General features: G+C 48.0%; 2 protein-coding genes across 3 annotated transcripts in view; both read right to left on the bottom strand.

Annotated features, from left to right (window-relative positions):
• Window positions 1-759, bottom strand: part of Hoxb13 (homeobox B13) — a 1,742-nt gene extending 983 nt beyond the window's left edge. The window contains exon 1 of the mRNA XM_005075875.4: window positions 159-759. Coding sequence (XP_005075932.2) covers window positions 159-759 — 601 coding nt within the window. The remainder of the gene's footprint in view (window positions 1-158) is intronic.
• Window positions 760-30,647: 29,888 nt separating this feature from the next.
• On the bottom strand, window positions 30,648-67,081 carry Ttll6 (tubulin tyrosine ligase like 6). 2 transcript variants are annotated; one of them, XM_040749567.1, is made up of 16 exons: window positions 66,792-67,081; window positions 59,596-59,814; window positions 58,639-58,676; window positions 57,560-57,678; window positions 57,309-57,439; window positions 55,202-55,358; window positions 54,326-54,469; window positions 53,327-53,412; window positions 48,874-49,099; window positions 46,736-46,911; window positions 44,540-44,728; window positions 43,011-43,185; window positions 41,417-41,692; window positions 36,763-37,093; window positions 34,806-35,143; window positions 30,648-31,343 (listed from the first exon to the last, which is right to left on the bottom strand). In XM_040749567.1, exons 1-15 carry the CDS (start codon window positions 66,890-66,892, stop codon window positions 34,836-34,838), a joined length of 2,676 nt encoding a protein of 891 aa, XP_040605501.1. In that variant the 5' UTR covers window positions 66,893-67,081; the 3' UTR covers window positions 30,648-31,343; window positions 34,806-34,835. The 2 variants fall into 2 exon arrangements, with proteins under 2 accessions (XP_040605501.1, XP_040605502.1); XM_040749568.1 differs by lacking the exon at window positions 66,792-67,081 and having other exon boundaries at window positions 58,639-58,679; window positions 59,596-59,698.
• Window positions 67,082-70,435: the final 3,354 nt, after the last annotated feature.

The raw sequence follows: 70,435 nt of genomic DNA, 5'->3' as shown, positions 1-70,435 counted from the left end.
TCTAGCTGCCTGAACCCTCCTTCTAGGTCCTAAAAAGCAACCAAGGAGCCCCAGGCTCCTCCTTACTAGCCCCAAGTCCCTCTCCTCCTCTTCCTCCTCCCCAGCAAGTGCCAGCGTAGCCCATGCTCAGAGCCAAGGGGAGCCAGAGTAGAAGTTACCTGCAAAGGCGGCTTTCCAGAAAGGACCCGGTGGGTTCTGTTCACCTTGGCAACACATCTGACTGTTCCAGCCACCGGCCAGGGCCCAAGGCTGGTAACTGTCCACAGGAAGCAGAGAGTCATGGCGAGGCTCCCCAGGGGCTCCCAGAGTCTGCACCACAGACACATCCAGGTAACTGGCCATAGGCTGGTAAGGTCCCGGGTAGCCCGGATAGAAGGCAAACTCGGTGGGACGGCTGGGGTACTCCTCCCCAGGCGCAGGAGTTTCTGAAGGGTAGGTGGCCAGGGTGGCCGTCTGGGCGCAGGGTTTCAGTGAGCTCCTGGATACTCGGCAAGAGTAGTACCCGCCTCCAAAGTAGCCATAAGGCACAGGAGCTGGAGATGCCCCCTGGGGCACCCCAGGACAAGGGTGGCACTGCTTTGGTGGCTCTGCAGAGCCTGGCAGATCCAGTGGGGCATAGTTGACAGTCGGCATCAGCGTTGGCGCCGCGGGATGGCTAGCCAGTGGGGAGTGGGCGACTAGATTCCGACCCCCACCGGCTCCCAGCAAGCCTTCGATATCTTTGGCTCCATCCAAGGTGGCATAATTGCCGGGCTCCATGGGGCCGATGATCTGTTCATGGGGAGCCGAGGATGGGACTTCTAGGGGGCACCCAGCTCGCTTTCCCCACCCAGGCCCCGGGAACCCTAAGCGTTTTAAATCCCTCCCAGCTTGCACGGTGCCTGCATTCGCCTGGCTGGGCCGTCTTGACGCAAGAGACGCTGGGACCAGGGCATGAGCGCTGATTGGCTGCAGTCTGGGTGAGAGAAGCTCATAAAATCCTCCCCGCAGAAATTGCTGGGGGAGAGGAGACAGGGAGTCCCGCTCCGCCTCCTCTCTTCTCTCGCTCTCTGTCTCTGTTCTCTCTCTCTCTCTCTCTCTCTCTCTCTCTCTCTCTCTCTCTCTCTCTCTCTCTCTCTCTCTCTCTCTCTCTCTCTCTCTCTCTCTCTCTCTCTCTCTCTCTCTCTCTCTGCTCTCGCTCTCGCTCTCGCTCTCGCTCTCGCTCTCGCTCTCGCTCTCGCTCTCGCTCTCTCGCTCTCTCTCTCGCTCTCTCTCTGTCTCTGCGCTCTCTCGCTCTCTCTCTCTCTGTCTCTGCGCGCTCTCGCTCTCTGTCTCTGCGCTCTCTCTCTCTCGCTCTCTCTCTCTCCCTCCCTCCTTCCCTCCCTCCCCTTTCCCGCCCCGTCTTCTGTGCTTTGGCAGGTTTAACGAGAGAATAAAAAGCTCTCCCAATAAAGTGTCCATCTCCTGGTGATGGGGGTGAGTCGGGGGAAGGACCTCCTCAAAGGATAACCCAGGGATGTTTCCGAGAAAGGGAGAAGAGAATACAAACTATAGGAATCAGGGAGCTCTTTGCTTTGGGTCCTGGGTACTAGCAGCCCGAGTTCATCGTAGTTACCCCTCCGGTTCCGAAAGCGCTGTGCCCAGGGAAGTGCCTGCAAGCTCGCTTCCCTAGGGATCCTGCCTAGCCACACTCCTGTAGGCTGTGGAGGCCCCAATCGGGGTGAGGTGGAGCCAAAGAGCGGGAAGGGGGGGAGGGGACACACAGAAGGAGCACTGAAAACGTGCAATCCACAACCCAGTCCGTAACTGAAGGGGAAATGGAGCCTCTAGATGTCTGGGAAGGGGGTCTGGATTTCCGTTTAAGGGTGGAGAAAGAGACCAAGAGACACAGGCACACCGGGCTTTACTTGAAGGAACAGACCAAGAATGGGAGAAAGGAAGGGAAGAAGGGGGGGCACATCACAAACGGGAAAGCACGGGGTGGGGGGCAAGATTTTATCCCCTCTTTCTGGGATCTGCAGTCTGGGGACGCCAAAGCTGGCTAAGTGGCTGTGTATCAGCTGCCGGGATTCTATGGGGGCTTTTCTCCTCTTTGGCCCCCTCTCTATAGGCCAGGAAGCCTAGGAAACCGACCCTGGCCCCAGGAAATGTCCACACAATTGAGGGGCTAGAAAGCTCCGGACCCTAGCTCCCTCTTGCAGGCTTTGAGGATGAGAGAGCAGGGGTGCCCCAACCGCTAGAATTGCCCAAGGCCCCTCTATTAGATTCAAATAGCTTGTTACACAAATTTGCCTTTAAAGATTTTCGTTTTTCTACAACACTCCCACGTGGAACCCTACATTTTCCAGTTTTCTAAAACTCTCGGGGTTTTTTCCCTGCAGAAAACTCGAGCTTTCTATTATGCCAAGGGTTTGGCTATAATAAGGAACAGATCACCTTGAGCTCTGGGTGGGCTCAGCCTAGGCTATCACCAGACTGAACTTGAACTTGAGTCTCCTTATGTGAAAAGGTCTATGAAAGGCAAAATTGCTCCAAACTGTAGGCCTGTAGTATATATACTGTAGATCACTAGTAAGTGTCTGCAAGCGAATAAACCTAAGCTGATTTTTACCACATTTGAGAACAGGAAAGAAAAGGAAGGGATCTCTTCAGGGTTATCCAGAGTTTTATCAAGCTTGCTGCATACCTAATCACAAAGGGAAGAAATACCAGGATTTTATCCTAAAGGTTGACAGCTTTTCAGTTTGTTTGTTTGTTTGTTTTTTACAAGGCAGAGTTCCAGTTTTTAGCTTTTGCTAAGCAGAGACACCTATAGCCACCCTGAAGCAGGTGGTGGCAGGTGCATTTGATCCCAGCTCTAGGGAGGCAGAGGCAGGCAGGTCTCTGAGGCCAGCCTGGTCTATGAAATGTGTTCCAGGACAGCTAGGATTACACAGAGATACCCTGTCTTGGGGTAAGGAGAGGAGATATGTGTTGCTGATAGAGCATGGGCATACCCTTAAATTTAAAAAAGAAAAAACATCATAGCCACAAAAAAATGTCAATATTTCTGGGCACAAAGGGAATGTATATCCACCAGGGGGTATGTTCTAGTACTTTCCTCAGCAGATTGCTGAAACTGCAATGATAGTCAGAAGATTTGCATGGCTCCTGGAAGCAATGACATGCAAATTCTCACAGAGCTTCATAGTGGAGGCTGACCTCAAACTCCCTATGTAGCTGAAGATATCACTGAGATCTCAGTACTGCTGGGATTATAAGAAGGAAATATTTTACTTTACTTTTGTTTGTGTGTGTGTGTGTGTGTTCAGAATTGAACCCAGAGCCTCACACATGCTAGATAAGCATTCCACCAACGAGTGAAAACTGGGCTCCATGTTTTCAAAAAGGACAAAGGAATAGTGGCGTCTTGCACTGAGTCTGTCACAGCAAATTCCATCAACAGCAGGACAGTCAAAGAAATTCCGGCGTTTAAGTACCAGGACTAAAAACCAGAAAACCACTGCTAAACTCAACGTGGACAAGTCCCACTTTTCTGCGGGAGGAGGAAGCCCGGCATGAAAGACGAAGTGTGTGGGATTCCCTGTCTACATGGTTCAAGAACTTTGGATCATGACTGAGGTCAGAACAGAAATGAGCCAAGGGAAGGGGCTGGGAGGGTAACAAAGAGACTTCTAGAGGAGTATTATCTCCATGTGGATGCTGGCTGAGTGGGTATGAACCCATCAAGCTGTATACTTGGAATTTCTGCACTCCTCCCACCCTCACCAATTATATCTCAATTTATAAAGAAAAATAATAAAACAAAATGAATCTATAGCAGTGGTCGCCTAGTGTGTGGGAGGCCCTGGGCTCTACCTACAACATACTTCGAGAAAAATCACAGCAGCATTGCCTACAACCGAGAGCTGTTTTGGAGATAAAGTGTTTGTACGAATGCAGGAAGAAATAAAGCAGCTGAATACGTGTACCGCCTTATAGAAAGAAGGGCTGACTAGCTTACATTTGACCCCCAGAACAAGCTTTGCCAGCAACTCCCTCCAAACCAGACTTTTTTTTCAACACAAATAGTACTATGAGTTTGACTCTGTTCCCTCTGTAATTTATTTAGCATCTATCCTGTCCCAGGTCTACATATCGAAAGTATTAGCATGTGAAGTAGGCTCCTATTTCCTATGCATGTCCATATATGTGGGTGCCTCTGTCTGTGACAGGCAACAGATCTCAACTGGACCTGATTAAAACAGGAGTTAGTCTCCTCTCTAAAATGGTGCAGGTAATTCTTACCTTACACGAACCCTATGACAATTTTACGAGATTTTACATATGAAAGCGTTTTGCAAAGTGAATAAATACTTCTATTTGTGTTCTGTTTGTGTCTAACGAAGCCTCCTGCTTTTCTTTAAAACCAGCAGTTGCCCTAGAACACGTGGGTCACTTCTTACTACAGCAGAAACTGAGGCTGCCTGGGCATTCAGCTCCCAAACCCCTTCCCAGCCCGGGTGCTCTAGTCTCCCCACCAGGGTCCCCAGTCCTTTCTCCAGCTTCACAGAGGCCTTTGTATCCCGCTGGGCACCTCCTGTTAGACCCACCGGGAGGAGTCTGGAGCCTCCGGAGCCCCCTTTACTGACCCAGCCAAAGGCACTGAAAGTCTCAGCACGCTCCTTTACATACCCGCCAGACACTTCCAGGAAGGTCAAGGCCAAGTTGAAAGTTAAGAGTCTGTTTACCTCCTGGATCCCTTTCAGTGCAGCCCTGCAGACCGCCAGTGACCTTTACAGCCCAGCCTTTGAGCGTGGCCGACCCGCCCCCAGGGGTTCCGGCCCCGGGGACTTGGCACCTCTGTGTCAGATACCGCCCCTACTCGGCTCGGGAGGGAGGGGGCGAGACGAGCCCCGCGCCCAGCCCCCCTCACCTCCCATCCCCCACCCCCCCACCCCGCTCCACTTAGGGGCATGTGTTACATTATGTTTTATTTTATTGTAAAGTGAGAGCTGGCTTCCCTGTTTATCCCAACTGTAAGAGTATATCGTGGCAATGATGGCGGCCCTCAGGTCGGTGGTGACTGAATAATGTTTTATTTGCAGTGGGGCTAGGGACACTTCCTTCTCGGGAAAGAAAGTAGCTCGCCAGACCCACCGGACTGCATGTGCCTGGCTGAACGTCTTGTGGTCGCTCTGTTCTCCCGGTTTCAGGAGAATGGCTTGGTCCTTCCTGTTGCGCTCTTCTTCTCTTCTCCCATTCTTCAGACTACGTTTTCCCTGTCTTTAGTCTTTTGTGGGTTTTCTTTCCCTTTTATGTTTGAGTTTCTCTTTCTGTCTTTCCCTCGATTTTAGTTACTTCGATTTTACATTTTCTCCGTTTCTTTCTTTTTCTCTTTATTGCTTGCAGTCTAGTACCCCGTCTTTTAAATTATTCTTTTTGTTTCCCTTCTTGTTTAACATTTGCATTATTAGTTCTTTTATTCGCTTTTTCATTTTAATCTCTGTCTCTGTGTCTCTCTGTGTGTATCTCTCGTGTTTTCATTTTACCCTCTTCTCCCTAACACATGCATTTCCCCCCTTTCTTCCCTCGCACAATTTCTCATTATTCTTTTCTTAAGTCTGGACCCTGTAACTAGAAAGGGCTGTGTAGGGCTGGAACATCTCTCCCATGCCTACTTCAACGTGAAGTCAGTGTAGGTCTACTCTGCACGTCTTAGAGGAAAAGCTTTCAGACAAACGATACTGGAGATCAAGAGCTACAGTTGCCCATCCAACAGATAGAGGCAGGACCGGCTTAGTCAGGAGGCCATTGTTACAGCCACCTTAGCTCCCCACCCTGAGAAGTCTTGCAGCATTCTGAGGCTTAAGAACCTCTTGCGGCAAACCTCGGATGGAAGGGAGACTCAAGGAAGCTGCTGTTGAGAGAGTCTAGTTGCTGCATGCTCTCTCTGAGAGCTTCTAGAACTGGAGCCAAGCCAGTGAAACTTTGAGTGGGGTCAAAGGCAGATGGAGAGAAGAGAATGGCTTTGAAAACTGAGGACCACTGAGCGGGGCAAATGCCGCTTGTCCTCTGGTCTTGGAGCATTGGGCAATCGCACCAGCTATTGCAAGCTGGCTAGGAAGACAGTCTGCCTCCCCCCCACAAACACTTGTCCTTCAGAAGCTCCCTGTCTAACCCCTAGCTTTGCAAGGGTCGGAACTCTGAAACCCTGGCATTCAGCTTGGGTCTCACTCAAAAACCGTTGGGAATTCTGAACTTAGTCTTGCCAAGTAGTGCAAGACTCAAGCAGGTTCTGCTCTGGTGACCAGCATGTTGGGCAAGCCTCACACCCAACCCCAGACTCCTGTTTGACTTCCCAGCAGGGATAACCCAGGGCAGAAGAATAGGGGTAAAGGGATACTAGGGAAGGCAGCTAGAAGAAAGGGTTGTCTTAATGGAGGAGAACAAGAAAGAGGTCACTAGGCTGCCACTTTTTCTCTTTTTGTTTTTCTAATTAGGATTTTTAGTTGGCTGCAGTTATTAGAATCTTTAAGGAGCCCAGTTCTGGCACTAAACCTTGATGGAGCAACTCAGAATGGGGTATCAGGATGTAAATGCCATCATAGTCCATGAAATGGTACCAATTTGATGTGGAAATTCACCTGTCAGCCTTCACTCTACTTTGCCGAGAAGCTCTCCAGACTCTCAACCCAGAGACACAGGAAACTGGAGAAACTGGCAGGATCTCTAGATGGGGTCTCCAATCAGTGTCTTTGGGGTTTGTTGCAACTTCCAGGAGATTAGGAGACTGGATTTCCCTTTCAGTTCCTGGGGTCTCTGGTGAAGCTCTGGAATGAGGCCTGTTTTAAAAAAGAAAGTGCCTACAAATTCATACAAGTAATCTGGATCACTTAACCCCCCCCACACACACACACTACCTCTGGCTTGTTTTTTCCCTCAGTGAATGTGGACTTTGGTAGTTGGTGGTAGTAACATTGTGATGATGATACTGGAAGTGCTCTCAAGGTTGCTAGGATAGACCCTGCTAGAGACAAAGACTTGGTTTTTACTCTTAAAAGCGAGTCCCCAGTTCACCCATGCAGCCCAAAGGAGAGCTGCAGATTTGAGGCTTGGGGGCTGCATGGCCGGGGTGGGGGATGCATGCATTGAAAGACTTTTATTTCTTGTTCCAACTCCTGCATTCCCTTGATGAGAATGACCCATCTCTCCCCTTTCTGTCCCCATTCCAAATTCCAAAGTCTTGTTCCCTCTCCTCCCACTAAATCATTTGTTCCAAGAAACAAAGCTGGAAGAGGAAAAGACAAAAACAAAAAGCAAGCATGTAACACACACACAGGACATAAAACACACACACACACACACACAGAACATAATGCATCCCTATTGAGTTCTATCCTTTTTGGCACTCATGGGTTTCTCTGCCCTTGAAAATCAAAAAAGGACTAGGTCCTTGATACTCTAAAGACTTAAAAATGACCTCTTGCTTCCAAGAATGAAATATAGTCACTCCACCCCATCAGCGCTCTGAACCTCAGTCCCACCTTGATAGAAATATTGGGCAGTTCCTGGTCCTGCCCTGTGTACCCTGACCGGGGGAAAGTCCATCCTACTTAGGTCTCCAGGCTTCTGGCCCAGCCATTTGCTTCAGATGCTGCCACCCAAGACTAGAAGAGCCTGGCTGACTGGCTGTAGCCTGAGGAACTGGAGTAGTCTAAAGCTGGTATCTAGGCCATACCCATAGACTCTCTCATCCACGAAAAAACTGGGATTGGGACAGAGTTCTTAGCCCACCTTGGCTCTGGACCATCTGAGCTTAGCCTGGTACATCTCCCCCTTCTAAATCCTTCAGTTTTTCCTGAGAGTTCTGTGAAAATGGGTGCAACATTTGTCACTTTGAATTTGTAAATCACACATATTTCCATGCTTCTACGGTCTATGATTGGAAGTGATTTCAGCCACTGTTGGAAAGCATTCCTGGGACCCTGAATGCCTTTTCTCTTAAATGACTCCAGTGGAACTTGACTAGAGAGTCTGATCCTGGAGGAAATGGCTTCAGGGACTAAGGAATTAGTTGTTTAGAAAAATAGAAAGTTTTGTCTGGGAAATTACTAATCAAGGCTCTCTCTTACTAAGGAATAGTTAGAACTCCCATCTCCTCCTTCCCTTGACCAAGAGGAAATGCCAGAGTCCTCAGCTACAGGAGGAATTAGATAGTTGGGAGAACACTCATGTGGCTGGGTAGCAAATGCCTTGGATGGGAGGGGGAGTTGCCTTTTGCTGAAGTAGAAAGGAGTAGATTGCAGAAAACCAGTGGCTGCTTCTGTGGTTGGGGGGTGGGCAGCTCTGGGCTGTCAGGGTTGAGTCAGAAGAAGCAATGAAGAACACAGAGGCTTCTGGAGATTCAGGTGTCACTCTGGCTGTGGTTTCAAAACACAAATACTTGGGTGACACGGGACAGGAATATAGAAGCCTACACAATCAGGGTATTTTTTTCTGCCCCAGCTCCAAGTCCATCAGGTCTGGGAGGCAAAGGTTGGTCACAACACCACATCATCTCATCGTCTCAGACTGACTCTGCTCTGGAAGGCAGGGATAAGACTAGATAACCCAGCTCAGCCCCTGAAGCTCAAGTAGGAGGCCTGGGAAGGCAGTTCCAGTCTCTCTATCTCCTTAAGTAATCCTTTGTTTAGGTAGAGGAGGAGGATGCAGATAGGGAAGGAGCAAGGGTGTTCTTAGTGTCACATTAGACACCTGCAGACTCTCCCTCCTTTGTCGTCTCCTCTCTCTCTCTCTCTCTCTCTCTCTCTCTCTCTCTCTCTCTCTCTCTCTCTCTCTCTCTCTCTCGTTCCCCACCCCCTCCACACCATTCTTACTAGACTGGGAAATTACCTTCTTCAGGGATGCAGACCAAGACTTGAAAGGAGAACACGCCCTGGGACTGCCAACTTGCCCTCATCCTGCATGATAGCTGGAGAAGCAGTGGCCCACCTCCTGCATAGATAAAAAAATTATAGATTTATAGGGACAAAGCAGAAACCACCACTTTTTCATAATACTAGAAGTATGCCTAAGTATGTTTCCCCTTTTCATAAGGGTCACTTCCCATGTCCACCTGGTTCTGGGGATGGAACCCAGGGCTTTGGAAGTGCAAGGCAGGTTCTCTACCACTGACCTACATTCCTCCCCAAGAAGACACTCTGCTGCATGTGCTGGGCTGATTTCTCAGTAATCAGATTGAAGGGTCTTCTCATAGGGGTTGGATGGCAGAGTGACCCTCAGCAGCCAGTGTGATCTCTAAGAGTTGGTGGTGCACGCCTTTAATCCCAGTACTTGGGAGGCAGAGACAGGCGGCCACTGTGAGTTCAAGACCAGCCTGGTCTACCGAGCGAGTTCCAGGACAGCTTCCAAAGCCACAGGGAAACCCTGTCTCGAAAAACCAAAAAAAAAAAAAAAAAAAAAGAGTTGAGGAGGAGCCTCTTTTCAACTCCTTCCTACCAAGCACCCCCCCCGTTTTTGTTTTGTTTGTTTGTTTTTTGGTAAAAGTTGCCTGGGAATCCCCACTGGGAAATTCTGACTCAAGTCCCTACTGGACTACTTTACCTGCTTGCTGTGGCTGGCTGCTTAGGAAGGGGTCAAGCCCTGTCTGTCCCCAGGAGCCACTTAGAACTTCACACACACACACACACACACACACACACACACACACACACACACACACACCACCACCACCACCACCACCACCAAACCCGTTTTGAAACCCAATCTTGTTCTGTAACTGAACTTTAAATAACAAACAACAAAACATGTGTTTAGAGGTGCTGGGCGACAGCTCCAGGTTAAGAGTTCTTGCTGCCCTTGCAGATCTGGGTTTCTGCACCCACATTAAGAGGATTCAGAGACATACCAAGTTTCTGGCAATAGCTCCCCCTTCTCTCCTCTTTTCCTCCTCTTCCTGCCTCCCACACTTTCCCCCTCCCTTCCTCCTTTCTCCCTCTGTCTGTCTTACTCACACATTAACTCACAGAGACTGGAAGAGCCAAAGACCTTGACCAGTTCCAACCAGACAAAAATCACTACAGAGAGAAGAGTGAGCAGCAAGTCCTACCTGTAACCAAGAAGCTATTTATAATTAATACTAGCTGGGGGAAGGGAAAATCAGATTTCTTCAATGGATTGACACTGGGTATATCAGTCATACCTCAAGACAGAAGTAGGGGGCCAACACAGAATGGACTCTGTGGGGGATTTTGTTGTTGTTGTTTTGAGGGTTTGTTTGGTTTTCATTTTGTTTAGTGTGTGTGTGTTTAGTTGTTTGGTTTTCAGGTTTTTTTTTTAAGAAATGAAATGTTTAGGGAGAGAAAATCTGGGAGGAGGTGATAGACTGAAAAGAATATGACCAAAATATATAGTGTTATTATTTTTAAAAATTGATATTTTATTAAAAATACATAGTATAGTTATTTTTAATTAATATTTTTAAAGATATGATGGATTACAGCCCTGTTGTAGTGCTTTCTTTAAATACCAATCTCAAAAAAAAGAAAGGAAAGAAAGAAAAAGGAAAAACACACATACACAAATGAGGGCTTGAGGTTAACTTATCCAATTAATAGGGACAAATGAATGAGTAGGTCTTATTTTTATTTCCTTCATTTCATTTTCCCCCCCTTTTTGGGACAGGTCTGATTTTGTTGTCCAGTTGACCTTAAACTACTGGGTTCAAGTGCCCCCCCTTCCTCAGCATTCCCAGTAGCTGGGGTGAGTGACAACATAGGCCACCATGCCTGGCTTCTCCCCTGTTCAAACACGAAGTTTTTATGCAGACCCAGGTTTCTGAGGAGATCACTAGAGGGAAAGGTGGTGGGGGGAGATTTTACAATAAAGTAAAATTTAAAAAGAAAAAAGTACATAAACACGTATAAACCCCAAGATAAAGAGAACCCCTTTAACATGCAATAACTGTCCTTCAGCGTTCCCACAACTTCTAAAGCTACAGAGCCAAAGAGGAAACCTTGCACCTAACCGCCCCCCACTACCTTCCACCCCCCCAGTTCACTTCGGAAGCCTTTTACACAAGGGAACTGTGCCTGGAACATGTGTCTGTACAGTTGATTGGTGGAGACCCACACTGCTCGGACAGCCAGTGCTTACACCGGCAGCACTGCGGGGAGGAACAGCCAGACCCAACAGGCCTACCACCCCGATTCCATTCCGTCCTTTCACCGAGAAAACGGATGTTGGTGAGCAACTATTCCAGACATAGCTGTCCAAGCCCCACCCCTTGGGATCCAGGAAGAAAGCTGGCATGCCTGTGTCATTTTCTGGGATAAGGACCACTACCTCCTTATGCAAAGTTTTACACAGACAGAAAATATGATGAAATAAATCTATCTCCATCACCCAGCTTCGGCAATAATCAACTCAACTGGAATACTGCAGCTTTTTCTATAAAAGACTTAAAAGTATTATTCATTATTTCACCCCCAAAATACTTCAGCTTGAGTCTTTGGCCCATAAGAACTTCTTTTTTGTTGTTTTGCTATATTTGTTATTTTAAATATAGCCCCCAAGTGGGCACAAGACAAAAATAAAAGAATAGTTAATGGTGTCTATGTTAGCATATATAAGCAATTGTCTGAAAGTCCGAGTATTATATTTAGTTGATATGTTCTCAGCTTTCTCATAACCTATAACAATGTGTTTTATCCATCTCTGCTACTGCGATTCAAACTCCAATAAGTGCTCCACCCCTGAACTATGCTCTGAACCCTCTTTCATGTCAGTATGTATTTAAAAACCTGGGTCTCCAAACTTGGTAGTGCACACACCTTTACTCCCAGGAGAAACAGGGCAATCTCTGGAGCTCTGGGAGTCTGCTCTGCATTGTGAGTTCCAGGCCAGCCAGAACTACAAAGTGAGATTCTGTTTCAAAATAAACAAACAAATAAATAAAAGGAAAGAAAGAAAAGGATTACTGCTTAATGTTGGACTGGATGATCTTTCAAAATTATTGTTATTATATTTTTCCCAAGACAGAGTTTCTTAGTGTAGCCTTGGCTGTCCTGGACCTCACTCTGTAGACCAGGCTGGCCTCGAACTCACAGAGATCAGCCTGCCTCTGCCTCTGCCTCTGCCTCTGCCTCTGCCTCTGCCTCTGCCTCTGCCTCTGCCTCTGCCTCTGCCTCTGCCTCTGCCTCTGCCTCTGCCTCTGCCTCTGCCTCTGCCTCTGCCTCTGCCTCTGCCTCTGCCTCTGCCTCTGCCTCTGCCTCTGCCTCTGCCTCTGCCTCTGCCTCTGCCTCTGCCTCTGCCTCTGCCTCTGCCTCTGCCTCTGCCTCTGCCTCTGCCTCTGCCTCTGCCTCTGCCTCTGCCTCTGCCTCTGCCTCTGCCTCTGCCTCTGCCTCTGCCTCTGCCTCTGCCTCTGCCTCTGCCTCTGCCTCTGCCTCTGCCTCTGCCTCTGCCTCTGCCTCTGCCTCTGCCTCTGCCTCTGCCTCTGCCTCTGCCTCTGCCTCTGCCTCTGCCTCTGCCTCTGCCTCTGCCGGGATTAAAGGTGTGCACCACCACTGCCTGGCTAAAATTATTTTTTAAAGATTTATTTATTCGATGTGTATGAGTGTTTTGTTTACACACATGTATGTGCAACACCACATGTGCGCCTGCTGTCCGCAAAGGTCAGACAAAGGTCAGACTAAAGTGTCAGAGTCACTGGAACAGGAGTTACAGATGGCAGTGAGCCACCATGGTGCTAAGAACTGAAGCTCCGTTCTCCCAGAGAGCAGCCAGTGCTCTTAACCTCTGAGCCAACTCTTCTGCCCCCAAAATTTTCTATTTACCTGTGTATATACTCCCTCATTTACTTCTGCAGTCCTGGGGGTTTAATCTGGGGATTCCTACACACTGGGCAAGTAGGTGTTTTAACACTGAGCTCCCACCTGTACCTTCTTACCCTGCCTTTCTGTGCAGAGCTGATACAGATAGGAGAATGTGCACTTCCCAGGGAAAGGGGAGCTGGGCCAGGCAATGTCCTGCCCCTGCTATGTGCAGCTTTCTGACTACTTTGGTGCATGCTTTGCGCTCTTGAATTTCAGGATCTGGGGCTCCCTTCTCCCAGCACTCCTAGGCAGCCAAACATGGCTACTTAATGTAAGTCTCTGAGCATGTTGGAGACTGAATAACTTATGTCCCTGTTCTGATTTGGCTGTGTCTTTGGACTGAGGATCTTCTCTCTGACCAGCTGCCTTGTCATCTGTAAAATGAAATTGATCATCCCCGTCTAGCCTTCCTAGCAGGGCTGTTTTGAGACACACAGTAAAGGAACTGGGCCTGGGACTGGTAACTCAGCTGGTGAAGTGCTTGCCTAGGATCTAGGGAGCCCTGGGTTCAGTCTTCAATACCATAGAAACTAGGGACTCTTGCCGGGACTCAGGGAGGGGATGCAGGGGATCTGGAGGCTTTCCCAGCTACATGGAACCCTGTCTGAAATACAAAACAAAATAAATGATAAGAGAAGTAAAGACTCTGAAGTGCATGTTGCATGTATATTGTTTTCTCACAGTTGGTGGTATCCAAGAAGTTGAGGATCTCTTCAAGAAGAGGAGCCAGCTTTGCTCTGATCCCATGTCTGTGGAGTGACACACAACCTCGCTCTGATCCCATGTGTCTGTGGAGTAACACACAACCTCACTCTGAACCCATGTGTCTGTGGAGTGATACACAACCTCGCTCTGATCCCATGTCTGTGGAAAAGCCATGGCACTACCCTCTCCTTTGAAGCTAGAAAGAGATCTGGGCTTGATGGTGGCCAGCCTCAGAAGCTGTGACCTCCTGGCATGAAGAAATGTGCCAAGATGCCTACCGTTCTTTTCCAGAAACACCAGAGAGCTACAGACCCATCCTTCTTGGTTGGCTTTTCCTCTCCCATCCTCATCTGTTACTGTTTTTTAACTTTAATTTTTCATCTCTTCCTTCTTTTCTAACTTTAATTTTTTCATCTCTTCCTTCTTTAAATGATGCCCAATTTTGATGCATCAACTAATCCCCAAATCCTAATTTCTTCTCAAGAGGAAATCAAGAAACACTGACTGACCTGGTTATAGAAGTTGACGCATGTCCAAACCAGATGCAAGCAATCAAAGGAATCTGTTCTACCTGTCTAAGCCAGTGCCTCACTCCACAAGGCTTTGTTTTCCAGAAAGTGCGAATGTGTTTCCCAAGAGTGAGTGGAGAAGGCAGCAGAAGCATTACAGTATCAGAAAGCCCTCACATTTTTTCATTTCTAAATTACACCTAGCTCATAAAAAGCCAGCAAGTGTAATAAATTCACCCCTGCAGGACATGGTTTTAATTAATTATTGGGTTATTCAAGGTGACTCATGTGTGAAAAAAAATTGTACTTGTAAATGAGAAGCTCATATAATCCATTCTGATGGGCTGCCTGCTTACTCTCTTCCTGGAAGAACAAAAAAAAAAAAAAAAAAAAAGGTTTATTCCTTGGAGGCTTTTGGGTGAGATATTTTGTAGCCCTGGTCTGTAACAAGTAGAGATCCATCCACTGGCTTCTACCTCCCAAGTGCTAGGATTAAGGTTTTCCCACCGTGTCTAGCAGGAATGTGATTTTAGCCTAAACAAAGCTCACTCAGTTAGCCCAAGACTGTAAGAGATTGGATGTTGTTTTCTCTGGTAAGTTTCCTTTTTTAGAAAAATCTAAGGTGTGTGCTGTGTTGTGTGTGTGTGTGTGTGTGTGTGTGTGTGTGTGTGTGTGTGTGCGCGCGCGCGCGCGCGCGTGTCCTTCCACCTAGTGTGTCTTACTTGGTTTGCAAAGTCTGAAAAGACAGAGGAAGCCATCTCAGTGCAGAATAGAACTTCATGCCTGCCGAATATGCTTCTGCTCCTCTGACAGCTGGACTCTTCCTCCTGCTGGGACCTCTGAAACTTGGTTTTAGCACCCAAGTTCAGTGCTTGCCTCACAACTCCAGGACTGTACTGTGTAGTGTGTGCAAGTGCTTCTCTGGGATTTATACTCCTGTCTGTTTGACTTTAAAAGCCCTTTTCCCTGGGCCCCACAGGCAGAATGAACATGAGATTCTTTGCAGAACCACTAGCACTGTGATTTTTTAAAACTTTTTTATTATTACTGGTATGGTGGTCATTATGTTACGGTGTGTGCATATACGCTATTTGCCAGAGTTGGTTCTTCCCTTCCATCATGTGTTTGATCCCAGAGGATCAAACTCAGGTCTTTGGGGGTTGTTGGCAAGTATTACCTGATGAGCTGTGGCAATAGTCCCGACTTTTGCTTTATAAACCATTTGGGGGGTCATAGGATGGGGGAGCTGAAGCTGTTCTTTGGAGAGGGATCTGAAAATCAGAGGGAGTTGTCTGCCTCTGGGCAGTGCTAGCTTTTTGCCAGTTCCTCTGGGTTAAATCAAAGCAAAGCCCATGGAAGTGGGAAAGGAGGGTGTGAGGGAGAAAGACTTTGAGCCCCTTGTTCAGCTAAAGAAAAGGGGGCAATTTCAGCATTGCATCTGGGTTCCTGCACAGCAAAGTAGCTTTCTCCTTTCTGGTTTTCTTTTCTCTTTTGCCTCTTCTAATTTCTTTGTTTGACCTGGAAGCGGGTTTTTTTTTTTTTAAGTAAAAAAAGAGACTGGGTTCCAGTCATCCCTCAGTTCCCTTGGAACCCCAAAATTTTGTCCTGTTTGAAGTTCTTTGGAAGCCTTCTAAATAAATGGGTGGGTGAAGTCTATGCTTAGCTCAAGTTTTGTCCTAGAATCCTGTCCCCACCCATCCTTACTCATAGCTAGAATCCTCCCACCCTGACTCCCCCATCCTTTTTTTTTTTAAGAAGAAAACCCAAAATGAAACAAAATAAAATCTTCTTCCAGTACCTAGCCTACTTGAATTTTCAGCTTTAGTGGGAAATAAATTAGAAAATTCTAAAGCTGCAAGCATTTAATAAACTCAAGGAGTGGAGAGTCTCCTTCCAAATTTGTCTGCTCCAAAAGATGTTCCAGAGAGTGTCTACACACCGGACTCAAAAAGGACAGTGGACCCACAGATGGGAAAGTGTACAGGATGGGACAAGAGATAGCAGCCATGACATCATGGGCAGATGATCTGAACCAGTCTTTGACAGAGCTGGTTAACAGGAGAGTAGTTAAAACCATCACTTGAATCCGAGGCTCCAAGTCCGAATCCAAAGAATGCCCTCTACAAAAATGGATTTAGCCTGTGGCAGACAGGATGGAACAGACAAGTATAGGGAGAAGAGTGAGCAGAGAGATTAGGGAATTTCAGAGAACCCCAAGTTAGGGAAATCCACCTCAAGAGTTGGGATGGGGTGGTGGCGGTGGGTGGCATACTTTAGAAGCCTTGTTGAGGCAGATATAAATCGCTGGGCTCAGCATCCAATAGCATGGCCGCCTTAGGTGCCAAAATAACCAGCCAGCTCTGCCAAGTTCAGGAGAAATCAGCCAGAGCCTTCCAGGAAACAATACTTGATGGGCTGGAATTTTCACTCTCTAAGCAGTTAGTTCTGGGAGCGGATCAGGAACCCAGGTCCTTAGCTAAGAGAGATACCCATTCTCTCCACCCAGGAGTCAGCTCACATGTCCCTCTGAGGGAGAAACTTTGGATAATGACAAAAAGTATTTTCCCTTGTTGGCTATGAACAATGCAGCTGGGAGTGAGCTAGAGTTTTATCAACGCAGATGCTATCTCTTTCACCAGGTTAAGCCCAGAAGCAGGGCCAGACATTTGTCCACAGTTTTTGTTTGTTTGGTTTGGTTTGGTTTGGTTTTTTGCCTCTGCAGTGCTCAGAATGAACTCAGGACATCGCCCATGCCACTGAGTTAAACCATTAGCCAGGACCCACTGTTTTAAAGTTCTAAAATTCGATTTTCATGTTTTGTTTTCATGTGTCAGTCTTATTCTTGGTCTCCTCTAACATGGTGGTACAACATCACAACCACAACAAAGAAAACTGGGCAAATAATTGAGATTTCCCCTCCCCATTTAACCAAATCAGTACAGTGGGGCTGAGGTCGGGTAGGAGGAATTAGATTCCGAGGGGTATGCTTGGCTGATTGGGATCGCCCACCTTTCTTAGTTCTTAGTTTTTTTTCCTTTTTCTTTTTCTTTTTCTTTCTTTTTTTTTTTTTTTGAGAATCAAAAGGATGGAGCGGAACATCCAGGGAGGGAGTGGGGGCGATGGAGGGCTGCCCTTCGTGCAAAGGAGAAAGAAGAGAAGGGCAGTTGCTGATTTGAGGATAAATTCACCCTATCCGTAATTCCCAAAAGTTTGGCTTCTGAGCGTCTGCTCCTTGAGGGAACGAATATCTTGGATCCTGGGCGTTTGGCTAGCTGATTCCTAAATCGGAGGAACAGTATACCACTTCCAGGGCTCCTTCTGGCGGCGGGGAGGGGGGTGTCTCCTCTTCGGAAAGCTCTTCCCTGGCGCAATGATTCCCTGCACTGCGCACTGGGATTCATCCCTTAGAGTTTCTCAGGCCCTCGTGACCACAAAACCGTCTCCAGGATTCCCGTTTTTCCACCATGTCTCTTCTGTCTTCCTAGCCTCAGCTTCCTGCTCCCCCATTCTCCAAAAAGGGGACTTATAGACCGCTGAGGCAACAGTCCAGCTGGGAGTCGGGAGATTCCAGTAAACTTAAAGGAGAGGGTTGGACCTCATACCCCTGTTTAATCGGCCAGCAATGGAGTCAGAAAGCGGACACGGAGGGCAAGCAGTCAGGATTCCCAGACTGAACCCACAGCCTCCAAGCTCAGCAAAGGGCCCCGAGAAACTCAGTCCTCCAGGCTGATGTCTCACTAGGTCCTCCGGTGCCCAAGACACAAGGCCGCCTGGCTTTTGAATAATGCTCTGGTGTTGCAGCAGCCCGGGGGGGGGGGGTGTGAGGGGCAAGGGGCTCCAGGCCTCCAACCTCCCCATACTAACTCTGCTTTTGCACTGGCGGTGGGGAGGGAACTCAGAAGGAAGCAAAGCGGGCTCGGAGCGTTTCGGAGTGGGGATGAGGAGCGATCGCCTCCACTCCAGGTCACTCCTGGCGCCAATCTCAAGGCAGCCCCATCTACCCCTTGATCAAGACCTCCCACACCCAAGTGTCTTCTCCAGTGGGCTCTGGAGGCCAGGGCAAAGAGCTCAGAAGAGGTGACAAGACATCCTAGAACTGGAGAAACCCCGCAGAAAGAAACGTGTTTCAACTTAAAACTATCAGAACCTGAAGGAATTTTTGGTCTAAAGGGTACAAATAATTTGTCCCTTCCAGTCTTTTGTCTGTGATTTCAGCTGTACAGACCTGGTCTGGGGATAAACAAGAATTGGCATTTATTCCCCATCCCCCAATAAATCTTTTTACTCAGTCTCTCAATTTAGGCATTGTTCTCATTAAATTAATCTTCACAAACTCGCTTCTGAAAAAAATGTGTTTTTATTTTAAAGAAACGAATAATCAAGCCAATGGCAGGATTTTCTGCTTATTATCATCTGAGGAAAGTCTATATTTAACTGTAAAGATTGTATAGATGAGTTCTTAACAAACAGGTAAACATCTTTTATTTCGAACTTGTTCACTTTTACCACCTATGTATTAGAAATAAAAACACTAAAACAACAACTCGCCTACTTTACTCTTAAAATAGATAGTGTATGCTAAATAATTCCAAAATTATGCCAGGCGGTGATAGTGCACGTCTTTAATCCCAGCACTTGGAGGCAGAGGCAGGCAGATCTCTGTGAGTTTGAGGCTAGCCTGGTCTACAAAGTGAGTTCCAGGACAACCAGGGCTGTTACACAGGGAAACCCTGTCTCAGAAAACAACTCAAAAAAAGCAAAAACAAACAAAGAATCCCAGAGTTAAACTGGTCCATAGACTGATAAGGAAAGTGGCACCTCAAGGGATGGTTGAGCCTGTTGTGACAGCAAGAGGGAAACTGAGGCAGGATTGCCACAAATTAGAGACCAGCCTGAGCTACACAGGTAGGTGAGTGTAAGAAGCCACTGTTCTCAGAGTCACTCACTCACACAGAGGGCAGCTTGCTTTTGTTTAAAAAACCCAATGAATTTGAAACCTAAGGCTTTTTTCCTTTAAAAGGTCAAGTTTACTGTCTGGCTATGCTTTAATTTACTTGACTATCCGGAGGTAATTGGATTGTTTCTGATTCTCTTTTCCCTTTTCAGCAATGCTATACAGTCTATATTCTTAGGAATGAATAAAATTGAAGGACTTACACAAATAAATGTCTTCATTGAGCCTGAGTATGCAGTATTTTCATAAGCTTAAAAGCAACTTGTAGCTTGCCTTTGTGGCACATTCCTCCTCAGGAGGCTGAGGAGGAATTACCACAAATTTGAGGTCAGCCTGGAGTGCGGGTACATGACAAGATCCTGTCTTAAGAAACAACAAAACAAACAAAATCAAAATAATCTGTTTTTTTTTTAAACTACATGTATTTGCTTGTGTGCGGGCACACCAAGCGGTGAAGGTCAGAGGACGGCTCTCTGAAGTGGGCTCTTCCCTCCCACCGTAGGGACTGGCACTGAACTCAACTCAAGTCTTCAAGACAAACCATCTTTACCCGCTAACCGTTTCGCTAGTACTGCACATTCTTCTTAGGGGGACGATCCCAGTTTTCTATTTTTAAATCCAATTTAAAATTTTGTCTTTATGGTATTTTGCTGAAATGTGAGCTTTTGGCTAAGTCTCCAAATGTATTCATGATAGATTGAAAAGTGTCTCTATGGGTTTTGGAAAGTTTTTGATCATTGTTCCTGGGAGGCAGAGGACAAAGTGGAGGGAGGACAAAAGGCTAACTAGTGCTTATTTGGATTGGTGTCCCCTCCCCCGCTCCCACTCCCTTCCCCACCCCTCCCCCCACCCCTCCCCGCTATCACCCCCCATCCTCCTACCCCCACCCCCTCCCCTGCCCCCAACCCCGCGCCCTGAAATTATAGCTTTTTGGAAAATGAGGAGAAAGGTCTGATTAAAAAAATAATAATTTTCCTGTCTCTGACTCTATTATAAGACACGGGAAAGTCCCTTGGTAGAATGTGATGGCAAAAGCTTGTTGGGTCGGAAACCATTCCTCATTTCTCCCGAATTCACCTTCAAATCTTGGGCAAATTACTAGTCACTAGCTCTTCCCTAGGAACTCCCTGAAAAAAAAATCACTGGAAGGAGATGCAGCTAGGGTCATCGGGATTGTCCTTCTGCGTACCAGACAGACAGACAGACAGAGGGTCAGTTAAGATTCTTCCATCAGAGAGCTGCGTGTGTCCTCTCAGACTTCATTTCCCAGTGAAGAGAAAAGGCACTCAGCCCTGCACTCGCATGTATGTCCTCTGAGGATGGAGTACGTGGGAATCACGCTGTCCTCTGAGGATGGCATACGTGGGAATCACGCTGTCCTCTGAGGATGGCGCACACGGGTATGGGGCAGGGAGAACTAGGCTGGGGTTCCACGAGGTTGAAGCTGGGGTACAGTAGTAAAGTGAAGATTGATGACACCACTCAGGACTCCAGGGAAGTTTTCCCACTTTCCCGGCTCAGTCCCCAAAGGCAGCCTTTTCCGATGACAATACTGGGGGCCTGTCCCTGAGGAGATTCTTTGCCAGAATGGGGTGGGGATTTAGGCTTCAGTTTGGTATTCTCCTTCCTCACTTTCAGGGAATCTTTGGAAGACAGAATGTTTTGTCTTTCCTCTCCTGAGCAGAAACAAAAACAAAAACAAAACATCAAAACAAACCCCACGATGGCAGATGTCTAGAGGAAGAGACAGTTTTGGCGGTACAGAACCCCACAGTTCTAAGCAGGGTTTACCCAGGCATGAAGAGGTGCGGAGAGCTCCTCTGGTACACCGAGCTTTTTATGCAGGTACCAGGGATCTACAACCAGGTCCTTACACCTGCATCTACCCAGCACCCACCATTATCAAAATCAAAAAGGTCTCTCCTAGGAGGCGAGTGCACTGAGAGGCAAGGTGACCCTGAGGGCCGGCGGGAGTGCGAATTCATAGCCAAGATGACATTCAACTTTCTGCTTCAGTTACTTCAAAAGGAAAATGTGATCTAGCCAAATAACTGTTTGAATGAATATTAGTTCAATTGCTTGAATTAATACAAACTTCATAAAGGGCTTGTTGCATAAACCTAGTAAGCTCAATTAGATCCCCATATGGGTGAAGGAGAGAACACCCCAAGTTGTCCTCTGTCCACCACACTGGCACTGTGGCATGCAGGACCCCATATAAACAAGTGTTAAAAACTTTTATTTATATATTTATTTATTTATTGGTTTTTCGAGGCAGAGTTTCTCTGTGTAACCTTGGCTATCTTGGAACTCACTCTGTAGACCAGGCTTACCTAGAACTCACAGAGATTCTACCACTTAAAAATAACCTTTTAGTTTAGTCCAGGTGTGTGGTGACTCATGACCTTAATCCCATCACTTTAGAGGCAGAGGCAGGAGAATCTCTGGGTTCAAGGCTAGCCTGAACTACATAGTGAGTTTCAGGACAGCCAGGGATACATAGTGAGACCCCGTCTCAAAAAAAAAAAAAAAAACAAGAAAGGGGCAGGAGGGGAGGGAGAGAGCTGGGACTGACATGTCTAATTTAAATAAAATTTGTAAAAAATGGAAAACACAAGAACAACAAAACATCAAACTTTTACAACGGGGTAGGGGGAAAAACACATACCATCTGCCCTTACTCCATCCTCACCCTAGGATCCACTTGCTCCTCCCTGTGGACGCTGCCTCCCCACAGTCCAACTCATCTCTCTGGGCAGAACCTGTCTTCAAGGGTCTATCCTGAAGCCTTCTCCTTTTTCCACGGAAGGCTCAGGGAAAGGGGGCTTGGGAAAAGTCTACCTGAGGGTAGAGCAGTCTACAGGGGTGGTGGTAGTTTGGTTGCTTGATGAGAAGAGCTGAGGGGGGGAGACTAGCTTCCTTTGTTTTTAAAAGGCTTAGTTTTGTTTTCACTTATTTGAATGTATGTGTGTGGGTGTGGCACATGGGTACAAGCGCCCTTGAAGACTGGAAGACAGTGTCAGATCCCTTGGAGCCAGAGTTACAGATGGTTGTCAGCTGCTGGTCGTGGGTGCTGAGAACAGAGCCCCCATTCTCTGCAAGAGCAGCAAGAGCTCTTAACTTCTGAAGCATCTCTGGACCCGCAAAAGTAGCGCCCTCCATCCTGACTAATGGTGTCTGAGCATCAGGCCTTCACCAATGTGGATTTTATTTACACTCCAGTGTATCATGAGAAGTCATGATCATGTTTCTCGGCAACCAGTTGTCTCAGCGTAGACACCATATATCCTTTCGGTCAAAGCCCTATTTAGCTGTGCACAAGGTCATAAAACAAAACAAAGGGAAAAAAGGGAAAAACAATACACAAAATCGAAAATGGAATTCGGTTGTTCATTCTGGGTGGACAGCCCAGTCCCCTGAACTCAGGGATGGGCTGAGAAGGGTTTTAAGCTCTTTGTTGATACTCTCTGACATCAATTTCCCTTTTTTTTTTTTTTTTTTTTTTTTAGTTTTTACTGTTTCCTGGAGCTCTCCTGAGGCTGCCTCCATGTGGGCAAAGCCATTTGTGGCTGAGAGGAGGGCGAGGGGACATGGAATGAGACAGAAAGTTTATTCTGAAACAGAAACCTGAGGTGCTGTGCTGGAGTCCCGCAGACTAGGGAGGCAGACACATCCCATTCGGCCCCCTCAGCCCAGGGGTCGGAGAAAGGACAGGCAGAGCAGCCTAGAAAGGCAAAGAAATTAACGATGTTTGGCCGTCTGGGGGCTTATCAGCGCCGCTGGGGTCAGGCGGCGGCCGAGGCGACGCGCGCGGAGGCAGCCGCCTGCGAGGGTTGGGGCTGCACAGGTGAGGAGGGGCTGCCCAGTCACCCTCACTGACCCTGTCTGGGACAGCCCTGAGACTTGGGTCTTGGGATGTGTCTTTTTTGGAGCTCGCAGGTGAAAGGAAAAGGAAGAGGTGGCTGGTGAATGATTAACACTTTCCGGGTCCTGAAGATGGGGGAGGGTGCCTGCCTCATTGCACAGGAAGCAGGACCGAGTCCTCGCCACCATGGGCAGGTTCACTTCTAAACAACCTAAAGTTCCTTCTCGGCCAGCAACAGCTAGTTCTCTGGATTCCTTCTGTCCCAGGCTCCTCCTCAGAGTGAAGAAGAGTGGCTCAGGTTGGGAGGGCTGAAGGGATGGTTGAGGGAATCCTCTTCTCGCGGGGCAGGAAATGCTCCAGGCAGGTTCACAGAAGCCGGAAAAGGAACTATAAGGTGGAGTACGTTCTGGGACACCGCTCCCATCAAGTCTGAGCCTCAGTTCTGGGCAACGGGTGACAGGGACCCACTGGGGTATGAGGAAAGTTCAGGGTCCCCCTAGAGTCTTTTTGCTGTATCGCAGCGGGTGCTCTTGGGAGGGGAGGCCTGTGGCTCTAAGCTGGCTGGAGTCGGGAGAGGGGTGCGCACTGGACATTTCTTGGCCCAGCAGGGTGGGGTTGCCAGGCCTCCACCATAGAGCTGGGTGCCCCCTGGGCTCAGGTATCTCCCAGCCCTGAATCAGACTTCTGACCTCAGCCATCCCGGCCTCGCTCTACAGGGTAAACATCCTCTACACTTTGGAAACTGGTGAGACAAGAAAGTTCAGGGGGGTGACAAGGAGAAGGCGGGAAGAAAAGATCTAGGTTCGAAGAAAGAGGGAAGACTGGAAATTTTCTGATATTCTCAGTAGCCGTCCATGGAGACAGCACTGTTGTCTACTTGGAGCAGAAACTAGAGCAGTCTGGTGGGTAGCTGTCTGCACCCAGCTGTACCATGGTTCCCAGGAACCTCACAAATGGGCCAAGTAGGGAGAGAAGTAGAAAGGGAGATTCCCAGTATTATCTGAGTCACTCCAAGGGCTTCTGTGGAGGGTTCAGGGCAGGAATAGTCAACTTCCCCAAGACTCTTAGAAAGGGACTCAGGAAATCCAAAGGCAAGGGTGGTTGTGGCTGTTCCCAGTGTTGGAGATGGTGTGGAGGCCGGGGTCTCCTCTCCATTCTTGGTCCACCAGCGAGAGAAGCCGTGAGACCAGAGCTAGCACAGAACCCAAGCCCACTCACTTTTCCACCAGTTTCAGGCCCCAGCAAGCATCCTCATCTCCCTCACCATACCTTCTTTTGTGCGCACAATTTTACTGTCCAAATTAATTCGGTGATGTGCTTAGCACAAAGACCAGTCCAGGACTTACTGACTCAAAACGCAGCCATGTTCCTCTAACCTTGCCAAGGTTCGACTGCGTGTGATCCCCAGAAGCCAAACAAGTGACAGGAAAGAATGAAAAGGGAGCCGCTAGAGGGGCTGAGAAGTCTCTTTTCTACGGCCCCGGAGCAAAAGAAAGGGAGCGAAAGGGCTCTGTTGACATTCCTGCTGTGGCTCTTCACAATAGGAGGTTCGGTGGCTCTGAGCTACGGAAGGTCATAGTTAAGCCGGGAGAAACCCGTCTCCGAGCAGAGCAGCCTGGCTTCAGGACACTCCTTTACCCTGCAGACGAAAGATTCCAAAGAGCAACGTGGCAGAAAACTCAGGCCTTTCTGAGTTTGGGACATCGGAACACCTCCCCTTGGAGCTCTCTGCTGGGTTGGTTGGGAAATTTCCTACACTGTAAAATTGAAGTAACTTTGTGAAGATGCCAGTGGAAGCCATAGCAGAGTAGAGGTGACCCGCGCTGGAACATGCGGCCTGTTTCCCGAGTGGAAGCAATTCTGTGCGTGCAGGACAATTCAAACAAGCCATTTGTGGTTGGGGGCAGGTCCCACTGGGACCTGGAGTCACCGTCAAATTCATTCTTGGTGGTTTATTCCAGTGCGATATCCCCAATTCATTTGGTGTTTGGGGAGGGCAGTGCTTGAAGGAGAACGTGAGGAAGCCAATTCATGCTCTGGGCGACTTTGCCGAGGGCGAAGCAGATAGAGCTGCGAGGGGAAACAGTTTGGAAACCGGAGGTCCGGCTCAGCTCTATTCGTTCCCATCTAGGGAGGATCCTCCTCCCACCCCGCTGGGGCGAAGGCCTGGCTTTGCTAGGAGGCGTCAGGGGCTGCAGCTGCGCTGGGCCCCTGGGCCGGGGGAAGGACTACCAGGGACTTGGCAGGCTACAGGCAGGGTCAGGGAACAGCTGTTACCCAGATCTAGGCCCCGTGTCGTCCCTAGCAGTACCAATCCCGGCTTAAAGGAAGTAGTGCAGTCTAAAATTGCATTGAGCAAATTCGTCTGAAGGAGTCTTCCCTTGGGGATTCTTTCTCTAACAGGCCGTCCACAGGCCTAGCTCACCCGTTTTGGGTCTGCAGCAAACTATCCCCTAGTCCTCCCATGCAGAGATGGGGAGAGGAGACCCTATCCAACCACAAATCCACGGGGCTCTTTACGAGAAGGGCATTTTCTGGCCGTTTCTCTAGAAGCAAATAATTAGAAAATCTACCAGGAAAATGAGATACCGCTTCCTTCTATAGGAACCAGTCTTCCACTAGACATGAATATAGCTACTGTGCTTCTCTCCATGAAATAGAAATTTCCAACCAGGCAGCTTTTCATAGGTACATTGGACCCTAGAGAGTCAAAAAGGGCTGCAGGTCATAAGGGACCCATTCAAACTCTGCCCAAACTCAAATGCTGTCTCAAGCTCGCTGGCCGCGTTTCAGATCTTTTACATTTAAATGCAGGAAAATGCTGCAGAAATATCCAAATAAAGAGATATACAAAAGCATATTTTTCCTCCTCAGGATTTCATTTGTGTTAATGGGTGTGGGAGACAAAATGGGGAGGGGGGATGAATTGCTGTTTGCTGTAAAAAAGGTAAATAACTGCCCCCCTTTCTATGCTTTTGCTTCTCAGCTACTAAGTGGGAAGAGAGAAAAAAAAAGAATGCAAATTGCCTCTTGGTGTGGGGGTTCTGCCAGTGAAGGGACTATGGGAGTTGACATGGAATTTGGGGTGGAGAGATGGAAGAGAAATGGAGTGAGATGCACACCGAATCAGAAACCCGACCCAAGGAAGCCCGGCTCTGAGATCCTGCTGAGCCAGCCTCAGTTCCCACCTCTACCGCATCTGAAGAGTAAGCAGCTCCCAGAACTGCCGGGAAGAGCACAAGGCAATGTGAACCGCTTTTATCGTCAGTCGCCTTTCTTCCATCTGGGGCTGGACCAAAAGGAGGGCATGGGAATCTTGCTTGGGCCCCAGGCTCCGGGGAATGAGTGCAGGCAGGCATCCCTAAGGCTACTGGATGTTCTCAGCCCTGTTTGCTTTGGCCACGTTGTAATGGTCTCGCTGGCTTTGCCAACAGGATTTTGGTGTTTGCTGTCCCGCTGGCATGGCTGCGGAGGCAGCTGGTGCTCTGCCTCTGATAATCATGCTAGCTAACATCGCTCCAGGCAAGTGAAATCTGTCTCAAGGCTGCTGCCCATTTCCTGATGCATCTGGCCCTTTCTCAGATGGATGGGTCCCATTGGATCACCGCCACCACCACAAGACTGCTAGGATTTTGAAAGAAGGGTGCTATGGCCACAGCACAGTCTTTCCCTTTAGAATCGGCCTGAGGACTAAAAGGCATCAGGAAGTAAGCCAGAAAAAGCAGTGAGCCAAAAACGCCATGAGAAAGCTTTGCATTGCAACGTGCCTTTATATTTTCTGGGGCAGTAGTTAATATTGGAGGCATATTGAGGAGCGAGGAGGCAAGAAAGACTCCCACTGAAGGCGGTGCTGAACCAATCAAAATGCATGGTTTTGTAGCAGGGTGGAGGGAGCATGATTAGCAGGTGCCTGACCAGATGGGAAGAACTAGTACTCACAATAATCTCATGCCCTCCCACTCCAAGAGCCTCCAGTTACCTCCAGAGCACACAGTGTGCTTGCAAGAGATAGGAAATGCCCCTCACATGACACACTGCTTCTGGCTTTCCCAGGCTGCTAGTTAATAACTTGAGAGTCATGACTGGAGAAAGCAAAATAATTGAAAGCAATGCTTAGTAAATTGCAGTTTCAAGGTCTTCATTGCCTTCCTAACAATTTGCAGAGCCCATTTTATTGTTTTAGATTCCTCGAGTTGAAATACCACTGTGTGTTGTAATTAAGTGACATGCCAGCTGTAAAGACAAGGGTCATGAATGATTACATTTGGCTCATGTCATCATCCAGCTTGGGTGGGAGGGGGGCCTGGAACAGCTCTCAATCTGCCTGACTTACACTCCCTAACCAGGGTGGAGGGAAACAGGCTACTACGAGCCACCCATCCTGAAGTGAATGGGACCATCCAGGGCTGGAGTGAACCAAATGGTTCCTAAAACTGGTCCTACATCAGAGCCCTTTGCAAAAGTTTATTATTGATGAGGCAGGAATGTGCCTAGGACTCCACTCATACCAAGCATCACTACTATCAGAGAGCAGTTTTAGTGTGCATGCATGTCTGAGAGAGAGAGGAGACATATGAGTTCATGGCCAGTCAGTTCTTGGGATCTGTATGCCTCTCCCCTCTGAAATTGGGATTACAGACATGAGCAGCCACACCTTGGCTTTTTTTGTTTTTGTTTTTGTTTTATGGATTTGAGGAATTCAAACCCAGGTCCTCATTCTTGTACAGCAAGCATTTTAACCCTCCATCTCCCCAGCTCTAGGACAGCTTCTAAAGTTCAAATAAACTTATCAAATTGACTCAGTCTAGGGAGAAGCACATACGCATGAACTGTCCAGGTCTTTTTCTGTGTGACACTGAGGGTTGAACCCAGGGCCTCATGAATGTTAGGGAGGTGCTCTAACACTGAGTCAAGACAACCCCAGCCTTATCTAGAGAATTTTTACTTTTATATGTACATATGCACAACATGTGTTGTGCCTGAAGAGGACAGAAGAGGTCGCTGAATATCCCGAAACTGGTTTCGTAGATGACTGTGAACTGCCACATGGGTGCTGGGAACCTAACCCAGGTCTTCTCCAAGGTCAGTAAGCACTCAGCCACTGAGCCATCTCCCAAGCCTCTACATTTGTGTCTGTGAGTATGTGTTCAGGAGGACAAGTCAGTTGTCTTCTTGTGCCTTATCGATTCCAGGGATTAAACTCAGATTGTCAGGGTTGTTGGTAAGTGTCTTTTCCCACTGAGCCATCCCTCCAGTCCCCAGGATGGCTATTTTTTAACAGTTGTCTTAGGGACATCACTTCTGTATTGGACCTTCTCTGTCGGGGGTGCTCTTTTAGGTCTGCCAGAGGGCAGAGATGTTCAAATGGCTTCGGAAGCAGACGAGATGCTCTGTGTCACCCCAGTTAGCCTGTCTCTTCCTTCAGCCTTCTGTGTCATTTTCTTTTTTCCTCTCATACACCCAGCTCTCTGAGTGCTTGTCACTTGCCACTTCTTTTCTGTCTGCTTCTCTAAGGCACATCCCTGATCCCATCAGTCATCCTTTTAGATGCTGTAAAGGCTTGAAGGCAGGACCACCCTGTGACGCCTCTCCCCTTCCCATCCATCACATTACCACAGATGCATCCTTTTTCCTAAAGATTGATTTATTTATTCCATATACACATTTATGCCAGCAGAGGGCATCTGGTCCCACTAGAGACTGTTGTGAGCCACCATGTGGTTGCTGGGAACTGAACTCAGGACCTCTGGAAGAGCAACCAGTGCTCTTAACCTCTGAGCCATGTCTCCAGCCTCCCAGAATAATCTTCTAACACCACATATAAGTTCTCTCCCATTTGAACCCTTCAAAGGTTTCCACTACACTCTGGGTTAGGCAGTTCCCAGGATAATATTATAGATCCTCTTCATAATTCATTGAGCAGTTATTGAATCCCTTGTTACTTTGCTTTAAAAGCAAGGAGTAAGGGCTGGGGAGATGGCCAGTGGTTAAGAGCCCTGGCTTCTCTTCCAGAGAACCTCAGTTACAGTCCTGCTACACCACATGATGGTTCGCAACCATCCGTAAATCCAATTCCAAGAGATTCACGGCTGCCACAGGCACTAGATACACAAACACACATGCAGGGAAAAGCAAGGAGTAAAACATGTAAGGGGGGGCTGGTGGAGGGACAAGGGAGGATGGGTAGGAGAGGGAACTGGGATTGACATGTGAAGCATTCATGTTTCTTTTTTTTTGTTTTTGTTTTTTTGTTTTTTTGAGATAGAAACCCTATCTCAAAAAACCCTATCTCTGTATTGTTTTGGAGGCTGTCCTGGAACTTGCTCTGTAGACCAGGCTGGCCTCAAACTCACAGAGATCCGCCTGTCTCTGCTTCCCGGGTGCTGGGATTAAAGGCATGCGCCACCAACACCCGGCTGCCTGTTTCCAATTTAAATAAAAACATATATTGAGGAAAAAAATATGTAAAGAGATCATATAATCCAGCCACATAAACAGTCCACTATCATGAGAGAAGCAGCAATGCAGAAAGAAGCTAAGGGGCTCTGGGGTCCCCAGTGTGGTCTCTCACATTACCTCTCCATCGTCATCTCCCAATATTCCTTCCTAATTCAACCAAACTGCACTAGGCCTTCCAGAGCTATTACCTTCAAGGGTGTTATTCTCTCCTAGGTTTCTATTCTGCAGTCCACACCCCAAATCTTCTTTATCCTTTTCTGACACCTTGAATCGAAGTGGACTTGGCCACCAGGTGGCTGTGAAGGTGTTTCCTTCTCATCCACAGATACTGGTGCTTAACTTGGGCCCTGTCTGTGAACTCGTGGTAATCTACTGCACATTCCACAGAAGCGAGGCATTCTCTGCCCATCTCCTCCCACCCCCATAAGCAATCGGCCATCAATGACTTTCCATAGCCAATGGATGCCGAGCCAAGAAGACACCCTGAAATTTCCATAGCCTATGGATGGGCGGAGCCAAGAAGACACCCTGAAATTTCCATAGCCTATGGATGGGCGGAGCCAAGAAGACACCCTGAAATTTCCCCTCTCACTGGCAGAACTTGTTAAATAACAGGGCTCGACCAAGTGCAAGATGCCAAAACAAGACTGTCCAGAAATCACACGGCATTTTAAGGTGGGGACCACATAGCCATACACCAAGGGCAGAGTCCTTCTGGGTATAGGACCCCGGATGACTACACTGATTCCAGATGCCTGTGTGAAGCTGACCGTGGCTCGAGAAGGAAGGGTGCTGGTACCAAAATGTCTGTTAGGGAAAATAAACCCAGTTTTACCTTATTAACAGATTTCAATACCTTGGATAACTCGGGCGTTGCCCTTGGAGAGTACTGTGGGATTAAATGCCCCAGACATTGCTGAGGTGGGAAATCCATTCCCTCAAACATCAGATGTGTGCAGGAAATCCACAAACACTGTGAAGCATACTACCCCCGCCCACTAGAAATCCAAGTCCAGTAGAGCAACAGAGACAAAGGCCTCACATCACATTCTGGACAAAGCAGGGGATGAGCTAGCAGGAAGGATGAAATGCAACCTGGTGCCTGGCTATCCCTGCTTGGTGGAAGGAAAGGCACCACGATGCCCAAGATAAGGTCATTTCAGGCTCTTGGACCCCAGCGAAAAAGGCAGGGATTCCCGAGGATCACCCATCCCTAGAAGTCTTCAAAACCAAAGCTCCTGACATATTTCAGTAGATCATTGAGAGGTACTCAGGGGAACAGCCATCCTACCTTCCATTGTGGACCAGGCTCCTCCCTAGTATTGAGCATGGCAATTTATTTTATTAATGTATAAATGAAGGAAGACATATAATTTCTGCAAGTCAATGGAAGAAATACCCGCAGGCTAGGTACTCGCACATTACCTGTCTTTGCCAGCAAGACTGAAGGGGAGGTAGCAGCAAGAGGCAGTCTGGGAACTGAGATGCCAGGCCTTTGGGCTGTCTGGAGTGGAAAGGATCACTTTTGCTGGTGAATTCGCAACTGTCCTGAATTCTTTTCATCAAGACTCTTAATTCCACCACACTTAGTCCTAGTTCTGCCTTTGTTTTTAGAGAGAAGGGTGGACCAACACAGGCCAGCAGGTAGAGAGAGGGCTCTGGACTCCTGGAAATCAGGAGTCCTCCACTCACTCCTCCCTCAAGTTGCTTAGCCTGGGGGAGTGTTCTGAATGACAGTGGCCATCACATGAGGGACCCAGAGGAGCGCCACAGCTGAGGCAACTGTCCTGGGGAAGCAGCAATCGATCCCTAGAAGTCCTGGTTCCACACACAGCACTGTGAGATAACGGGACAGCACCGAAGGTCGCTGTCCTCACAGGTGCCAATGAGACTATTTATCAGACCAGAACTTCTAGATGAGGAAACGAAACTTCCAGGCCATTTTGTAGACGTTGGAGATACTCATTTCCTGAAATAAGAGGTAGGAAAGGAAAAACGGCAAAAGATCCAGACTGATTCTAGAAAGGAAAAGAAAAAGATTTTTGTTAGATCATCTTTTACACAGGCCTTTGGAATGGTAAAGTTAATTGGTCTCCCCCCACCCCTGCCTATGATGTTGTGGATGAAGCAGGGAAAGGGCTCTGCCACTGAGCTCCATCCCGGCCCTAATGTCACTGTCATTTCTACCCAGTGAATCAGGATGTGCTTAGACATCTGTGGTCACCAGAAATTAATTTTACCTGTATAGCTGCTACCCACATACTGTCTTACCATCGAGGACATTTGATATGGACCATTAAAAGCAGGTATGATGGCTGACTGCGGATGGTATATTAATGGTTAAAAAGCTGTGTGCCTGGGGGCTGGTGAGATGGCTCAGAGGTTAAGAGCACTGGGTGTTCTTCCAGAGGTCTTGAGTTCCATTCCCAGCAACCACATAGTGGCTCACAACCATCTTTAATGAGATCTGATGCCTTCTTCTGGCATGCATGCATGTATGCAGATAAATCACTGTATACATACTAAATAAATAAATCTTTTAAAAAAAAGCTGTGTGCCTAATGCAGCAAGTGTGCACAGGGCCCAACCCATAATCAAGAAGCTATCTGCAGTTAATACCTGTTGGTAAAGGGAAAATCAGTTTTCTCCAACACAAAGCCACTGGGCATATCAACCATATTCAGGGCTGGCCCAATGCTCAGGAGTAATTGGTCAACAGAAAACAAACTCAACGGTGTTTTTGTGGACTTTTTGTTTCATTTCACTTTGTTTGGCACTTTTTTAAAAAGTCTTATTGGTCCTTTCCCTGTTTTGATTTTCATTTTCTTGGTTTCTTTTTTTAAATGCTGTTTTGTTTCTTGTTTTTGGTGTCTTTTTTTTGAAACAGAAAGAACAAAGTTGGGTGGAGAGAGGTTTGGAAGATCTAGGAGGAGCTGAGGGAAGGGAAACATGATCAAAACATATTGTATGAAAAAATGTTTTAATAAAAATATAGCAGGGCAGTGGTGACACAGGCCTTTAATCCTAGCACTTGGGAAGCAGAGGCAGGCTGTGAGTTTGAGGACAGCCTGGTCTACAGAGTTAGTTTAGGACAGCCAGGGCTACACAGAGAGACCCTATCTCCAAAAACCAAAAAGGAAAAGAAAAAAAAGTTGTGTTGGGGCTCAGACTTGTAGTCCTAGCATTTGAACAGCAGAGGCAAGAAGATGGGGAGTTTGAAGCTAGTGAGACTTTGCCCAAATCAATTTTTTGAAATAATAACACTTTTTTAAGAGGAGACAATGGAGGCTGGAGAGATGGCTCAGAGGTTAAGAGCATTGTCTGGTCTTCCAGAGGACCTGAGTTCAAGTCCCAGCAACCACATGGTGGCTCACAACCATCTGTAATGAGATCTGGTGCCCTCTTCTGGTATTTAGGGATACATGGAGGCATAATACTGTACACATAGTTAATAAATAAATAAATCTTTTAAAAAAAAAGAGGAGGCAATGGGAGCAATGCTTTTGGATAGTAGTTACTTAACCTCTCTGCCTTGGTTTCCCTATTTGTAAAAGGAACGTCTGAGAGGACTGAGAACAGCGTCTCAACACCAAAAGCAAGTGTGTCTTTAACCCACAGCAAGAGCATACAACCACGGTCACCATGGCCATCATGATCCAGGCCACCTGGTCAAGCTTTAGTCATCGCAGATCATTGCCACTATACAGATCTGCACCTGGCCCCAGTGACCAACCATTCCTTACATATGTGCATCCAGAGGGAGGATGCTGACGAGCCTGTGGTGACTTCTGCAGACAGATGGGAGAAACTTGAAGGGCTCTGTTTCTCTCATGGGTCAGGACAGGCTTTAAGTTCATAGTGTGGTAAAGAAGAAATGCTGTCTATCTGTCCTGAATCCATCACTTGAGTAAGGTTGGGCCGTGCCACCAACGCCCGGCTGACAGACTTCTTATTAAATAAAAGTTTTGTTTGGCTAGAAAAATCGCTTAGTGGTTAAGAGTACTCATTGCTTTCCCAGAGGACTCAAGTTTGATTTTTCAGCACCCACATGGACATGGGGTGGCTTGCAGCCACCTATAGCTCCAGTTCCAGGGGAAGTAGTGCCTATGTGGGCACATATTCACATGCAGACACATACACATAATTAAAATTAATAAGAGGGACCTAAAGAGATGGTTCACCAGTTAAAAGCACTGACTGCTCTTTCAGAGGACCCAAGTTCAGATCCCAGCACCCATGTGGTGGCTCACAGCCATCTGTAATTCCAGTTCCAGGGGATCTGATGCTCTCTTCTAGCCTCCAAGAGTGCTGCATGCCCATGGTGCGCGGACACACAGCAGGCAAAACACCTCGACACATAAAATAAAGGCTAAGATTTATTTATTTGTTTGTTTGTTTATTATGTGTGCATGCATGCCTGCTTGAGAAAAGAGGGCACCAGATCTCATTACAGATAGTTGTGAGCCACCATGTGGTTGCTGGGAATTGAACTCAGAACCTCTGGAAGAGCAGCCAGTGCTCTTAGCCTTCCAGCCAGTGTGCACTCTGTCTCTATGTCTCTGTCTCTGTCTCTCTCTTTGTTTTTCGAGACAGGGTTTCTCTGTGTAACAGCCCTACCTGTCCTGGAAGTAGTTTTGTAGACCAGGCTGGCCTCAAAGTCTTGAATAGCTTCCTGGCTCTGCCTCCAGAGTCTAGCCAGTGCCCTTAACCACTGAGCTATCTCTCCAGCCCTAAAAGTTGTAAATAATAATAAAAAAACCTCTTTTTGTTTTGTTTTTTGTTTTTTGGAGACAGGGTTTCTCTGTGTTACAGTCCTGGTTGTCTTGGAACTTGTTTTGTAGTCCAGGCTGGCCTCAAACTTACTGACGCCTGCCTGCCTCTGCCTCCCAAGTGCTGACATTAAAGGTGTGTGCCACCACCTCTGGGCAAAAATAAAGTCCTTTTTAAAAAACTTTTGGGTCGAGTGTTGGTGGCTCATGCTTTTAATCCCAGCGCTCGGGAGGCAGAGGCAAGCGGATCTCTGTCAGTTTTCGGCCAGTCTGATCTGCAGAGTGAGTTCCAGGAAAACCAGGGCTACTCAGAGAAACCCTGTCTCTTAAAAAAAAAGTTGTATTTATTTTGTGTTTGTGTGTGTGTGTTATGTCAAAGGACAGCTTCCTGAATCAGTTCTCTCCTTCCTTCAGAGGCACCTTAGACTTTGAAAGAGTGTTCCTCACAGTTTCCCTGGCCCCTCCGCACAGTGCAACCCACCAGGTCCCTCTGTGCTGTCTTTCAGTTCCTCCCATCTCATTACAGGGCCAGCCTTTGAGGACAGTGATAGAAAGTGCACTTTGTAGTGGGGGCCGAGCAAGGGTCTCATTTTGAGGAGAATCTCAGCTGTTGACTCACCTATAGGTCTTCATCAATCCATTCACCCTCCTACACACTCAACACTCCAGAAAGACGGAGAGGCACCGACGGGGAGAAGGATAGGCACCTACCTAAGCTCTCACATCCTTTCTGACCAGAGATCAGGCAATGGCAGTGTGCTTCAGGTCCTGTGTGATGGGGTCGATTGTAGCGCCTGGGTCCATTGTCGCACCTGGGTTGATTGTAGCAACTGCGTCGATTGTAGTGCCTGGGTCCCTTGTAGTACCTGAATGGCCTCTGCTAGGCCTAGGATCCAGACGGGCCTGAGTGGCAATTACCAGAAGGTCATTCAGAGATTCACCATGGCTGTGACAACCCTGCAGGAAGAGGACGGAGGGCACATCCATCTCTCTCCTCCTGCCAGAGTTAAGGCTGTGGGAGCACCACTCCTTGGTCAAGTACAGGCTACCTGGAAAGGCAAAGTCGTTGGCATCATCAGTTTGTGCTGCTATAGTCATCACAAACTCCTGGTGAAGGCCACCTCCCACAAGGCTCTCGTGTCCCCAAACTTGCTAACAGTCTTGGAATCAAAGTCAGCCACTGCTTCATTCCTTCTCACAGTATTTGTGGCCCAAGATTGGTACAGACAATGGGTCTCATGTGAGCATGGGCCATGTCCATCATCAGACAGAGAGAAGGGTCTAACCCTGCTCTTGATCTGGAATCCCAAAACCTGGAACTCCTTCCAACTGGTTCCTCTCTCTCTAGTGCTAAACAGTTTGAATTTTCTTGTCATTGTTAGTTTTGTGATTTTAGGGGAATAATTATTTTTATTTTATTTTGAACCTAGATCATGTAAAAGAGCAACCAGTGTCTTAACCATTGGACTATCTCTCTAGCCCCAACAATTATTTTTTCAGGACAGGGTTTTTCTGTGGAGCTTTGACTGTCCTGGAACTCACTCTGCAGATAAGGTTGGCCTCAAACTCACAGAGATCCTCTTGCCTCTGTCTCCCTAGTGCTGGGGTTAAAGGCCTGCACCACCAGCATTAAAAGATAAATAAAAATTAACAGGGCTTGTTAGATGGCTCAGCAGATAAAAGGGTGCTTGCCACACAACCCTGGCAACCTGAATTTGATCACTGGAACCTATATAAAGGTGGGCAGAAAGAATTGACTCCATAGAATTGTTCTCTGACCTCCATATGACCCACACATATGCACACATACACAATAATAATAAAATTACAAAACTAAAGGTTGGGGGAGATGGCTTAGCAGTTAAGAGCACTGGCTGTTTTTGACCCAGATTCAATTTCCAGCACCCACATGGCTGCTCGCAACTGTCTATAACTCCAATTCCAGGGACTCTGATGCCCTCTTCTGACCCCCAAGGGCATCCAGCACAAACATGATATGCAGATATATATGTAGACAAAACACCCATACACCAAAATCAATATATAAAATTAAAATATTTTAAATGAATTTTGTTTCTGTGATATATATGTGACCATATATGTGAACCTCATGAGTACAGGTGTGCAATGAGGCCAGAAGAGGGCTTTAATTATCCTGGCACTGGAGTTACACAAATAGTTGTGAGTTGTCCTGTATGGGTGCCAGCCCTTATTTATCTTTTTGAGAAACTGTCTTGCTGTGTAACTTAGGCTAGCTTCAAACTCCTGATCCTCTTGTCTCAACCTCCTGATTGCGGAGATCTCAGGCATGTGCCACCAGACCTGGTCCTAATGCTATAGTTTGGATGTTGAATGTCCCCCAGAGGCCTGAAGATAAGGTTTTGTCACCTGATGTTCCTGAGAGGAAATGAAACCTATGGTGGCTAGCCATGAAATCTGTGAGTTTCATTCACCATACCCTTCCCATCATTGCTATTCAGGTACTCTCACATCCAAGACCTAAAAGCAATAGGTTTGCCCCGTCATCAACTAACTCTGAAAGTCAAAGTCGTGAGCCTGAAACACATTCTCTTTAGAAGTTAATGACAGGAGTCATTTTGTCACTGTGAGAGAAAGCTGACCATCATGCTTAAGCTCAGGGCACACGCCTGCCTACAGCAGCACTCACGTGACTTGGGAGCCGGGAACAAGGAGCGTTTCTTCTTCATCTGAACCTTCTGCAGTATCTCTGACATCAGATGTTGCCTCTTCACCTCATTCTTTAGCAAGGTCCAACTCGGGTCCAAATTCCTGGGTTTAGAAGACATGGGAGGTTTGGGTTTTATCTCCTGGATCAGCGTGTGGGAGGCTCTCTGCTGCTTGTACCTATAGGAGGTTGTATGGACACTGTCGGGGCTGCTGCACTCAGGGCTGGTGGTCAGGCTCAGGCTTGCCAGGGATTCTAGAGAGGTTGAGAGCCCGGCGGTAGGTTCTGGGGAAGTTTCTTCAGTTGTTAAGGGCTGAAAGAGAAAACAGCCTGGAATGAGATGGCAGGAGGCAGAGGGTTCCCTTCTAGCTCCTCTAGGAAGAAAAGGTAGAAATGGTCACAGTGGTGAGTTAAGAGTTACCCTCAGGGACTGGAGAGGTGGCCCAGTGGTTAAGAGCACTGGCTGCTCCAGTTCCAGGAGATCTAATGGCCTCTCTGGTCGCTGTAAACACCCGACACACATGGTACACATGCAAACAGGCACAGACACATATACATACATTTTTTAAAAAAAAAAATTAGCCTTGCCGGGCGGTGGTGGCGCACGCCTTTAATCCCAGCACTCGGGAGGCAGAGGCAGGCGGATCTTTGTGAGTTCGAGGCCAGGCTGGACCGACAGCCTCCAAAACAATACAGAGAAACCCTGTCTCGAAAAACCAAAAAAAAAAAAAAATTAGCCTTAAAGCCAGACGTGGGTGGCGCACGCCTTTAATCCCAGCACTCAGCAGGAAGAGGCAGGCGGATCTCTGTGAGTTTGAGGCCAGCCTGGTCTACAGAGAGAGTTCCAGGCCAGCCTCCAAAACAAGACAGAGAAACCCTGTCTCGAAAAACAAAACAAAAAAATTAGTCTTAAAAAGTTGACTCTGGGCAGGGTGTGGTGGCACATGTCTTTAATCCCAGCACTCAGGAGGCAAAGGCAAGTGGATCTCTATCAATTCAAGGTGTTCTACATAGTGAGTTCCAGGACAGCCAGGGCTACATAAAGAAACAAAACAAAATAAAACAAAAAGGTTGGTGTGGTGAGTATTTTGTTTATGATCTAACAAATAAAGCTTGCTTGAAGATCATAGTGCAAAGCTAGCCACACAGAGCAGGCAGTGGTGACACACACCTTTAATCCCAGCAACCACACTAGTTAGCCATAGAGGTAGTGGTGCCCTAGAGAGGATTACAAGGAATACAAGGCGGGTGGAGACAGGAGTGCAGTGTATTCAGTCTGCAGTCACGCTGAGGACAGGATTGCCCCAGCCTTGGGAGAGGTAAGAGCTCTCTAGTGGCTGGCTGCTTTTCTTTTCTGATCTTCAGCTTGAACCCTAACATCTATCTCTGGGTTTTTATTATTCGTGCTACAAGTTGGCTCTAGGATGACCCAAGCATTGTTCTATTAGCATACAAAAACTTTATAATTTATTTATTCTTATTTCATGTGCACTGGTATTTTCCCTGCATGTATGAGGATGTGTGTGCTTTGTCTGTGTGAAGGTGTCAGGCCCCCTGGATCAGCAGTTATAGACAGTTATGACCTGCCATGTGGGTGCTGGGAATTGAACCTGGGTCTATCTGGAAGAGCAGCCGGTGCTCTTAACCACCGAACCATCTCTCCAGCCCACTGCAGAGCCATCTTAACAGCTCTTAAAGGTGCTTGCTTACTGACTGTAGCCAGAGCAGAGTTTTAAAAAACTCAGATGTATGCTTTGCAGACTGAACTCAGATGCATGCTTTGCAGACTGATTCTTCACCCTGTAGGTCAACTTTCCACTCTTTATTGTTGCCTTTGCTGAGAGATTCTGAGTTTGATGAAGTCTTGCTTGTCTAATGTTTTTGTTGTGTCCCCAACAATCTCTGCCAAAACCATCATAGAGCCCAAAGGACATTCTTTCTGTCTGTCTGTCTCTTCAGTGATTTGAGTATACACTTTTGCTGTTGCTTTTGAGTCAGGGTTTCTCTGTATAGCCCAGTCTGGCCTAGAACTCATTCTGTAGACCAGGATGGCCTTGAACTCACAAAGATCCACCTGCCTCTGCCTCCAAAGTGCTGGGATTAAAGACATCCACCATCACACCTGGTTTTAAAGTTTTTAAAATAAAGCCAGACAATTGACTGCTGGATATAATCTCTAAACAGTTCATTGTTGCTGTTTCTTTGGCCTGGTTCTGTAGCGGAAGATGATTTGTAAAGGTTGTCATTTGATGTGTATAGAGCACTGTCCCAGGGACACTCCATCCCAAGGGTATCATAATCCAAAGACCATCAAGTCTATTATATAAAATGTAGTGCTCATGTGTCACCTACACATTTCATCCAAATAGTTCTTTATTGTTATTATGTGTGTGTGGTTTTTGTTACTTTGTGGATCCCAGGCTGACCAATACGTAGCCAAGAATGACCATGAACTGTGGACCTTCCTGTCTCCACTTTTCTAGTACTGGGATCACAGGTGTGTACCACCACACCTGCCTCTTAGATACTTTAAATCACATCTAGATGGACTTAATGTCTAATACAATGGAAATGCTGCATAAATGCTGCATAAACAGGCTGGCCTCAGACTCTGTTTGCCTCTGCCTCCAGAGGTCTGGGATTAAAGGCGTATACTACCACTGCCTGACTTATTTTGTTTTGTTTAAAAAGTTTGTATTTGTAATCTTCCCAGTAGAGACACAAAGACAGAAGGATTCTGGAGCACTTGGGCCAGCTAGCCTAGCCTACTTGGTAACTTCCAAGCCAGTGAGAGAGAATTCCTCTCCCAAAAAACAAGGTGCATGGCACCGGATGAGTGATACCCAATGTTGTTGTCTGGAGTGTGCACACACAAGCACACACACGCACACACTTTTTTTTTTTTTTTTTTTTTTTGGTTTTTCGAGACAGGGTTTCTCTGTGGCTTTGGAAGCTGTCCTGGAACTCACTTTGTAGACCAGGCTGGCCTCGAACTCACAGAGATCCGCCTGCCTCTGCCTCCCGAGTGCTGGGATTAAAGGCGTGCGCCACCAACGCCCGGCGACACGCACACACTTTTAAAAACTAAGCTCTATAGGTTTGGTAACTACATTATTTTTTAAAAATATTTTTTGATCTGTAGATCAGTGAACCTGTGGATGTAGAACCTATGAACATGGAGGGGGTACTATAAAGATTTTATGCTTGTTTCTGTGTTTGTGAACATTTATTATATATACTTTTTTCTTTTGGTTTTTCAAGCCAGGGTTTCTTTGTGTATCCCTGGCTGCCCTGTAGATCAGGCTGACCTCAAATTCAGAGATCTGTTTGCCTCTGCCCCTGGAGTGCTGGGATTACCAGCATGTGCCACCACCACATGGATATATATATATATATATATATATATATATATATATATATATATTGATAGATTGGGGTATGGAGAGATGACTCAGCAATTTAAGAACACTTGCTGCTTTTGCAGAAGACCCAGGTTCAGTTCCTAGTACCTACATAGTGGCTCACAACTTCCTCTAACTCCAGTTCCAGGGGATCTGATTCCCTCTTTTGACCTCTGCAGGAATTGCATTCAAGTGGTGGAAACACACTCAGACACACACACAACACACAACACACAACACACAACACCACACCACACACTGAAGAAAGTATTGGAGTGGAACAGACTGGCCCTCAATTCTGGAGCTTAAGCAATCCTCCTGCTTCAGCAACCATCCAGATAGCTGGGACCACAGGCACCCTTCACCTCACCTATCCCATAAACATAAGTTTATTGTTAGGTGTGGTGGCACACACCTCTAATTCCAGCACTCAGGAGGCAGAGGCGGGGGCTCTCTAGAATTTTTGATCAGCCTGATCTATACAAGGAGTTGCAGGCCAGCCAGGGCTACATAGTGAGACCCTGCCTAAAAACAAACAAATAAAACAAAACAAAACCCAACAGCCAAAAATGAAAAACTGTACATGGAAGAACTATAAGGAAAGGGCCAGTATGTCCCACGTAGGCAATGATGTTGTCACCATTGAGGCTTGCCAGCAGCCATCAGAAGGTAATGAAGTTTTTTTCTCCAGAGACATTGGACAGAACCTGGCTCTGCCCACACTTCAGTTTCTAGAACCATGAGAGAACACATGGTGCTGTTTTAAGTGAATAGATTTGAGGCAGAGCACTGGATGAAACTAGCAGGAATGGCAACCTGCCCATGAAAAGGAGGAATCCAGTCAGCCGGGCGTTGGTGGCACACGCCTTTAATCTCAGCACTCGCACTCGGGAGGCAGAGGCAGGCAGATCTCTGTGAGTTCGAGGCCAGCCTGGTCTACAGAGCTAGCTCCAGGACAGCCTCCAAAACAATACAGGGAAACCCTGTCTCGAAAAACCAAAAAAAAAAAAAAAAAAAAAAAAAAAAAGAAAAGAAAAGGAGGACAATCTCCTCAAAGCTATTGCAGGCTTAGCCTCCCAGCAGGAATGCCATCCCACTATTCGGACTTCACAACCTGGAAAACTGAGTCTTGGGTAGCATCAGTGGGTACTCGAAGAGCTACAAGTTAGGGACAGAGAAAGGACCAGAAGCCATGACTCTTACCACTCCCTTCCAGAACACAGCCCTCTACTTACCAGGATATTATTGCTGATTATGTTCACTGAAAAGGCCGACTTCACTTCCTTGATTTTGGAATTGGACCTACAGAGCTCTGTCCCAGAGCAGTTGAGATTTGAATTCCTTAGGTCAGGGACAGAATTGTAGTGCCTCGCTGACATGGGCTTGCAGGGAGCGAGGCTGGCCTCCTTGGGGTCCTGGTGGAGGCTACTGGCGGTTTCATTATTCCTTATGCCTCTGATGTTCAAGAACAAGCCAGGTGTGCAGGATACTAAAGTCATTGGGTGGTAGCACTGGAAAGGAGGAAATCAGACACACAGCCCGTGGGGGAACGCAGTCCTGTCCACCATCAGACTCATCTGCACCCCAGGGAAGGTGCAAAAGAAATCATGAGAAAGGAAACAGGAGGCACCAAAGGCTTTCTAGTCTGCAACTCTTAGCCCAGGCTTCCAGAACCCATACAAAGCTCATGGCTGGATTGGGGGAGGGAGTTGTTAGCCACTTGAAATTGAGATTTCAAACAGCACAGTATATACTTGATGGTAAGGTATTCCACAGGTTTCATCAGATTCCCAAACAGTCCCCAACCCAGCTCTAGCCTTGTCCTTCCCGGGAAGTCTTCAAGACTAAGGAGATAAACTCCTGCAATCCCAGCACTCCAGTCACAGAAGCAGGGTTACCATAGGTTACAGCATGGTCCACATAGTGAGTTCCAGGCCAGCCAGCAGATCTCAACAGTGAGAGTGAGACATTTTGAAAAATACAGAAGATCAGAGGGAGGCTGGCAGTATAGCATTCAATTAACAGCCTGGTATACATGATCTCAGCACTGTACTAAGCAGGCCTTGTGCCTCATGCCTATAATCCCAGCACTCAGGAGGAGGAGGCAGGAGAATCAGTTCTACATTATCTTGAACTACAAAACAAGTCTGGGATCAGCCTGTACTACACGAGACCCCTACCTTAAATGATCAAAAAATGCACAGAAAACAAAAGCCAAGAATGACAAGGAGAGGTACTGTCATCTGTGTCGCCTCTTTTCACTGAGGTAGAAGAGAACCAGAGGCGGAGGAGGTGGAACCCAGTGATTTAGTCCCAGGACAAGGAGCAGTTGGCGGAGGGGGGGGGGGACGGGGGGACGGGGGGGGGGACTGGGCCACCCTGTGTAGCCAGTGAGCATGAAGGAAGCACCCAGCCATTTTTAGTGATCCCCTGAAGTATTGAGGCTCATGTCTCCCAGCAGCCCTCCTGAGGAGCCTGCTGTAGGAACATTCCCACCCAGGTCGAAGATGACAGAAGAGAACAGACACAGTTGTGGAGCACACTCCCTGCGTGGGCCCTGGTTCAGCCCCCAGCAGAGTCAAGCCGCTCTTACTCCCAAAGGTAAGCAGGAGAGACCAGTGAGCATCCTCTACTGTCAGGATGGAGAAGGGATCCTCTAAGAGATGCCAGTCTGTTTGCCTTCTCGACCCCTTCCTGTAGTTCAGCCCTTTGGGCAGCCCATCAGTGTGTCTGTGCTCGGAGCAGAGGTCTCCGTGGCACCCTCCCACGGATTGGCCCAAGCTGGGGCAGGGTGCTGGCTATACACACATCCCCCCCATCTGAGTTTACTTGTTTGGGGGGATGAGTGGTGGTCTTGCTCTTCTGCTGCTGTCTCTGTTGCCCGGCTTTCATGGACTTGTCTCTTGCCTGCTCACCAACAGACTCGCCCTGCATCTCTGCCTTCTTCTCTTTCTTTAGGATCAATTTCTTTTGCTGTTTTTGCCTCAGCTCCTGGATCAGTTGCCTGTTGATTGAAGAACAGGTGAGTGTCATGGGCTAGGGACCAAGCATTCTACTTGGAGGATAGATAAAATGGAATGGAGAGGGGCTGGAGAAAAGGCTCAGTGGTTAAGAGCACCTCATGCTCTTCTATAAGACCCGGGTTTGAGTCCCAGCACCCACATGGCAGCTCACTATTGTCTGTGATTCCAGGGGGTTGATTTGATGCCTTCTTCTAGATTCTGCAGGCATTGAAGGCACATACCACACAGACATACATTCAGACAAAACACCCACAGACATAAAGTAAAATAAATAATATTTTTTTTTGGTTTTTGGAGACAGGGTTTCTCTGTATTGCTTTGGAAGTTGTCCTGGAACTTGCTCTGTAGACCAGGCTGGCCTCGAACTCACAGAGATCCGCCTGCCTCTGCCTCCTGAGAGCTGAGATTAAAGGCATGAGCCACCAATGCCCAGCTAAAAAATAATAATTTTTCAAAAAGGATGGAATGGAGAAACAGAGTTCCTGCACAAGTGACTGAAGGCCAAGGAACAGTGTGGGTGAGAAAGAGCTGTCTGTCCTTCCAACATCCCCAGACTGGGGAATAGCATCCTTTCAAGGAAGGCATAGTAAAGGGAACTGCTCATTTCCCTCTTCCCTAGAAAGAAGACTTAGGTAGGAGGGCTAAGGCCAAGTGCCCCCATATTGGGCCACTTCATATGCTGGGCTCTCTGGCTAGTGAATCCTGGTACTGGACCAAAGGAGGTAGACCAGAGGACATCACTTGGTCTCAGGAGTCAGGGGACAGGGTAATCTTTTGGTGTCATCTTGCTATGTGACCTCCTCTGTGACATCCTCTCTCATAAATGAGGTGCCTGGTGGGGACTGGACCTAACAGGATAGCCCCCTTCAAGCTCTTGGATTTTCATATAACCTGGATACATCACACACTTCTGAGGTGGTGGGGCGGGCATTTGTCTCAAGGTAAGTGCCTAAAACAGTAGCTCATCAATTTGATTTATTATTATTATTTTTGTTGTTTGAGACAGGATTTCTCTGTGTAGCTTTGGAGCCTGTACTGACACTCGCTCTGTAAACCAGGCTGGCCTCGAACTCACAGAGATCTGCCTGCCTCTGCCTCCCAAGTGCTGGGACTAAGGGAGGCAGCATTCAGCTACTTAGTGACTCACTGTACTGTGGAATCTTCCAGTTCCTGGTCTTTGTGAGACCCAGACCGAATGTTCTTCTGTCAGATGCAAGTTTGGGAACTGGACACAGAAATTCTCCCTGCCACCTTGGGCCACCCAGAGGAGTAGATCAAGCACAGTCGGTTACCATGACACCCAGCCCGCCTCAGCCTGAGAGGAAGCCTTCCTACCGGGCGTACAGCTCTCGGGCTCTGGAAGCAACAGTATTCTGGAAGAGGGAACTATTGTCCTGGAAAAACTTCTCATACTTTTCCAAATTCAGACCAGGGTAGATGAGGCGGAACCCGCCACAGTTTTTCCTCTCATACTCCTCCGTTTTCTGTAACCGCACTGCCTGGAAACCCTTGACCTCTTCCATCCTGTGGGGAAACAGAAGACAAGGCTGCAGTTGTATCTTCTTGGAAGGGACGTGTACAAGCTGGGTGTCATTTAGGGCCTTGCACATAATAGTGACTGATCGGTATTTGTTAAATAAGAGCAAGGATGTCTCTCAAAGGGGGTTCTAGCTCTCCTGGGACAGTCGGCATCACAATTCGAGAGGGAGTTTCTTGCAAGCTCAACCAAAGCCTCTGCCTTTGTGAGTAAAACCCATTTCCCCCTTGGCATAGTCAACCGGGCAGACTGTCGCCACCTTCCCACTCATCGCCCCCATTACCCTGCTCTGGAGAACAGCAGCTCATATTTTGCTAAATTTGAGGTCTTCTTAGATGGACTTAATAAGCCTTTATGAGCCAGGAAGTTCTCACGCTTCCTCACCCCGCCCCCCAGGAGGAGGAGACCAGGTGGAGTAGCAGCATAAGCTTCCTACACAGTGTACTGCAGGGATGTCAAGAACCACCCGGCTTTCCAGCCAAGTAACACAAAGGAGGCCTTCGGTGTGACAGCTAACACCTTATTCCTGAGGGCATTGGGACAGCACAGTACAAGGCCTTCTGGAGTCCCAGGCAGCAGGCACCGTGGGCTCTGGAGTTTAGAGCTGTCCCCAGCCAGCTGAACTTATCCATGTCGGTTTCCAGATAGGAATCGTAGTATCTGATGCTATCTCAGAAAACAAAACAAGAAGAACAAAGAATGCATCAAAAACCCAAAAATGAAAAACAAGTGCTGGCCAGAGAGATGGTATGCAAGCTTGCGGATCCTCCGTCAGATCCCAGTAGTCTCATAAACAGCTGGGCGTGGCTGGGCACACACAAGCAAGCAAAAATCAGTCTGAAACCCTGATGCGGAAGTGGGTGGAGACAGGAGGATCACTGGGGCTTGCTGACCACCAGTCCAGCTCCAGAGTCAGTAAGAGATCCTGTCTCAAAGCAATGAGATAGAGACTGATAGAACAGTATATATGATGTCCTCCTCTGGCCTCTGTGCATGTGCACATATCACACACATACACACACACACACACACACACACACACACACACACACACACGTTAAAGACTTCAACAAAGGCTCTGTACCAAAAAAAAAAAAGCACGAGGCCAAGGCCAGGGAACAGCTCAATGATTGTTTGCCTATCATATGTAAGGCCCTGAGCTTGAGTCGAATATGCCTTTCTGCCAACTCCAAGTCAGATCTCTCTCTCTCTCTTTCTCTCTCTCTCTCTCTCTCTCTCTCTCTCTCTCTCTCTCTCTCTCTCTCTCTCTCTCTCTCTCTCTCTCTCTCTCTCTCTCTCTCTCTCTCTCTCTCTCTCCCACCCCTAGGATCTCAGGCTTGCTATGCTATTCAAGTGCTTTCACAGTAAAATACAATTAGAAGCCAGGCTGTGGTGGTGCACACCTTTAGTCCCATAATTTGGGAGACAGAGGCACATGGATCTCTGTGAACCTGGTCTACAGAGTGAGTTCCAGGATAGCCAGGACTGTTTCACAGAGAAAGCCTGTCTTGAAAAACAAAACAAAACGACAACAAAAGATACAATTAGGAATCTTTTGATAAATATTTAGTGTGTATGTATGCATATGTGTATAGTGTGTATGTGTGCATATGTGTATACATGCCACAGAAGCCAAAGGACAACTTGTGCATGTTGGTTCTCTCCTTCGTCATGTGGACTCTAGGAATGGAATTCATATGTACAGCCGACGGCAAGTGCCTTTACTGACTGAGACATCTCACTACCCCAACAGTCAAGAACCTTAACTTCTAACAAGTTAAGGGGCCAGGCACTATGGTAAGGCTTCATATGATAATGTCATTCAGTCCCCCTAATATCTCATGTATATGTAGCTTCACTTCACAGAAAGACCCCCAAGAGATTAGGAAGTGACAAAAAGGCCACATAACTGGTAGACGTCACAATCGGGGACAGGCTTACTGAGGGCAGGGCAGTAAGGGAACAGGCTGCCTGGGACGGGGGCACGGCTGTACCTCATCTCCCGAGAAGGACACTGCTGCAGGAACCGTCCCCGCTGCCTCTCTTCCTCCAAGACTTTCTTTTTGTCGCAGCCCCCCAGATTGACGAGGACCAGTGCATCGTAGAGCAGGCTGTCTTTCACCTCTTTATCCAACTTGGAGTCAGTGGAGAAGCTTGGAGAATGGTTGACCTGTGAAGACAAGACAGCAGTGGGGGATGCGGCTGACCAGTGTGGGAGCACAGGTGAGGCCAAGATGCCACCTCAGGGACTGCTAAGGTCCGCCTCTTAGGCCCGGCTGTCAAGGTGAGTGGAAGGGAGCGGAGGGAGGTCTACCCTGGAGCCTCTGTGAAGAAAGCAGGGAGAGCAGGAAGTGGAATCCCTCTAGTGTAACCAGGAGGGATTTTGTTTGTTTGTTTTTGAAACAGGGTCTCTATATTGCCTTAGCTGGTCTGAAACTCATAGACCAGGCTGACCTGGAACTCACAGAGACGAGCCTGCCTCAGCTTCCTGAGTGATGGGATTAAAGGCTGCACTACCACTGTTACCAGCTCTTTATTTCAGTCCTTTCTCCTCTGGAAGCAAGAGTTCCATCCCCATGGTTCCTCTGTCACGTGGGCTTGTGTTTGCTCACACGTTCGGTGCCCTCCACGGACCCACAGACCAGAATGGGAGGAAGAGGTCTAAAGTGATTAACCAGGCAGGATTAAGACAGGGTTAGGTGGCTCTGCCTGTAAATTCCCTCGGGAGGCTGAGGCAACAGACCTATTACAACTTTGAGGCCAATCTAGGCAACACAGTATGTTCCAGAATAGCTTGTGCTATAAAAGGGCACCCTATTTCATACAAACAAGCAAATAAAAACAAAAGGAGGAAAGGAAGGAAGGAATGGGGACGGGAAGAAGGCAGAAGTGAGCCCAGCAGTGGTGGCGCACGCCCTGATCTCAGCTCAGGAGGCAGAGGCAGGCGGATCTCCTGAGTTTGAGACCAGCCTGGTCTATAGAGCGAGTTCCAGGACAGCCAGAGCTAAATAAAGAAACGTTCACTCAAAAAGAAAAAGGGGGTAGGTAGGTGGAAGAGGAGGGGAGAGGAGAGAAAAACAGAAAGAATACTAGAGGAAGTGGCACATGCTTTAATCCCACACTTGGGGATGGGGCGGCAGAGGCAGGTGGATCTCTGTGAGTTCAAGGCCAGTGTAGGCTACAGAGTGAGTTTCAGGGCTACACAGTGAAGAAAGAAAAGCAAGGAGTGAAGCAGGGAGGGAGGGAGGGAGGGAGGAGAGGAGGGAGGAAAAGAAAGAGAGAATATGAGAAATACAGAGGAAAACATAGAGGCCAAGTCAAAGTTCAGAAGCAGAGTGATTCTTTCTGGAAGTCAATAGGGTTGAAGGAGAGGCAGCTGAAGAAGACTAGGAGCCTAGTTCCTGCCCACAGAAGAGTCAGTATTGCTCATCTACATTTGTGTGACATTTGTGGTTCTTCAGCAGCTTCTGGAGGCTTGCTGCTGCCGTTTGTACTGTCTCTGAGGTGGGAGCTCCAAACAGTGCCCCCTTCATGAACCCGAGAATAATGGAGGTCAGAGGCCCCTGGTATTCCAGCTACAACTCTGTATCCTCGGTCCTCATACAGATTGAATGGCTGCTTAGGAAAGTTCCAGAGGGTCAATCTTATCAGGAAGTGAATCTGCCACTCAGAAATCTCTGTCTTTTCCTACCCACAGCTTGAGTTTGGGCTTCCCCACTCTGTGATGACAGAATCACCTATGCCAGTGTCTGGAACTGGGTAGTTCAGGTCCCTGAGAGCCAGGCAAAGACGATCCCACTTGACACAATCACTGGCAAGCAAGTTTTGGGGAGGAACAGCCTCTTTGTGAGAAACACAGGAAGCAAAGTGGTCATTACAATCCCTCCGTGCCTGAGACCGGTGGCAGTCATAAATCTGGTTGGACTTCAGGAAAGCGCAAGGAATTCTCTAATTCCCAGCCATCTACCCCCCTCTGCTGGCCACTTCTCAAGCTAAGCCTCACGCCCCAGGAACAGCAAGCACCATGGAAAGGAGTGGCAGGGGAAGTTGATCAAAGCAACCCAGGAAGGCCAAGTGCCCAAGGCTGAGGTACCCCAGTAACAGGGACAGCTTACACCCCTAACTTCCTTACCTCCAGCAGCCAGGGTTTGAGTTTGTGGTCCAACAAGATGTCAAAACCCAGAATCTCAAAGCAGGCACTGTTGAGCGTGTGGCTGGGGAAGCAGGTGTGGTAGTTGTGCTTGATGACCGGGTAAGCAGAGATGAGCGTCTTGATGATGACATCCTCAATGGCCCTCCATATCTGCTCCACATCATAACCATGAGTCCTCATGTACGAGTTGAAGGTGGAGAGTTTCCTGAAAAAGGAAACATGGGGCAAGAGTTATTCCTGGCCAATCAACACCGTGGCATGGTGAAAAGCAGAAACTTCTGGAGATGAGTGGCAAAGAACACCCCAAAGCCAGAGTGATGCTGAGGCCAGATCAAACTGGGCTGGGGTCCAAACCAGACTCCTCAGACCACCAGAACCTCGGGGTAGGCACAGCCAGGGAATGTTCTAAAAAAAAAATCTGTGGGCACAAAAAAAGGGCTGGGTATTGGATGAAGATCTCCAAGAATGAACATGCACACACACACTCACATTCACACTCACACACACTCATACATACACGCACACATACACACACTCACACATACTCAACATACATACACACTCACACACATACATACCCATACCATTCACACACATACTCACACACACACTCACACACACATACTCTCTCACACACACACTCACACACACACACACTCCTCACATTACTGTTTTGCTTCAGTGGCAGTGGTTTCTCAGCCTTTGGTGACCTTTAGAAATATGTGGGAAGGCTTTGGAGGACACTTATACCTTGATCACACTTCAGTCATCTGAGGAGATTCTGGGTCACTGAAAACAAAATCCTGTTTTAGGGCTGCCTACAAAGAACAGCAGCCCCAAAGCATTTCTGTACCCAGAGTTACCAGCTGTCCCAGGCAAACTATACTGTCCCCAGTGTAAACACAAAACCACTGCACTCCAGGAAACCTCTCAGTCTCTGGCACCCTGTTGTGCCTGGCCGCCCAGTCATAGACAGAGGCAGCTGCTGGCCAGCACTTGTTCTCAGCATCTACGTGGTGGATGGGGTGTGGGCTATCCTCTGACCTCATATGGGCACCGCAGCACCACGGCATCCCCCCCACCATGCTATTTCCCCCCCCCAAATAAATAAATGTAATCAAAATTGTGTTTCTTTGTCTTTTGAGACAGGGTTTCTCTGTGTAGTGCTGGCTGTCCTGGAACTTATTCTGTAGACCAGGCTGGCCTCCAATCCAGAGATTCCCCTGCCTCTACACCTCAAGGACTGAGATTAAATTGTTTGCCTGGCAAAAAATTGTTTTAAAAAAATAATTTCACTAGAATCCAGGGAAGGGTCAGAAAGAGAGGAGCCGGCCTGCCGGGGTCAAGGAACTTATGCTAAGGGACTGCCATGTAAGTGACGGTCTGTGCAACTGCCTCTTCTGTCACAGGAAGCCTGAGGACTACATATGGACTCAACTTGTGTGAAATACCCAGGACTGATAAACAAAGACTCTCAACACAAAGGCCATTTCTCTGCCCGACTTTGTCAGATAGAAACATTGCGCATAAATGGGATTTCCATACTGTTGGAAAAGCCAAGCCTTTCTAGTGGGAAAAAAAACATTTAATTTGCCTAATTGGCAAATAAAATTTCCTGGAATGGACTACAGTTCCCTGACTTCTTATAACACAACATCCTAACCTTTTCTTGATGACTCAGGGCCCATCACCATGAATATAATACTCTTTCTGGCAATTTCCTAATGCCTAGTGGTGACTCAATTCAATTTAACATCAGGTGTGTGCCAGGCACGGTGAAGGATGAAGGTATCTGGTGTCTGTCCAGAGTCCCTCCGTGATGACAATGTTTCTGTCTTTCTCAGGGACTGACTGGATTCCTGCTCCTACTGAAGGGAAGGTGGAGGCAGGACTGGGGGTGCACTTTGTATCAGTTGCCAACTCTGAGAGGCAAGATAGTTTGCATGAGAAAATTGTCTCAGCAGATGGGAGGGAGGGCTCTCAGAGACAGAGAGAGAGAGAGAGAGAGAGAGAGAGAGAGAGAGAGAGAGAGAGAGAGAGAGAGAGAGAAAGGGAGGGAGAGAGAGGGAAGGAGGGAGGGAGAGAGAGGGAAGGAGGGAGGGAGGGAGGAAGAGGAGGAAGAGGAAAGAGGGATAGATAAAAAAGAAAGGAAGAGAGAGGGGTAAGAGTAAGAGAAGCACACTATAGGCCAGGACACTACGTACTGAGTATTTCTCTCCAAGGTCAAGTGTTAGATTCTTGGCCCCAGTGCTGTAGTATTGGGAGACCTGACCCTTGGGAGGCCTCTGCCCTCTTAAGTGGATTAATCTGTGCATGGCTGAAAGGCTTGTGGGTGTGGCTCTTCTATAAAATCAGGCTCACTCTGGCACACTTGCTGACCTGGGGAGAGATGGGCCTCTAGGGGAGAGAGATCGAGCCAGGAAAGGCCAGGGTGGAGGCCCTGGGGGCAGATGACTGCTCCAATGGAGAAGAGTAGAGAGGTAAGAGGGGCGAAGAGAAGCTGGGTGTTATTTGAGGCTTCATGCTAGAACGCTGTTTAGCATATCGAGGCCCTGGGTTGACTTCAGTACTGCCAGAGGGGATTAAAAAATATTACCACATGTGCCCACATTTTATTTTGGTCTGGCTGCTCCTATAACACCGTGTCCATCAAAGCCTGAGGTGCATTCTCTCTCTCTCTCTCTCTCTCTCTCTCTCTCTCTCTCTCTCTCTCTCTCTCCATCTATCTATCTTGGCTCTAGGGTCTCTCTATATAGCCCATATAAACCAGCCTGAAATGTATAATCCTTCTGCCTCAGTCTAAAGAGCCCGAGTGCTAGAACCCAGCACCGCTGTATGTCAGCCACACCACAATGCCCAGAGATGACATCACTTCTCATAAAAGAAGGCAAATAAAGTCCCTTAAACCAAGGAGAACTAACACTACTAGAATAGTGGGCTGCAACATGGGTCATTTGAGTCTCACGGGGACCCCATAAAGAGTCCAGGACGGGGCACGTTATCTCATTGGCTGTATCTTAAAACCCAGGGATGGAGGCTCAGAGCCAAAGCAACTTGTCTAGGCTAACTCAGCAGATAGCTGTCAAAGTGGGGTGATGTGCTAGGCCTCCCAACCAGGGATGCTGAACACACACCAGTGCAGGAGGCTCCAGGGCATCCACAGTCTGGACAGGAAGAAGCAGTGACAAGGGTTTCAGACAACACGGGACTGGCATCCTCTAAAAAGGAGGGAGGTGTAGGTGTGCATGGTTATGCACGCCTGTAATCTCAGCCCTTGAGGCAGGAGGATTAGGAATTCGAGGCTAAAGTGAATTCTAACCAGCCTTACCTCCATTTCAAGACTTGTCTCAAAAACACTTGGGGAAGTGAAGGCAAGAAGATCAGGAGGTAAAGGTCATCTTCAACTACAAGTGAATTTGAGGCCAGCGCTCTGGTACAACACACACACACACACACACACACACACACACACACACAGAACATCACAGAACATCTTCTCAACCGTGTATACATCCTCTTCCCATAAAGGCTCTACTAGTAACAGTCCATGTACTAAGATGCCCCATCCCTCCCTGACCCATGAGTCCCTGAGACTGGCAGTGAACAGAGCTGCTCAACCCAACTGTAGCATCAGAACTGTGTGGTGTGACCTCGGGCCATTTAACCTCTCTGAGACTCAGTCTCCTCATCTGTGAAATGGAGATAGGACCTAACACCCCTCTCTTCCCAACTTCCTGAGTGCTCTTCCAATGTCTTGGCCAGTGTGGTGCTGAAAACTTAACAAATATATAGGCACCTACTAGCTTCCCTGGCACCCAAAGGCTCCCTTTGGCCTCCCCGTCTCTGCCTGGACACGCTCATGCCGCTTGGTCTACCTTTCTCTCAAATGCAAGCTGATGAGGCAATAACGTGAGTAGGAAAGCTGCTTGTGTGTGACGGTGGCAGGGGACCCCAAACCCTCAGGAAGCCCTTCTTTTTCCCCAATCTGAAGGCTGGCTAGCCACAGGCCAGTTGACTCCAGGACATCATGACACACCAGTTGAGAAGCTGTAATGGAACCAACGCCCCAGGGAACTACAGCCTGAGGAATCACAGCGGGCAAGGCCTTCTCACTTGGCAGCCTAGCAATCAATCAAGGCTGTTGATCTGGGAACGTCAGGAGGGCAATGGTAACGAGGTGTTTTGGTGTGTGCATGTGCTCTGCTGGGGAAACGTTCATGTTTATCTCTCTCCTCCCAGCCTCCCAGGGTTTACAGCATGGCCTCCCTTTAATGATTAACAGTCCAGAGCACTGACATGTAGTGTCTGTTCTGGGCTGGGAGGCAAAGCAGCCTTTGTGGAGATCATGTGACCCAAGGCGGAAGTCCTGGCAGGGACTGAGTGGGTTTGGGAAGGATCCTGGAAAGATGAGGGAAGCGTCTATCCCTCTTACCTCTTGCTGCCAGAATGAGCATCTTGGATGAAGTTGGAACTGTGTTTATTGATGGAATAGTTGGTCAGGTGCATGCAGATCTCATCCTGGGGAAAGAGACACAAGACTGTGGGTCAGGCTGAAGCCCAGGCCACCTGTATCCTCTCCAGGCACTGCATACCCCCATCCCCCACACAACTCCCTGGATCTTAAAGGGATGGGGAAAGGGGGGGGGATTTATAGGCATATGTAAAGGGGCAAACAGGAGGTAAAAAGGGATAGCCCATAGCCTGGGGTGTAAGACTCCAACTCTTTCTGAGACACGGATAGGAAGATTGGAAGGCTACCCATGGCCCTCTCTCTGTGAGCACCTCTGCACTGTAGTTCTGGTGTTGGTGTCTGCAAGGCCTGGCCATAAGTCCAAGATGCACCACTTCCTAGCTGAGTGACACTAGACAAGTCCCCTATACGCTATAGGGTTTTTAAAAAATAATTTATTTATTTTTATTTTATGTGCATTGGTGTTTTTCCTGCATGTATGTCAGTGTGAGGATGCTGGACCCTCTGGAATTGGAGTTACAGACAGTTGTGAGCTGCCATGTGGGTGCTGGGAATTGAACCAGGGTCCTCTAGAAGAGCAGCCAGTGCTTTTAACTACTGAGCCATCTCTCCACCCCCTTGTTCGTTTTATTTTTTTGAGACAGGGTTTCTCTGTATAACAGCCCTGGCTATCCTGGAACTGGCTCTGTAGACCAGGCAGGCCTCAACCTCACAGAGATCCTTCTGTGTCTACCTCCCAAATGCTGGGATTAAAGGTGTGCACCAACACTGCCCAGCTGCTCTGCAGGTTTTAATCTCTTCTGTAAAATCGGGATAGTAAGCCCTGTCTTGAAGGCTCCTGGGAGGACCACATGAGAAGCCCGTGGAACTAGGCGCACAGTAAGTACTCCTCTGATGTCTGCCAGCTCCAGTGTCATGCTAAGGGGGAGGGAAGGCAGCATGTCGCCTCAGCTCGCTCACCAGGTTGTCTGTGCAGGGGTGGGAGTACGAGGTGGTGGCAAAGCGAGCCAGTCCTTCGTTGTACACAAAAACCCTGAGAGGGTCACAGGAGGTCACCAGCACATAAACCCGCAGGTCAAACTTGAAGCCATCGATGATGAAGGGCTGGGCGGAAAGGACAGAAGTCATGTAAGCGGCTGGAGGTGACAGTCACGGGTGGAGAGAGCTCCCACTTCATTCTTGGGGGAGCCAGCTCCAGCATTGCCTAGCGGTGTAAAGTGTAAGCTTGCCCAGGGTGGGGAACAGGATAAAGAGATTTGGGCTTGAGACCTGACAGGCGACCTTGGGGAGGTCACCAAACCACAGTGTGCCTTGAGTTCCTGAGCAGTCCTGTCTAAGAGGTGTGTTAGCAACTGAACCAAGTGACTGGGAAGTCCTTCCGGGACAGGACACGAGTTTCCAGGGCAACATTACAGGTGCCTTTTCCAAGCACTCCCCCGCTGCCCCTGTAACCTACACTTCCAGAAGGACCCCTCTCTGCAGTGGGCTATATCACTGTGACCTGTGACTCCCCCTGCCCTCAGTCAGAGAAAAGCTAGTGACTATGAACTCTCTTAGATGACTCCCCTCTCTCAAATGAGGTGGGGGTCTCCACAAACCAAGCTTTCATCCTCTTGCGGGGGAGGTCATCCTGGTGAAGCCACATCATTGGTGGGGACTGCAAGGACGATCGAGGCCCATCGTGACTTAGAAGGCCTGGGTCTGATCAAATCCAAGGCACAAGACAGGCTCAGTCGCATCCCCACCTCTGTCTTCCACTGACTTCATTTCACATTCTGTCCCACAGAGCCTGAGGCTGCTGTGGGCAATAAATATATAATCATGGCAAGGAAGTACCTTTGAAATATAAAGCTGACAGATCATATCCTCCCCCGGCTTGATTTCTTTCACCGTCCGGGTGATAAATATGCCTCTCCCTTGGCAGCCCGAGTCCGGCTTACAAATGTACGTCTTATTTTTTCTTGACCTGCTGTAAGTCTGCAAATCTCCCCAGCTGTCACAGCAGGGAGGGGACAAGACACACCTTTAGCTTGGGAGCAATGAGAAGGAAAACTATGCATTATTTTAATTTATCTTATGTGTATGGATGTTTTGTCTGCATGTACGTCCGGGCACCATGTCTGTGCCCAGTGCCTGAGAAGGACAGAAGAGTGTGTTAGACCCCCTGGGACTGGAGTTACAGGGATCTGGGAGGCACCTCATATGTGGGTTTTGGGATTTGAAGCAGGGTCCAGCAAGTGATCTTCACCACTGAGCCACCTCTCCAGCCCCGGGAGGCTCTTTATGAAAACAGGAGAGAGAAGCTATGGATGGGACAAAGCCCTGGTGTCGACAGACAGACACTCAGTGGTCCAGCCAGCAGTAGACAGATACCAAACTTTAAAGGAAATTTACACTGGATTCAAACCCAGCCCACACCACTTCCCAGCTGTGTAACATTTTATTGGCTTCGCTTCCTCATCTCCATCTTCCACACCATGTGAATAATGAGACCTGCCTCACGCGTTCCTTAATTACATGACATAAATTGGGCTGAGTGATGTGAGGTGCCCCAGGGAGCTTGACTTGGGCTTACACACAGGAGATTCGAAGTTTTGCTCCTGGCTCAAGCCCTAACAACAGTGTGACCTGGACCATGGTCTCTTACTCATGCCTGGACTTCCATGTCTCACTGTGATGCCTCCGCTTAAGGCAGGAGTATAGGAAGACAAATCACACCCTTGAATGTACTCTGAAAAAAGTGTGCCTAAGGATGGAGATATGAGCCAGGTGTTGGTGGTGCATGCCTTTAATCCCAGCACTTGGGAGGCAGAGGCAGGCGGATCTCTGTGAGTTTGAGGCCAGCCTGGTCTACAGAGTGAGTTCCAGGACAGCCTCCAAATACAGAGAAACCCTGTCTCAGGAAAAAAAAAAAAAGGATGGAGATGTGGGCCAGCTGATGGAGGACCCGCCTAGCATGAATGAAGCTCTGGGTTCAATCTCCACAACCATACAAAATGGGTGTAATAACATACATATGTAATCCCAACACTTAAGAGGCAGAGGCAAAAGATGAACAGCCCAAGAACATTCTTATCTACATAGCGAATTCAAGGCCAGCCTGGGCTACATGATGCTGTGTCTAAAAAAAAAAGTGTACTCAGAAGAAAGAAACTAAATTAAAAGTGGACATGGTGGTATGTACCTGTACTTTCAACATTTAGGAGACTGAAGCAGGCAGACTCTGACTTTGGGCTAGCCTTGGCTGTGTAGTGAGGGCTTTCCTCAAAAAAAAAAATAAAGGTGGATAAAAAGGAGAGAAACCAAATTAACAGATTATATGTGGGTTGTGACCCCTTTAAAGGTCGAATGACAGGGGTCACCCAAGACCATGGGAAAACACAGGTATTTACAATAAGATTTATAACCGTAGCAAAATTACAGTTATGAATTAGCAACAAAAATAAGTTTATGCTTGGGGTCACCACAACCTGAATAACTGCATTAAAGGTTGCAGCGTTAGGAGTGTTGAAAACCACTGATCTAGACAACTGCACATTCTGGGAGTGGATGTCTGCTATTGAAGGGAAGGATTGGTGGCTGTCCATGCCATCAAATGGGACAGGCTAGGCAGCCTTCCTTACTCCTGCTCTAGATGCCAACCACAACCCCACTTTGTCCTTAGAAATTTAGAGACTGCACAGGGAAGTGGTTGGAACAAGTTCAAACCCAACAGCTTCCCATCCTAACTGCAGGTCCAACCTCCAAGGCACTCAGCCCTGATTGTCATTTCATTTTACAGGCAGAGCCTGTGTTTTCTCAACCTTGGACACACCCTTATCCTTTTTCTGGAGAAATATAGAGGGTCACGTGGGAAGGGAGAGTGGCAGCCAGGGAGTCAGGGCCAGAGAGAAAAAGGATGATGGGAAGGGGAGCCGAAGAGATGGGAGGAGTGGGCACTTACTCAGCAGGGAGACACCAGGTCCTAGGGAAAAAATGGAAGTCTTTAGGAAACAGCTTCAGCATCCGGCTCATGTTCCGGGCCAGCAAGTCCTTGCGGCAGATCTCACTCATCCCAGGAAAATGATTGATTTTCTGCAAGGGAAGCCGGAATTCATGAGCAATTCTGGCTGAGTGGAAGCAGGGATGTCGGAGTGCCATGATACAAATGGGGCCAGCCTTGGCTAGATGCCACACCTCCAGGGAAGAACATACCTGGTAACTCTTCATTTCCATCACTCGCTCCAGCGACACCGAGTAATCCGTCCAGTAGAGAGTCCAGTCATCATTGTCACCCGCCTCTCGAAGGCCATACTGCTGGGCTGCCCTGCGCACTGTGAAGGAGTTCAAAAAAGAAAGTTCTGTGGAGTACAAGCAGGAAAGAGCTCCATGTGTCTGTGTGTGTGTGTGCGCCTGTGTGTGTGTGTGTCTGTGTGTGTGTGTGTCTGTGTGTGTGTGTGCGCGCCTGTGTGTGTGTGTCTGTGTGAGTGTGTCTGTGTGTGTGTGTCTGTGTGTGCACCTGTGTGTGTGTCTGTGTGTGAGTGTGTCTGTGTGTGTGTGCGCGCCTGTGTGTGTCTGTGTGTGTGTGCGCGCCTGTGTGTGTGTGTCTGTGTGTGTGTGTGTCTGTGTGTGTGTGCGCGCCTGTGTGTGTGTGTGTCTGTGTGAGTGTGTCTGTGTGTGTGTGCGCGCCTGTGTGTGTGTGTGTGTCTGTGTGAGTGTGTCTGTGTGTGTGTGCGCGCCTGTGTGTGTGTGTGTGTCTGTGTGAGTGTGTCTGTGTGTGTGTGTGTGGTGGGGTGAGGGGGGGTCCCTTCCTATGCACTACTGGACCAAGTATTGCAACAAGAGAGCTGACTCCTTGGGACCGGAAGCCATCTTGCCTTGTGGAAATGTTGTTGAAGGATCCATCCTGGGCTACATGGGGTGAATGTTAGGCCTAACCAGGCTTTCCTTCCCCAGGAAGCAGGCCTCTGGCTTGCCTCCAAACACTAAGCCCTGAATGTAAACCAGAATCTGGAGCCAGGCTTGATCAGTGAGATAAATGGTGAGGAAAAAACATTTGACACTGTGAGTCTCAGGCTAGCCTGAGCTACTTAGTGAAACCTGCCACAAATACACGCATAAATAAGTAAGACTACAGCACACCACTGTGGCCCAAACCTGTGACTCTCAGAATGAGATTCTCAGTTTCCTCTAATAGCCTATGGAGCCGGGAGAACCAAGGATTGGAGACCTGGTTTTTCACCCTCGGGCACACACAGGGCCTCATTACTGACCCCTTGAACACAGATGCTCACCACTCTCATAGCGGCAGTTGGATAGATTGATCACCAATCATCTGGAAAAGAGAAAAAGGCAAACAGCAAGACAGAGACAGATCCCCTGACCAGAACAGAGGCCTGGAACCCCACACACATGACTGCTCTGCCACACTATGCCTGCTGGGCCCGCCCATCCCCATCACTAGGGGGTGCAGAACTATGGCCTTAAAGTTCTGCTATTATTTATATATTAAATTGTTATTTGGATATGTTTATACATTCTGTTATTACCTACATATTACAATTAGGGTTAATTTTGCTTTTGGCTTCATGTTAACATCATTGCCTCCACCCCTTTTTAATTTTATCAGCAATGGGATTTGAACCCAGCGTCTCCTTCCTGAAAGGTAAGCACTCTTAACTCTATGCTGCGTACCCAGCGGCCCCCATGCTTTTACACTATTAGCCCAACAGAGACAGGGATTTTAAAAATCACATATTTTTGGCTAAAATAGTGTCTCCTTCTCTCCCCACTAAAGGAAGCTGTTTAGAAAGTAGATAAACAGCCGAGTATTAACTTAGAACCAGAGTGCACAAGCCACAGTCGGGGCTGGCAAGTCGCCATGGTCCTGTCACACTGCAAGTGTGTGAAATTCCCAGGACTCACACGCGCTGGTGCGCTTACACTTCTGAAGGGAAATTTTTCTTACCCCTCCCCACCCAGTCTTTAAAAAGCATTTAAACACAAGTAGAACAAAAATTAGAACAAGGTGTGACTCCAGGTTATACACACTGTATTATGGGATTCCATAAAACCGAACACCGAGAGTGGCTTCTTTTATGTGAACTGAAGAAAGTAGTGTGATCTTGACGAGCCAAGCCCACGGTGTCCCCTTTTTCTCTCACCAGCCAAGGCCCTCTTCTCTCCGGTCCCTCCTGTTCTTATCAACACCGATCCCGTCCCCGCCCCGACTCCTCGATTTTCATACTAACCTTTTTCTCTTCCTCCTCTTCTTGCCATGCTGCTGGGCGTTCTGAAGCCTCTTTTGGGTGTTCTCTCTCACAAAAGCCAGGGCGACAACTTTTTTCAGCTCTTCTAGATCTTCTGTAGAACTCTCCTCCCTCTCTTCGCCCCCTTCCTCACTCTCCGAAGTCAGGCACTCTAGCATCTCCCCAACCCTGGAGGAGGCTCTGGGGAAGCAGCAGCCCTCCCTGGAGAGAGCGCAGAGCGAACAGAAGTTGCCTGGTTCCACCTGCAGGGGGCCCTCCTCCCTTGCTCATGTGGGAGTTTATAAAAAACCGCATCTCCCCCCCACCCCTCCAATGGCACTCTTGGTGCACGCTCTGGGGAAGAAATAATTCCACCTTTGTCAAGGACTCTGACCCTGGGGACTCACTTAGCCAACCTGGGCCTTGGTTTTGGCCATCTGGGCTTTTCAGAGAGAGGCTGAGCTGCTCTGCAGGTTCCACCTGGTAAACAATCTTATTATTAGAGTGAGTGAGTGTGTCTGGAGACAGCCTCAGAACTAAGCCTCAAGCCTTCCTAGCTGAGGGTATGAGTCCCCAGGGTGCACTGGAGGCAGGCTGAGGTCTGTTAACCGTTGCAGTGCTACACACAATCTCCCACACAAGATGCAGGCATGAATAAGGTACATAGGTGGTGACAAATCAGTAGATGTGGGTACTGGGAATGGAACTCAGGTCTTCTGGAAAACTAGTGCCCCATCTTAACTGCTGAGACATCTCTCCAGCCCCAAATACCTGAACACACACACACACACACACACACACACACACCTCACAGGCAAGGCTACTATGGCCATAAACCCATTTCACAATGCTGCCACTTCCTCTCTGCCCCTCCACCAACCTCACCACTCCAGTCCCTCTCCTTTGATGACCACAGGCCTTTTGCTACTTACTTACTACCTGTTCTGTCCACACACACCTTTTGGATTAAAAGAAAAAAATATTATCATTCAGATTATTATTGAAATCATGTTGAAGAAGGCCTTAAAAATGAGAGGGTACCCAGGTGATGGTGGTGCGCGCCTTTAACCCCAGCACTAGGGAGGCAGAGGCAGGAAGGTCTCTGTGAGTTCGAGGCCAGCCTGGTCTACAGAGTGAGTTCCAGGTCAGCCAGGATAACACAGAGAAACCCTGTCTCAGAAAACAACCACAACAACAAAACAACCGACAACTACAAAAGAGAGGGTAGATATCACCTGTGACTTGCCTACCCTAACAAACTTTGTCTTGGTTATGAATTCTCCTTAATTCTTGATTTCTAATTGTAATTATTCTGACATCATATTAACCATTTTTGACAGCTCCTTTCTGCCTATTTACTATCATACCATAAAGGCCCATTTATGTTGGCAAAATGTGCATGTCCCTAGATATATTTATTTGGAGGACCATTTGTGGGAGTCAGGTATCTCCTATTATGTGGGTTCTGGAGTCAAAATCAGGTAGGTACTCAGGCTTCTTAGGAAGCGCACTTACCCTGAGCTACCTTCAAGGCCAGCATGTTCCTGGTTTTTAACGGCTAGGAAACATTCCTCAGAAGGAATGTGCCGAAAGTAAACAAACCCTTGCCTTGTAAGTTGCCTTGTAAGTTGCTCCCAATTTTGATATTATCTAAACACCCTAAAACACATTTTCAAGCTGGAGATGGTGGCCAGGGTCTGGCTACTAGGGAGGTTGAGGCAGGAGGATCATTGAGCCTAGTGAGACCCCATCTCCTAAAGAAGAAAAACAAGAAACACATTTCCATGTATAGAGGGTCTTTTACTTCTTTGTCCTGCCTCTTGTTTGTCTGTTTATTTGAGACAGGATCTCACTATGTAACCCAGGCTGCCCTCTGACTCATGGCAATTCATCCCCCCAATACCAGAGGTATGGCTGTGTACCCCCATCCCCAGCTTTTGAGGGCAATTCTTGTTCCTGTGGTTCCCAGCCCTTGAGAGATGGACGCAAGAGGATCAGGAGTTGAATGAATTTAGTTAGAGGCCAGCCCGGACTACATGAGACTCTCTGTGTTCAAAACAAAAGACAATATTCAGGGATTAAAAGACTCAAAAGATTATGTAGCTTCAGGTGTGTGTGTGTGTGTGTGTGTGTGTGTGTGTTTGTGTGTGTGTGTGTGTTTTGTGTGTGTGTGTGTGTGTGTGTTCACCATGTTACATCCCAAGGATTTTTTTGGTAACAATTTCAGCTAACGACCTCCAGCAATTGGCAATTACAGCAGTCTCACCAGAGTCCCTGGATCTCTTAGGAATCGTCTCCCTTTTCCATCCAAACTTGCTAATTCTAGACAATACCTACACCCCACAGCCGAGTCTTTTGATGTCACAGTACCCTTGCGCTCCTCCATGGCGCTTGCCTGAACCTAACCCGATGCTAACAGGTAGAGCTCTAACTATGAAGGCTCCCTCGGAATAATTTAACAGTAACCCTCCATGTGACATTTTGTTGTGGCTTTGCCAAGGATTTTCAAATACGTGCTCTGAGTAAATGCTCACCACCACCCCTGGGAAGGAGCCAGAAATGCTGCTCTGGCCACAGGTTGTGCTTATTTCTCCACTCGTGGAAAACATGGTTGCCCTCAGGACAAAGGACAGAGAAAACCTGGGCAGCCATATGAGTCAGTGTCCCCAGTGAACTTGGCAGCATTCGAGAGGACTGAGGAACATCAAGTCTTGGCCTTGGGCTGCTCCCTTCCTCACAGGCAAACGACCAGTTCCACTCCCCAGACCTTCAACAATGCTCCTCTTTACCAAGCCCTTGTGCAGGAGTGGCTCGTTTACCTAAAGGTTAATGTTAACTTGGGGAGAAACTGACCCCGAATTTGAACTCTGGAACTGTGGGTTGTTGTTGCCTTTTTTTAGGGCCTTGCCCAAGTGGCAAGAGTAAATCATGTCTGCTTCAAAGAGAAGAACATGATGGCATTAGAAAAAAAATAGCAGTTGTGGGGCTGAAAATCATGAATTCTAGACCAGTGTGCCCTAAATGATGAGACTAAGACCCTGTTGCAAAGACACACAGAGGCCAATTCTGTTTGATCTTGTGTGACAGGGCCTCAGCACAGAGACCAAGAGACCAAACCATGCTCTGTTAGAGCAGTGGTCATCACGGCCTTCTTGCCTCCATCCTGCCTGTCCTGTACTCCAGGCTACATACGGCACAAGAGCCACCAAGATGGAACCCGAAACAGGTGAAGGATGGCAAACAACAGTCCTTGCTACATGTGATAGTTTGGCTTTGGCCTTGGTTCCTTTCTTTCTTCAGATTTATTTATTTTCATTTTATGTGTATGAGTGTTGTGTGGCACATCTGTGCAGTGCCTAGGAAGACCACAGGAGGGCAGCAGATCCTCTGGAACTGAAGTTACAGATGGATGTTAAGCTGCCACGCTGATGCTGGGACCCAAACCCGGATCCTGTACACCCAGCCCATGGTTGTTGTTGCTGTTTCCTGTCTCCTATTCCCAAGAGTTAGGATTACAGGTGTGAGCCACCATGCCTCCTTCCCTTGCTTTCTCTCCCGTCATGCTCTGGAACCTGTCTCATGTCCAAGGCTGAATCCAATCCGTCTGCCTTCTCTCCAAATACTCCTGAAAGAACATCTCCTTAAAGCATCACCTGTTGCACCCCAAATCTCGCCTGCAGAAACATCCCCCTGGCCCACAGGAGAGTGTGGCTATTGCTACATTTGCTCAGTAAGAGTACTTGCCAAGTAGAAAATGCACATTATTGTTTTGTTGTTGCTTTTCAAGACTGGGTTTCTCTGTGGCTTTGGAGGCTGTCCTGGAACTAGCTCTTGTAGACCAGACTGGTCTCAAACTCACAGAAATCTGCCTGCCTCTGCCTCCCGAGTGCTGGGAATAAAGGTGTGTGCCACCAACGCCCCGCGTATTTTTCGTGGTTTTTTTTTTTTATGGCAGAAGCAGGCGTATCTCTGTGTGTTTGAGGCTAGCCTGGTCTACAGAGTGAGTTTCAAGACAGGGTCCAAAGCTACACAGAGAAACCTCATCTCAAACAATGACAACAACGAAAAACAAAAAAGAAAGTCTAATTCAACCATCCACTTACTTAGGAAAGTACTCGCACATACTAACACTCCTCTGGATTAGGGGGAAGGGAACTGACCATAGGGGGAGACCAAGTCATGGAAGCCAGGAGCAAAATTCCAGCCCCACCCCCAGATTATCCTTCTTTTAGCAAGGACAGCAGGCAGACAAAACAGACCAAGATCCTTGGAGAGCACAAGAGAGAAGGTTAAAGTCAGGCACAGTGGTGTGTGCCTACAGTCTGTGCATGTGGGAGGCTGATAAAGGAAGCTCACCAAGAATTCCAGGCCAGCCTGGGTTACAAGGGAGACACTGTCCCAGTGTTTGTATTTCAAGCAAGATGATGCACACTTTAAATCACATAAATTGGGAAGCAGAGACAGTCAGATTTCTGTGAGTTCAAGGCCAGCCTTGTCTACATTGTAAGTTGTAGGCCAGTCAGAGATACATAGTGAGACCCTGTCTGTCTCAAAAACAAAAGCAAAGGATCCCCCTCAAACATAAGACCAGAAGTTGTTATTACTGTATTAACATGCGATAGCATCTTCAGTGCCTCCTAATGACATAAAAGATGTCCACTTCACCTTTCCAAACAGGATACTTAAGACACTGAAGATTCCTCCCGTGTTAGCACCCATTTGATTTGATCTTCCAGATCAAGAATAATCCTGGTTAGACAGCCCTATGCTATCCTGGCCACCAGGGGGAGACAATGAGTACTGCCATGACCCTGGCAAAGGCTCTGCAGGTTGTTGGGGAGAACAGTTGGTAACCAGGTTCTTTTTCTTTTCTTTATTTTTTGAGGGAAAGCTTGTGTTTGTTATGTTTTGCTTTTTGCTTTGTGACCGAGGGTCTCCTGTAACCCAGGATGACTAGCCTTGACCTTCTACCTCCTAAGTGAAGGGTTCTCAAACATTTCCCACCACACAGGGTTTGTGTCTACTTCTGAAGGATTATACGTGTTTTCTACTCTTCGTCCCCTGGCACTGTTCCAAAGGGAAGAAAAGATTTTAGTGCTTTCTTTTGCAAGACCGAACAAATGCCTGATTCCTATAAAGAGCAGGGCTGGAGGGTTGATTAACAAGAAGGATGGGGGAGCTCTTCTATCCCTGTGTTTCAGGGCCCACTTTTTCCAGTCTGTAGGAACATACAGAGAGCCAAGGGCTTTCCCGCATTGTCTGTCCATGACTCCCTTCTCCTATCTCAACACGAGGTTTCCCTTCATCACCCCCCTTTTCATCTTTTTGCCATTTCCCTACTAGACGCGTCCTAACGAGGGTCTCCAGTAGACTGCTGCTGGGAAAATAGTCAATAAACAATAGAAGAAAAACGTGGCAGTGAGCACTCCGGATCCAGCTTTGGTTTAGCCTTCTGATTTGACAGGGCACAAACAGCGAGTAATCACTTCCTTATTTATTCTGTCTTCCCTGTGAGCACAAGAGCACCAGGAGGGTAAAAACTTCACACCTAGAGGCACAGTGGAGTGTGTGTGTGTGTGTGTGTGTGTGTGTGTGTGTGTGTGTGCACGCGCACTTGCCCAGGACTCAGGAGGCTGAGGCAGCAGGAGGATCTGAGGAGAGCCGGGGCTACATGACACACTCCAGGTTAGGTTGAGACACATAGCAGGACTCTCAGAAAGAGAACCCAGAGGAGGCCCTAGAAATTAATCGGATCTGCCCCAGCAATCCAGCGAGTGCTGAGAACAACAGGCCAGACCAGACTTATTGGAAACAATAAGATTCTTGCCCACTCAGATGTTGTCTTTTATTCTGCTAGACACTAGGGGATTTTATGATGTTACAAGATGCAATATTCTCCATTTCTTTCATTCCTGTGTTTGTTTGTTTGTTTGTTTGTTTTTTAAAAAGCAGTTTTCAGGCCAGGGTCATGACCACCCAGTTCCTCCATGACACTCAGGAAAATATTAGCCAACATAACCCTGGATCCACATACCATCCTCTTTCCTGTTTTGCTTTCCCTTTTCACAGGGTCTCACTGTGCAGCCGAGGCTGACCCCAAGTTTGAAATTCTCTTGTCTCAGCATCACAGGAGGCTGGGATGGCAGGTGAGTGACGACCAGGCCTTGTACTCCCTTGCTTTCTACAGTGGTGACCCTGGGCAATAGCCTCTTTATACCTCACTTCCCTCCTAAATAAAGGATAGTATTCATCTCCTTCTAAAGACCTAGCTAGTATTTCTACTGCTCTTCAAGCAGTGCTTGGTTCAAAATAAATACCATATTGTCAAGTAAGGATATGGGGGAGGGGTTCCATGTTGAAGCACTTGCCCAAGTCCCTGGGTTCAATCCCCAGCACCCCAAAATGATGATGGCCATGATAATGATGATGAAATACTGGTAGAAATACTAAATAAAAATTTTAGAGCCCTTGGCACATAAGAATTATTAATGAACATTTAGTTCCCTTTCTATTTTGTTCCCAAATGTAAAGGATATATTTATTTACCTTTCAAATTCTAGACAACTTTCTCAAGACTAGAAGAGTATTCAGAATAGGCCAAAAAAGAAGAAAAAGTGAAAGGCAAAATTAAGAATTGGAAAGGGGCCGGGCGGTGGTGGTGCACGCCTTTAATCCCAGCACTCGGGAGGCAGAGGCAGGCGGATCTCTGTGAGTTCGAGGCCGGGCTGGACCAACAACCTCCAAAACAATACAGAGAAACCCTGTCTCGTAAAACCAAAAAAAAAAAAAAAAAAAAAAAAAAAAAAGAATTGGAAAGGGGATGAAGGGAATGGAGGCATAGGGCTATTCCAGGCATGAAAAATAAACAAAACTTTCTGGAAGGATTCTTCGGGCAATGGAAAAAAAATGATGACGGACCCGGGGGGGCGGGGGGGGGGTGAGGAGTTCAAGTGTCCCTGAGATGGTTGGTATCTAAGGGACTGCCCCCAGGTGGAAAACCGGGAAGGGCGGGAAGTGAGTATTAGCACCAGGAACAGAGAAGTGGTGCTTAGGGCTCATGGGGGTGAGAGGCTGGCATCGTGGAACGCCACCGAGGAAGGCAGAGAGGGGTGGCCTCGAGTAGAGCCAGTATTTTAGGGAGACAGTAACACTAAGAGGCGGCGATTTAAGGTCAGCACCCGGTTTCCGAGCTTCCTTACCCGCAATTGCTACTGCCCCGGCTCTCCCCGGCTGGGCGGCTCTGATCTCTCGCAACCACCCTAGCTGGCCCACATCTCGGAGCAAGGAGCCAGGTTCCCATTGGCTGCCACACGCTCGGTACGACGACCCCAACCCGCGCCCCTCCTAACCTCGGGTCCGCCCGGCCCTCATATTTGCATATAGGGCCTCCCAGGTTTTCGATTGGCCCCTGCAGCAGGCGGCCATGCCCCCTCGGTCGGGAATCTGATTAACCGTCGCGGCGCCCGCAGAGGGTTTTGCCTAGGTTGTCCCTGGAGACGCGGCGGACGCTCGGGCGACGCGGCCTAGCGCGAGGAGCGCGGCGACCGCTCGTCTCCGCCTGGCCCCGCCCCGCCCCGCCCCGCCCGCGGCCCCTTCGGGGGTATCCCCCAGACCCCGGGTTCTGGCGTCGGCTGGGGATCCACCTGCTCACGGGCGGGCGGAACACCGCAATTCAGCTGCTGCTCTTCAGGTCAACTGGAAGAAAGGCTTCCCTTAATTTTAGATTCTCTAGAGACCGTATTTATCCCAGGCTAGAAGCTGGATGCTCGACAAGACATCGGTGGGTTGAGGGGATGAGATCAGTGGTTTTATGAGGCATATTTGTAACTGTAGGGGTCTTGGGCTCTAAGAGGGTTAGCTTCTTTCACAGTAAAAGGAGTGTTGCAAACCTATAATGAACCGCTCGGACTTACTGGATCATGATGGCACCTCCAGAATTGGGGGAGGGGTGGTGTCATGGTTTGCACTGTAAAAGAAGGCCGCCTATACCAACTGAAGAGTCGGTGAGATTTAAGGGGACTGGAAGGCAGAGGTCTCATTTGATTGTATTTATGGTGGAGAACTTTTTTTTTTTTGGTTTTTCGAGACAGGGTTTCTCTGTGGCTTTGGAGGCTGTCCTGGAACTAGCTCTTGTAGACCAGGCTGGCCTCGAACTCACAGAGATCCGCCTGCCTCTGCCTCCCAAGTGCTGGGATTAAAGGCGTGCGCCACCAACGCCCGGTTTATGGTGGAGAACTTTAATAGTAACTGGATTCAGTCTTTTCGTTTCCTCCTGTCTTAACCTATACTGTCCACTTCCTAAACTTCCTGCAAAGACAGACAGGCAGGGGGGAAAAAATGCCCTTCCTGCAAGTGTTAATTCAGAGTTTGTTGAAAGACCAAAGGAATTGATTTGAAGCTGTGAATTGTTGGGTTTTTTTGTTTGTTTGTTGTTTGTTTTTGAGGAGGGGGGTCGAGACAGGGTTTCTCTGTGTAACAGCCCTAGCCGTCCTGGAACTCGACCTTGTAGAGTTGGTCTCAAACTCACAGAGATCCACCTGCCTCTGCCTCCCAAGTGCTGGGATTAAAGTTGTGAGCCACCACCGCCAATGTTTTTACTCTGTGGGGTTTTGTTTCAAACAAGACTTTTTGGCCTGGACCTCCTGATCCTTTTGCCTCTGCATCTGGGATCACAGGTGTGTATTACTTCTCCTAGTGTAGCCATGCGTTTGCCATGCTGGGGCTTTGAACATGCTAGGCAAGAACTCTGCTAACTACACCTTCTTCTAAAACTCCACCTTCCTCTTCACTCTTCATTCATTTTTGGAGCTTGACTGGGTGTTACTGAAATGTGGTCATTCCTTTGGTAAAGATTTAGGCTCAAGAAGTGAGGCAGTGAATGGATCCTTACTGCTGAGAACCTTTGCAAGCAGCTTGAGGGGAAGCATAGGCAAGAGAAACACAGGAACCTTTAGCTGCAAGCACTAAGGAGAGAGGCAGGAGCCTCGTGTCTGATGTAGAGCCTGTCCAAGTTAATCCAGGAGACTTTCCCTGAAGTTGGGGTCTTCATTGCAGAATATTCCCTTACACTATGTGAAGATGTGTCATTGTGATTGGTTTAATAAAGAGCCCAATGCCCAATAGCTAGGAAGAAGAAATTAGGCAGGACTTCTGGGTACAGAGAGGCTGGGGAGAAGAAGAGAGGTAGCGTCATTAGCCAATAATAAGTCTCCATGTTGTTATTTGGGAGCTGGTTGTCCAGAGAAAGACTTGTTACAGGTCTTTGCAGGTTTACTGGCAACATCGTGCACATGAGTGTGTCCTGGAGTTATGCAATAATGGGCAAAAGCAGAGGAAAGGGAGAAAGGGAGAGACACCAAGGCAGGAGTGATGGCACAAATCTGTAATCTGTCATCCCAGGCTCAGAGAAACAGGATCTCATACCTCAGGCCAATTCCTGTCTCAAAACCCAAAACAAAACAAAACAAAATCCCACCAATGAAACCCAAAGCCAAGAGACACCAAGGGCTCCCCTCCCATCCGTGTGACCTCATCTGCTTCATGTCGACTCTTGATCCTTGCCCATGAATGTCATGTATAGAGAGGTTCAGCTTCCTTTTCCTAACTCCCTTCCAAACCACACACAGGACAATTACCAAATGCCACTGTAGTTATGTCCCCAAAAGTTGCTTTCTGCCATTACCCCAAGAAGAAAGGTTCCCAGCAGTTAAGTTTATTAAGTCAGAGACACCAAAACCCCCACTAACATGGTATAAAAATTAAAGCACTTGGGCCACACTACATGCATAAAGAAACAGTGTCAGAATTTCTCTTATCTGAATAAAGCAGCCACCATAACCCTGAGGGAGGTTGTTCCTATCAGAGAAACTTTCTTCTAGGATACCCCAGAGAGTGTTGTGTTGGGGCTATGGCTTAATAGTAGCTTGTCTAGTACACACAGGGTCCTGGGTTTGGTCTCTAAGCTTGGGTGAGGGGCACTGGGGTTTGTCAACAGCTACTACTAATAAACTTTCACATACACCCCAATATGGAGAGCCAGTCTGCTGAGCTGGTAACCTAAGCTGGAAATTTGCTTCTCACCTGCTGGCCTAACAGGCAGGAGGCAAGGATATAGCTTAGCCCTGAGGACAATGGCAGTCTGTGGCCTGATGTTTCTGTTCATCCTGGAGTGAATAGAGGAACCAAGGTGGAACCAACAGCCATCTGCTACTCTTCCAGAAACCTCTATACTATCCACACCTGCCTTCTCTCTTCCCTGACTCCTCTCTGGTGCCTGAAGGGTCCAGATGACCACCATCAACTGCCGGCCACCCAGCAGATGTTTCCCTAAGGCCAACTGCCACAGCTCCGTTCTCCTCCCCAGCCACCTTTTATTTTCACCAATCCCTTCTACTGGGCTGAGGGTTCAGCTTCCCTGGCACCCCACCCCCACCCCGTCCCTCTGGAGCCATATTGTGATGGAAATGAAGGAGAGGATACTGGACAGAACAGCAATGATTTATGGTTTGCACAAGGTCTCCGTAAACCCCTGACAACCTGTTATTTATGAGAGAGCCGGCTGCAGTGGGAGCTAATAGGCCAGTGTCTGGGGAAGCTGTCCTTTCAGGGGCGATGACAGGAACAAGCAAGGTGAGCAGCAGTGCTGCCCCAACCGCAGGCCAAAGCCAGGTTTCAATAGTCAGGCATACCCACAGGTCAGAGACCAGCAGTCAAGACATCCTTTGCGCTAGGTAAACCAGAGAATGGAAAACCAGCGGGGTGTAGTGTAATAGAGCTGGCAACCTGGGGACTGAAATAGAATTAGGAATCCAATAGCCTGGACCTTGTAGGAAATTCTAGGCCA

Source organism: Mesocricetus auratus, unplaced genomic scaffold (genome assembly GCF_017639785.1).
Source record: "Mesocricetus auratus isolate SY011 unplaced genomic scaffold, BCM_Maur_2.0 Super-Scaffold_100007, whole genome shotgun sequence".
Classification (NCBI taxonomy): domain Eukaryota; kingdom Metazoa; phylum Chordata; class Mammalia; order Rodentia; family Cricetidae; genus Mesocricetus; species Mesocricetus auratus.
Note: the sequence above shows the minus strand (reverse complement) of the source record. Positions and strands in the feature narration are given on the sequence as shown.

Bases quoted from the DNA above. Each gene is read 5' to 3' on its own strand.
- Ttll6 (XM_040749567.1), bottom strand. From the start codon at position 66,892: ATGGGAACCTGGCTCCTTGCTCCGAGATGTGGGCCAGCTAGGGTGGTT. The intron at 57,679-58,638 runs GTGAGCATCTGT...ACTCCTTCACAG, and splicing joins CAACTGCCGCTATGAGAGTG to TGCGCAGGGCAGCCCAGCAG. The intron at 49,100-53,326 runs GTAAGAGGGATA...TTCCTTTTTCAG, and splicing joins GCTCATTCTGGCAGCAAGAG to GAAACTCTCCACCTTCAACT.